This window comes from Etheostoma spectabile, chromosome 18, assembly GCF_008692095.1.
Source record: "Etheostoma spectabile isolate EspeVRDwgs_2016 chromosome 18, UIUC_Espe_1.0, whole genome shotgun sequence".
NCBI lineage: Eukaryota > Metazoa > Chordata > Actinopteri > Perciformes > Percidae > Etheostoma > Etheostoma spectabile.
In genome coordinates this window covers 6,399,815-6,452,735 of record NC_045750.1, presented here as the reverse complement: position 1 = coordinate 6,452,735, position 52,921 = coordinate 6,399,815, and the positions used below count along the sequence as shown (strand labels likewise).

The following is a 52,921-nucleotide window of genomic DNA, read 5'->3' as shown; positions in this document are numbered from 1 at the left end:
ATTTCAATTGAATTATTCTCTTAACACTGGAAAGAAAATGTTCATGGGAATAATGCCATGAATAATGTCATGATGATGTACATCATGACAGTGACTTGCATTTTCACACTACAGTGAGAGAGTCTAGTTCCAGACCCAGGTTCAACAAACAGCCTCATACCAGTGTGTGTTTGTGTGACAAAAGTTCCTTGTGGTTACATAACAGAAGGGATTTAATGCAACTCTGTAAGTGCATTGTATAAGCAATGTTATCTGTATTAGCATGACATGGTACTTTACTGGGGTTTAAAGCTCCTAACTCTGCGTCTCTCCCTGTGTGCACGTGTGTGGAGATAAAAACATGACAAATGACATAGATTTGTTCACACTGAGGTAACACATGAGATAGTAGGTTGTGTTTATCTATAGCCCCCGAGACCTAGGCGCTGATTGGTAGAGAGTGCATTTGAGAGAAAATACCATGAGTTTTCATCTTTAAAAAAATAAATCTAATCTCTATCAGTGTTTCAGAAAAGAAACAGTAAGAACAGAGTAGAAGAGAATGGAGGCCTTTTGATAATGCTGCATTGTTTGATGTATATGAGCATGCTGCAAATATGGGTATTGATTTCAATATTTTTTACTTTATTTTGGGGAGTTAATTTTTCCTTTGCTAAGCATTCTCATTTAATTTTTATCTTATTTTGTTTTTACTATTATCAGCAATGTTTTATTTTCCCTTAATAATGCGTATATTATCACTTCTTATATTCATTTTTGTTAACTTGCTCACCAGAAATTAAAGTAGCAAGATTTAGGTACCATATCCAGTTTGAAGCTACTCTGAACTTTACATACTAACATCATCAACAGAATTATCGGAAGTGTGCGACTGCAACAATTCAGTAAAGAGAATTTTACTACAGTTACACTATATTGTGTACATGAGGCACACGCTGTATGTCAGCTGCTGGACACAGTCCTGTGTGTTCAGCAGTGTTGTGTACATGCTCTCTAATTTTCATGAGATTATCTGGATTCATTCCTGTTACGTAAAGGCCAGAGTGGCCCTCCCTCGGGAATGCAAAAAGCACTTTATCAATATTCGTATGATTAAGTGTAGACATAGTCGTCGCTGCGGGTTTCAGATACATCTCCGAGAAAGAGAAAGTTACACAGTGTAATGACGTAGAGTAAAAATGTCGCTCGCCTGCTGCTGGCTGTTATAATGTAACAAAAGCAAACAGGGGCGGACTTGAGAACTAAGAGTAAACCAAACACAAACGGGTGAAAGAGGAGGCTTATAGTCTCATTTATGGATTTCAGGATTTTTTTAATTCAGAAATCCATAAATAACAGTAGAAAAAAACTCTTCCTCATGTACTTTGTGTTCTTTGACCATTAGGTGCCTGTGTTTGTGCACTTGTTAAAATGGCCTTCATTTTCTGCATCCCTGTTTTTCTTTGTGATATACTTTTTATGTCAGCTGATGAGAAGTGTTTTCATATGGCCCATCGTTAAATACACTTTTACAATATTGTATTTTGTTTTTAATGGCACACTGCTTTATTCTGTGTTTGATTATCAGCTGTGGTAAACATGTTGCCATCTTTTGTTTTAATTATCTGTGGGCCTTTTTTCATTTATTAAACTTGTATCAGTTCACCATTCATTATTTATTCTATTTCTTTGTTTTTCTCTCCATTTTTTGTAAATTTTCTTTTTGAATTAATCTCTTCAACATGCTGTTCTTAATTGCAACACTTGTTACCTTGTTTTAACAACTTCTATACATCTTTTTACTTTTTACAATCAAATTCGTCCTTATTTTGTATTGACCAGCTTGACTGTGAAACAATGTATGTCCTTGTTTTGAAAATGTTTTTCCTTTTGTTGGTTTGTTTAATTGTTTGTTGATTTATAAATATTTCTTTATTCACTTTTTATCATCAACACTTTCCTTCTTTTGTATAATCTGTCACCGACTTCAATGTAGAACTTCCTTTTGAAAAGCATTAACAATATAAACATTAAAATTAATTCTAAGCCAATAACTAAACCAAGTACTCAACGTCTCGCCACAGTGTATGTAGATTTAATGTGAGCTGATTAACAGTACAGTGTAGGTGGGGAGGGACCCACTAAGACGCCCCCATTAGCCGTGTGTTGCTCAGTACCTGCAGGAGAGCCGAGAGCCCGCCCTCTAACTGTGGATTTACAGACCATAATGTTTAACAAGTGATCCTTGGCAGTCTTATTTACCCTCCTTCAGCTCTGGGTGTGGTGTCCCTCCATCTGTTCTGGGTGGCTTCTTTTTTGCTTTACGACTCACGGATCTGTCTGACAGGGTGACTGAAGTCAACATCTGCTTCTAATTACACTGACAATCTGCAGGGTGACGTCCAATATGGTGCTCTGCAAATCACAACAGCAAGTATAGAGGAGCCAGAGGGAAAAGGAGGCAGAACTAGGAAGCTACAACCAGGACTTGGAGCTGAATTTTAACTGTGGTTGAGCTGAGTCAGTCTGGCCGGCAGAGCCATGGAGCCGGGGCTTGGAAACTTTTCACTTGCATTTCGGTGACTAAGAGCTGCTTCCAGTTTTAGGTTTGAAAATGTAGTTCTTTGGTGAGACATGAAGGAGCTGTTTTAGCGGTGAAAGGATAAATATATTTCTTTTAAACAAACTGGACCCGAAACAGGTTGGAATTTAAGAAGCAATATGACTGACTTTTACCATTTCTTGCATTATTATAGTATAGTAAGTGGAAGTTGCATGATCCTGGAATAGTTATACAAAGGAGTGCATGCCAAACAGATGCCTGAAAACCAATTGCACCTTCTTATCCTGCATTAGCTAGCACTATGTTGCACTTTACTCCACATATGAACAGTGTAAATGGTAACCACAATGTTGACATTGTGGGGAAAGCATAACGTCACCACTTTCTTTTATGAGTGACTGATGAGCGATGGAGGAGCAAAAAGTCACCCTGAAGTTTTTCAAGACTCTCTCAGAGGAGGAGAATGAGGACATTATGCAAGAGGACGAGGAGCGATCACAGAGTTTTAATGTAAAGAAACATGGGAATATGACTTTTGAAGATGGTGTGGAGAACAGTAGAGACTCTTTATCACATGTTATATTGCCTAATGAAGGGGAGAAGTTGACCTCTAACTCAATTGAACATATAACCAGGAGAGAAGCAGGAAGTGACTCAGACATGATAGACAATGAGAGGAATAATGTCAACCTAACAGAGCAGCAAAGCGTGGCTGTGAATGCTGAAAATGGCTTGGAGAAACAGAGCTCTGCAACAAATCAAGTCCAAAATAAGATGCCAGACGGGCACTGTGACAAAGATAACAGCTGCAGCAAAAAGGGTTGTCACATATCGGAGAACTTGCTGGATGAATGTGCCTTGGAGGAAACTCTGCAACCAAATACAGGTTGGGATTGTGTTGCACCAGTCAGTCTCAAGCAGGACGACAATGAAGAAGTCGACCAGAGAGGAACAAAAGACTATAAAAAGGTTCACTTCAGGGAAGATGTCACAAGTGTTTCCAGTCCGGATGTGGGTTTTGACCCAGAAGAATCTGCCAAAAGTCAATCTAAAACCAAACACGTTGAACCGATAGTAACAGTGGAGCAAACCGGTGGCCCTTCCTGCTTTACAGATGACAATGAAGAAGAGAGGGCAGGTGCAGAAGAGGACAGCGAAGAAGAGAAAAGAGATGCATTTCCAGACTTCTCCGCCCAACTTCACCATCCCTCCAGCCCAAAAGACACTTCAAATATTTGTATAACATCTGCAGGTAACAGCCCTCCACCTGAAGGCACCTTCACCAGAGCCACCTTCACCCCAGGCTCCCCCACCGACAAGCCGCTCCCGGCCCTCTTCAGCGGCCTCAGGGTCCTGAGGAAGGGGGTGGTCGGGCCCGAGCACGACACCGTGGCCCAGATCAAACCTTCATCTCAAGGTGCAAGGAGGGAACTCTACCCTGAGAGGCAAGGGGATGTTAAAGTTCAGAAGAGCTTCCTGGACCAGATCTCCAATTTACTGAACACGGAAAAGAGAGGAGATGAGAAAGAGGAGAGGGAGGGAATGGACGCTGAGGGAGACCAGGATGAGAATGAGATTGAAGAAGGTCAAGAGGATGAGAGGACAGACCTCGAAACCAAGGAAGACGCAGAGTCCACGAAGCCTTCTCTGTCCAGTGCAGAGGCCGCATTCGATGCCTTCAAAGCTTTTTTCACCCCAAAGCCTTTGAAGAAGGACCCAGCAGAGAAGGTGGACCTGGAGGCCGTGAGGAAGAAGATAAGAGCAGATAAAGATGTGCTAAAAGCGCTTTTTGAGAGATCCTCCAAAAAGACGCCAGAGAAGAAAGATTCAGCTGATGGCAAAGTACGAATTGTGTATGAATCATGCATCAATTAGCTTTACCTGAGCCTTAAATTGGAATACTGACCTGTGTGTAAAGAAGCTCTTTTTTTATAATTGATTACGTGATTAATCTGTCAAACTATTTTCCCTTGTAGTCAGAAGCATCCACCTCAGGAGAGGGAGAGGAAAGAACTCCTGGTCGTCTACAAGCCGTCTGGCCACCACTTAAAGAGGAAAAGGTTGGGCTCAAGTACACAGAAGCAGGTACTTAAAGCTATACACATTCATATTTTTGTCATACAAAACTGTGTCTTTTTCAACTCCATTGTTTTGGCTCAGACAGACTCCTCTTCTGTATCTGTAAAATACGTGTGTGTATGTGTTTACTTTTCTTCTAGCCTCATTCAAATCCAATATGTTGAAAAGTATTTTTTCCCTTTATGTTCCTTAAATTTTCCAAAAGTCATTTACAGAAAAGATAATTGTGTTATCCTACAGAGTGACATTTCTTATGCTATGGGTAAGTAAAGAAATGCAAATAAACTCATATTATTTAGAATGTGAGAGGGGAAGTGCTGTGTAAAAAGTATGTATTGCAATCTGTAAGACCACAAACAGAAGTAATATGTCTGCCGCTGAAAATAAAAAGCCACAAAGATGCATTATGTTAAACACTATGTTCTGAATGACAGATAATTTGAGAGGGAGTAGGAGTGTTTGCTCTGTGATATCAAGGTCTACAGCTTTGGTAAACACAACTCCACCCTGTGTGTGTCCACAGCAGACCAGTCTGTAACACTCCAGCACCTTCCGCACGTGAAGGGATTAACTGAACGGCACACTGGGGTTACATGTGACACAGACTGTGGTGCCATTGAGCTAATTATGAATGTATTAAGGAAACAAGGATTGTTGGTAAATCCCAATGAGAAGATTCCAGTCCAGTAGAACACCATCACTAAGATTGCATTGCTAAAGCCCATCAAATTAAAAATATAGTCCTCTTTCACTGTTGAGGCTTCCTTCTACTTGTTGTCTAAAAGTAGATATACACATTTCAGACAGAGGCCTGTACTACAAAGCAAGAGTTGGCGTTACGGTTATCTTTCAAACTATTTATTATTAGCTTGCTTTTGTTCCAACACACATTCAAAACAAAGAAAGCAAGCCTTTACAATAATCAGGACCACATCTCTTAAAGAAAATCATACGCAAACTTAATATGTTAAACTTTAAACGGTTGAGAACAAGGGTCTTGTTGTCACCATCTTAAGCTTCAAATTCTCCTCACCTGTCTCTATTAATGGGCTGGAGCACTGTGGGAATTGTAGTCCTATAACTTGCTATGGCCTACAGAGGATGCCACGAGGTTGCAATATTCCTTTAAATATCTACACAAAACAAAAACAAAAATGGCTCCAACAACGACAGTGTCAAGAAATATTGAACACATCCTAAAAGTAAGATTATGGCTGAGATGTTGTATTGGATTGGATAAGATTGTAGTCAGTCAGTAGGATTACCAAAGGTTGTTTTAGCAGAGATAAAACTACGTGCTTAATGTGTACACACCCACAAATACACTTCCTGTAAATACTTTCAGGACAGTAAATACACTTTCTAACTGACCATTCAAGAAGTCCATCCATTAGCAGATAAATGTTTGATTAAATAGTTGTCCAAGGTGCCAGTGAGCTGTGTGCCAGTCTGTATGTTTTTCTTACATTTGAAGCTCTACTGCCATCATCTGGTCAAGTTTGGTAATGTTAGAATATCCAAACACCCCTTAGCCTCCTGCAGTGGGAAAACATGAATTTGATTTGTCATGCAGAATCAGTCACAATTCTCATAGTTATTGTAATTTGTTTGTCTTCGGCTTGTGAACAGCCACATCACTAATGTATCTATTGTGTGATAAAGAAAGCGCTCTCGGGCCCCACAGCTGTAATAATGAACATCTGTTTGTGGTACAAGAAGGAACTGTTGCACTGTAAGCTGTTGTAAAATGTTCTTCTGCTCTGGTTCCTCTCAGAGCACCAGGCTGCTCTCCTGCAACTGAAGAGAGAATGTAAAGAGGAGTGGAAAAGTTACAGGTCAGTAACGATACAGTGAGGTGTTGCAGCCAAATTTATATACATAAAGGACACGTTTGACATTTTGTGATTTACGCTTATTTGTTTTCATGCCAAGAGTTCTCTGTTAAAAGCAAATCATGTATGTACTAAAATGTTGAACAGTTCTTTTAAGAACAATTGCTACTATCGTCCTCATTGATGTCAAGTCTAACTAGCTCCAGTTTTTGCATGTTATATATTAATTATCATCACATTAGAGTCTGAATGACACAACTTGTGGTCTTTTAGAAACCTAGAAGGTATTCACAGAATCCTCAAAGAATAAAAAACGTATGCTTAGTTCTGTGACTGTAATGATGATACACAAGAGGCTCAAAGAGGGGCAGAGTCTTAAAGGACCCATGGCATGAAAATGTCACTTTGTGAGTTTTTTTAACATTAATATGTGTTCCCCCAGCCTACATTGTGGGGCTGGCTCTAATGGCTGTAATTCTGCACCAAGGCTGAATTTCAGGAAAGAGACTTCAGATACAGTATTAGGGGACCACTAAGGCCTACTATGTAAAAGAGACTTCAGATACAGTATTAGGGGACCACTAAGGTCTATATAAAAGCATCCAAAGAGCACCATATCATGGGACCTTTAACTAATACAGTATTATTTTCAGGAGGAGTTTGGTCAGGAACTCTCCAGACTGAGGGTGGAGAACGAGGACAATGTCGCCCGTCTGGAGCTCACTCTGGCCGAGCTGCAGGCTGAACTCTCTCAGTTTGGGACCCGCCAACGTGGGGAATGCAAAGATGTCGCTGTATCAACGGGAGACGACTTTTTAAACAAATCTTTCCGCACAGTCTGCATCCAGACCGACCGGGAGACATTTGTAAAGATTCCTGAAGATGGAGAAGGTGCAGGGAGAGCCTACACAAGCCCTCAACAGCAGAAGGTGACCCCCAAAAAGCTGGACCTGGCTTCTATCAGCCTCAGCCTGGCTGGGCAAAGGGACGATACTTTGTCTTCCCCATCTTATGACCCTCCATCCCAAACTCTTCCTCCACCTGGAACCATACAACCTCCATCAGAACAACCACCCGCTCCTTCTCAGACCACCAACACAGACAGTCTGCCTCTTCCTCCCCCTCCGCCTTGTTTGTCTTTCCCCCTAAACCACATGCAGCCGTCAAATGGCCTTCCACCGCCACCACCTACTCCTCCACCTCCTCCTCCATCCATGCCTGGCTTTATACCTCCACCACCTCCTCCTCCATCCATGCCTGGCTTTATACCTCCTCCACCTCCCCCTTCATCCATGCCTGGCTTTATACCTCCTCCACCTCCCCCTTCATCCATGCCTGGCTTTATACCTCCTCCACCTCCTCCTCCATCCATGCCAGGCCTTATGCCCCTTCCACCTCCTCCCCCTCCAGTTGGGGGTTTCAGTTTTGAAGTACCTCCCAGGAAACCGACAGTGGAGCCTTCCAGACCCATGAAGCCACTTTACTGGACCAGAATCCAGATCCAGGACAAGAAGTAGGTTCACGTTAATAAGAACGCACACAAGATGATCTTACAGCTTTAGTGTGTAACTTTTTGATATTAATGAACGTCCGTTGCATGTTGCTACAAAGCCAATCAGGACTATCAGCTCCACACAACTCTCTCTGATTTCTCAGTGTGGCTATGTAGGGTGGGGGGTGCGCAATCACAGAAGGCTTGCATTAAGTGGACTCGCTGACAGTTTTTAAGGTCATTACTTAGAATTTCTCATGTGGGCGGCAGAAACTACGCACTATAGCTTCAATCAACAAACACTGTTAATTAATTAACCATTAACACTATTAATGCACTGTCATGTCAATTCATTTTAAGTTTAATTAAAATATTTCTGCGGCTGTTAAAATCTAATCTAATGAAATCAAAAAGTCAACATTTTTAAAATGGCTTAATAAGCACTATAGCACAAACTAAAAAGCCTTCCGGTTAAATCGCGACTAAAAACACATTTTTATTCCCTGGCTTTTAGTCCAGCATGAGAACTGTATGTTGTATTTGTCTGGTGTTGTATTCGGTCTATTTATTGTTTCATGTCAGTGTACAGCACTTTGGTCAACCTGGTTGTTTTTAAATGTGCTTTAGAAATAAAGTTTGATTGACTGATTGAAACTGGCTAGTGGATAAATATAGATAGATATGATGTCTTAAAATGTACAGTAAATTGTTTGAATCCAAGATGTTGAAGTAAAAAGAAAACATCTTGGGCTCTAAGCATTAGTGATGGCCATTTTTTCACATTTATTTTGGACATTTTGTACATTCAACCATTATCAAGTAATCAACAATATAATGAGAAAAATGGTTTGCTGGAGCTCAACACTAAACTCTGAAAAAAAGTCAAGTAGATTAACACATATGCTGACTAAACATAATGTCCTCTCTCTCTCAGTAACAAGACACTGTGGAACATTTTAGAGGAGCCAGATATAATAAATGCCAGCGAGTTTGAGGAGCTTTTCGCCAAAACCACCACACAGACCAAGAGGAAGCCGCTGTCAGAGGCTTACCAGAAGAAAGCCAAAGCCAGGAAGGTAACATCTAAAGTGAATCATGCACACTTTAATTTCTGGGATTATTTGCGTGTCCACTAGAGGGAGTTGATGCCATCCAGTCTACAGATGGCAGAACGTTCAATAAAGAGCATTATAAATCTAGATTGAGACACAATTATGAATAACAAAGACGCTTTTTTAATCATAGCTTATAGATAGTTTTTTTATCTTTATTTGTCAAATAAAGCATTTTATATTAAGTATATAATACACACATGTAGAAAGTTTTGATTTGTTTACTCTCTTTAAATTAAAGGCATCATATTCCACTGTTAACGTGCAATTGTTTCCTCCCAAATCCTGAATTTATGACTGGCTGAAAGTCCTCACCTGGATTACATTTGTGTTTCGCTGCATTTGCAAGCCTTAGGACACTACTGCTACAGTTTTATTTGTATGTCACCTCTGAAACACAAAGGTAGAATACAAAACATAAGAGATAAAAATGTGTTAAACATTCAAGAGAAAATGAAAAATAGAACACAACAAAATGAAATAGGCAAAAGACAATCCCATTTGTTCAACCCTGAGGTTACAAATTAGAGTGACGCATGCTATGACCATTGTTTGTTTTGCTTTATCTCTTAACAGTAGACTTTCCACTAATGACTCACTAATGGTTTCTAGTGGTAAAAGTGGTCATGGTAACTTTGTGTGTGTGTGTGTGTGTGTGTGTGTGTGTGTGTGTGTGTGTGTGTGTGTGTGTGTGTGTGTGTGTCAGATCATTAAACTGTTGGACGGGAAGCGCTCTCAGGCCGTGGGCATCCTAATATCTAGCCTCCACCTGGAGATGAAAGACATACAACAAGGTGAGTTACGGAGCACATTCATTGAGTTGTGTTGCTAGGAAACAGCTTGGGTGAGAGTTCTCAGGTGCTGATATTAGAAATGACTGCAACAGGAAATACACTTCATGTGCAATATGGTAATATAATGCAGAACCTCAGATTTCATATAGAGACTCATTATGTCAAGCATGGTCTACGGAGTCCTGAAGGAAAATTTAAATTGAGCGGAAATACGTAGAAGGGCGGAGCCAGGCTATTTTGATTGTTGTTTCGATTATTTAAAAAAAATACAGCTGAATAAAGTATGTTTTCCTCATCCCCATGGTGTAAAAATCTGTATTTAGTAAAAGTACATTTATAATACTTTTACTCAAGTTACTCCATTTTTACTGTAGGCTACTTTTATGTTCATTGCATTTTTTTATTTTTTTTTATTTTTTTTTTAATTGTAGTATTGTTACTTTTACTAAAGTAAAGGATTTGACAACTTCATCCACCAATAGCAAGCATTGCCATTATTTTAGCTAACTTAGGAGATATATTAAATGTTTCCATATTTTACATAGTCAGGGTTTCCCTAATGATAACAATTTTTAAAAAAAAACTGAAAGACTTTCCTTAGAATCAAATCAACATCGAGTGTGTGAAATCAAACAAACATCGTCATTTTGAACACATTAGACTAGGATTACAGTAAATCATTAAACTAGCGGTATTTCCCAGCCAGTCTTGGGAACTTGAACCTGCAGTCTTCATCTGTAAACATTCAAGTAACCGCAGCTCCCTGAACATCACCCTTGTTTAACTTGAACCCCGTCATCACAATGAATTTTCCCTGTATTTTATTTTTGAATATGAGCTGTTGGTGAACTTAAAGTAGGATTAAAGGCTGAAATCCTCACCGCAATGTCAACAAGACAGTTACAGAGAAGCAATCTGCATTGCTAATCCCAAACTCTTAAAATTGTTTGTAGAACACAGCAGACTGAGAGGGATGTATTCATGTTCCTCCCGGTTGGCCTCTTTAATTTTCCTTTTTTTTGGTATATTTTCATAGTGTCCTATTAACTGCTGTATCTTCAACTAAATTGAAATCTGTGCTTTTGTTTTTACATTCTCTCTTCTAGCTGTCCTGGCAGTGGATCACTCTGTGGTGGACCTGGAGACAATTGAAGCACTGTATGAAAATGTAGGTATTACAGCACACTTTACTGCGGTTTACCTGCAAGTGCAAGTGTACACTTATGCACCCCTTCATTTATATTTAATTGTCGATGTGTCAGAGAGCGCAGCCAGAAGAACTGGAGAGAATCAAGAAACACTACGAGACGCCAGAGGAAGAGGAAGTTAAACTGCTGGACAAACCTGAACAGTCAGTATCTCACCTGCAAACAGAAATATTTAGAGACTGCACCAGTAATTGATTGTGTGTACGCTTGTGTGTGTGTTTGTGTGTGTCCTCTTACTGTTGATGTGGTTGTGCAGGTTCCTGTATGAGCTGTCTCAGATCCCAGACTTTGCAGGCAGAGCTCGCTGCATCATCTTCCAGTCGGCTTTTATCGATGGGATCGCATCCGTCCAACACAAGCTCAACACAGTTTCATCTGTCTGTAAAGTAAGAACAAAAACACTTGCTACACATGACCTTTCTTCTCATTATATCAATTCCCTGACATATATACCTTTACAATGATCTCTCTTTACCACCCAATATTCAAAATAACCTAACAAGTGTTCATGATGTCTGCTGTTTACATGCATTTCACCGATCATTTCTCTTTAAGTAGCACCTATATGTCTGACTCCCTTTAGTTCAATGATGAGATGTTCATTTTATTTTAGGTGCAAATATAACAGGATTGTTTTGTGTTTTCTTGCTCTGTCTGAATACATTTGGATCAGACTGAGCATGGTGCCGGCTGTCTGTAGTTGATCCCGTGTGTGTTTCCTGTTTTGAGGCTCTGCTGGAGAGCGATGGTGTGACGGAGGTGATGGGACTGGTGTTGGCTCTGGGGAACTACATGAACGGAGGCAACAGGACCAGAGGTCAGGCCGATGGCTTTGGCCTGGAGATTCTACCCAAACTGAAGGATGTCAAGAGCAAGGTAAGACCGGCATAACTGGAGTGGCTCCATTAGAAGCCACTTTATCTCAGAACTCAATGAAGTCAGGGATTCGGCTGTTGTTAAAAGAACTTTGTATTGAAATATGTATATAGGGCGCTCGGATAGCTCAATTGGTAGAGCAGGCGCCCATAGAGGTTTACTCCTCAACGCAGTGGGCCAGGGTTCAACTCCAACCTGTTCCCCTCTCTCTCCCCTTTCGTGTCTTCATCTGTCCTGTCGAATAAAGGCCTAAAAATACCTCAAAAATATGTAAAGCAAGTAACACATCCTACCGTTATCATGCTTTCCATCATAAGGGCAATCCAACAAACCCCATGATAATAACAGAAAAGTTTGAGTTCATTAAGATTTTTTTAATCAACTCACAGAAACTTGTTTTGTTTTCTCACTTAAACACATCTCAAATCTGTCTGACTGATCCCATTTACACCATTCATGTAGAAATATCATGCATTGAATTATCTTTATAGAGATAATACATTTTATAAAATGTTTTTAATGAAGGCTCTGTGATCTACCAGCCTGCACACTAAGGTACTACTTTTTACTGATAATACAGTTTTTATGCTTTTCTCTCAGGACAATCGTATCAGCTTGGTGGACTACGTGGTGTCGTACTACCTGCACAATGTGGATAAGGTATAAGTTAAAACAAAACAAAGCATGCAAGAATTAAATTCCCCTTCCTATACCCTGGGTAGTGCCACTTGGCTAGTCATGCCAAAACACTTTATGCACTTCAATATTCAATGGAAAATAATCTCAAAATGAATTAACACAACGTAATGTCAACATAAAATACTAATAGTAGAGAAGAGATCACTCTGTGGCACAAATCCTTCTTTCACCCAGGAAACGCTTGTTTGATTCCTCAGAAATCGCAATGTTTTTTCCTAAATTAACTAGTTGTTTTGACTTAACTGTCATAGCCCCATGACACTCACTTTTTCTGGCTAAACTCCAACACCATGGTCCCTGGAAAGGGCCGTCAGCTGGCGGTGCCTGTAGCCGGCTCGCAGTCACTTATCGGCGGCTAAACAACTGCCGCTGGTAGCCGGCGTCTTGGAGCTCTGTAGCGGCTAAATACAACCAGCAACTGCCGTTTGGATTTTCTTTTTCTATCGCACTATCCACGTTACAGCGCTTTACTTTAAAAATTTGTTTAACATACTTTTATTTTAGGTAAATAATATATGGTTTACCGGACATTCACACCGCCACCAACTTGAGCGTCTAAAGTTACCGGAAGTCATTCATTTTCATCGGAAGCCGGCTTCTCTCAGTTGGAAAGTTGAAATTGTTCAACTTTATGGTAATGAACTATGAGTTCAGCGGCAAGCAGCAACTATCGCCAGCCGCCAATCAGACGTCCTTCGCGCTGGCTGGTCCCGGAGAAACAAACGATGTAAACTTTCATTCCTACCAATACAATAATTCTGACGACAAGCTCATTATCGCCGTTGCTGGGTTACCTATCGTTTATAAATATAACGTTGTTTGTATATAGGGACCAGTTGACGTTACCTGCCACATCGTCTCTAACGGTCCGCTCACAGTGAAGTCCTGCACGGGTCACTAGATTAGTCTGGCGGCTGCTCGCTCTGCCTGCTCGCCGCTACGGTTCAGCGGCTAACGAGCGAGCTAACTGCTAACAGACTTCGCTGCCAACAGTTAACAATACAACTACTGTCATTATATATGTAATTTATAAAACTTTTCTAGTGTCAATGTATTGGCCGTGGCTGCGTGTGTTTCTCTCGGTCGAACCGAGAACGCCGCCATTTCAGAGAGGCCAAAGTGTCAAAAAGCTTACCGTAGTTTTTGACGAGCGTCCTCAATTGGCGGGGCGCCAAGAGCTTTTTTGCAGCCTAAATCGGTGGCGTTGTGCACGTACGATTATTGGTGAAGTAGCATTGCCTATTTTTTAAGGGGGGGGGGGGGGGTACGGTACATTTAGTCTCCCACCAGGGATTAAAATAGTTCAGCAAAGTCAGGGATATGTAGACCAGAAAGGGGGAAATAGTGTAAAAACTAAAATTTCTAGTGTTTCCTGCGTCAAAAGATACAACTAATTTCTTTCCAGTTCCTGATTGTATTGCTGTGTTTTAATTGTATTCCACCAGCACTCCGGCACAGAGAAGAGTATTTTCCCACTTCCTGAACCTCAGGACGTCTTCTTGGCTGCACAGGTCAAGTTTGATGACCTCAACAGAGACCTGAGACAGCTCGGACGAGATCTGATAAGTATGTTACCTCACCTGTGCAACTTTTATCTATTCCAGCTTCCTCTCTTGCAAAAATAACCCTCTGGAGTAATTAATGCCAAAACTCTTCTTCTCCTCCTCTTGGTTCATAATCTAAGATAGTAATCCACGAAACATTAGCTTTACTTTGAGCTTCAGCGGGGTTCCCCCTTGTGGCTTTTGTTGTTTTTTTTGTTGAAAACCCAGCCGGCTTGTAACTTTTTCCCCCTTGATTTGAGAGGTTTTCCCCCCCCCAACCCCCCCCCCCTGGCTCATTTTTCCTCGAATCCCCCCCCCCCCCCCCCCCCAAATCACACCCTTTTCCACACCCCCCCGCTTTAGTAAGTTTTACTTAGGGCTAACCCCTTTTTTTACCAAAAATTGAGTTCGCTACGCCCCAGAAAAAGTTTCTCTCGCTTTTTACCTTAGCCTTTCTCTCTTTAAGTGTCCCCTTTTGACCCTTCGCATGCCCCAGTTAAAACCACGTGAGGACAAGCTTATTTTTAAGGTAAAATTTTGAGTAGGCTTTTGTACCCTTGTATCATAAGGGTTTTTTTTCCTGCTTTCACTGGGTGTATTCAGAGACTAGCGGGTCTTTTTGCTGAACAGGCCTGGGCCTTCAGACCACTTTTAATCCTTGCCCCTGATCTCCATGTTTTGCCTTTGTGCCCGGGCGCCGCGCAGGGAGCCCAAAGCTTTCCACTTTTGTACTAGACCCCCCCGTATCGGGAGATCTTTTTCATGGGCCTCTGCAGAATAAGTCCTAACGCTGGCCATCACGGGCTCCCGTGGGGCCCCCCGAGGGGCCGAAAACAGCTTTTTTTTACCTTTCAAACAACTTTTTGGGTTTTCGCCCCGTTACCCAAACGGTCAATTGGATCGCCCGCCGATTTCCTTTTGTTTTGCCTGTTTGAACCCCCCTCATGCCTGGTTTCCATCGTCGTTTTTCACTCTCCCTGTGTTTTCTGTTTGGTTGGTATGAAATGTTTCCCAACAAAGCTACAGGGAGATTATTTCTCTTCAGTCATCCATGTTGACTGTTTAAGGAAATGATCCAAAGACTATATTGCGTTAAAAAATATCTTATTCACTGTAAAGGTTAATCCAGATTACAAGAGAAAACATGTTTACTCACTTGCATGTATCTAGACATGCAGATTTAGCTTTATTTGTCCAGGTTTTGAGATTTCGACCTCCAGCCCAAATACAATGGAGGTCAATATTTTGGCGTGCTGCTTACACAGCATTAGAAAAAAAAAAACTATTCAAAAGTTGACCAACAATACATTTTTTCAGAAACGTCCCTGTTTACGATCAATAATCCCTTGCTGTCAACATTTATTGTCACACACATAACATAAATAAGCCATGGCTCCATGGATGGAAATGTTAAATTAAGGTCTGTCAGTTGTTTGGTCCAGATTTAAATAACAACTATCAGATGGATTGTCATGAAATATTGTGCAGACATTCACGATCCCCAGAGGATGAATCTTACTAACTTTGGTGATGCACCTACTTTTCCTGTTGTGGCACCATGAGGTTAAATTAAATTAAGTTTATTTCCATGACCAAATATGAAAAAAGCTTTCTTTATTTTTACACATGTGAAGCAAGTGGGCGCATTTATGCTATTTGAATGTGAAATATGGGTTGTGAAGGTTCCTACTGTACTGTAGCCTGGGTTTGGTTTCCTTTTTATGACATAAAAGTGATTTAGGAGGTGACTGAAATGAACGTGTAATCATTGAAACCGTAAAATCTTCTCACTATGAAACCAAATCACTGCTTCAGTTTTACGTCAACCACCACTCCTCATCAGCCGGCTCTGTTTATTTGAGGGTCTATATAACCCTCTTTGGTCTGGAATAAGCAAACTTGGTCAAACACAAAAGCCAGACAAAAGAAAGAAAGAAGAGAGAGATACCCGCCTCCAAAGTTTACACAAATCCCAAAAGAAAACAGTATTCTTTTGTAATCTTATCTGGGAGATGTTGATCAAGCGACAGGGTGGGGGGTGCAGGGGCTCAGCTCCCTCTGCAGCCTCTATTATGACTGGCTCTGCAGACTGGCTCCTCTGATCCACTGATTGGACGCAGACTGGCAGAGAAAGAGAGAGAGAGAGAGAGAGAGAGAGAGAAGAGAGAGAGTTTGCAGTCGCCATCTCTGGGTAAATCTGACCAAGACATATCTAAAGAGGAAGCTGTGCTGATAACCCCCTGCTGGGGCAACCCGAGTGAGAATGTGTTGGCTGGGACACAGGTGGGGCTAGTTTAACTGAAAACTAGTCTCTGAACTGCTCTGCAACCCACAATCCCTCCTCTCTGGCCATCCATCACACTGTAGTTATGGATTAAAACTGCAACCAAAAAAAGCAAGTGAAGTAAAAAATATTAGCATAAGAGAGTTCAATTTCCCAAATAAACACATTGTTGTGGTCACTGGAGCAAACAAATCCGAACTTAGATGTAAAAGGGCTGTTCTTACACAGCGCTTTTCTAGTCTTAACAACTACTCCAAAGCGTTTTTACATAATACAGGAACTATTCACACACATTCATACACTGCGGCCTAGGCTGCTGTACAAGGTGCCATCTGCTCATCAGATAAACACTCACACACATTTACACTCCGATGGCGCAGCATCGGGGGCAACTCGGGGTTCAGTGTCTTGCCCAAGGACACTTGGACATGGAACTGCAGGGCCAGGGACCAGGGACCAATCATCCGATTGGCAGGATACCGCTCTACTGCTGATCCACTGCTGTAAAAGGGAAAAAGCATTATGCCCAAAGAAAGCTAAACTCAACAATACGTTTAATGATTTTTCTTTCCTCCACAGGTCCGCTTTGCCTTTGCTGAAACCAAATGTAGGAAACACAAAAAGAAAGATTAAGTGTATTTCCCCACTTTTCCTGAACATTTCTCTTGTTCCTTTTTCATTATCAGGATGCGAAAAAGATGTACAGAAGGTTTGCTCTGATTCTCCTGGAAAAAACCTGCAGCCGTTTAAGGACAAGATGGAGGCTTTTGTTCTCAGCGGTGAGTAGTTGCAGTCGTTTATTGTGCAGCTGCAAACTCAAGCGTCACTTTTAAAAATAAAACTAACGTGTTTATACCGACATACGACTATGGTTGGATTTAGGGCCAGCATTATTTTTACTGTGATCAATAAGGTAGATTACTTTTTGGAGACGTAGTTCTTCTTCAGTCTCTTTTTTTTCTTGTGTGAAAAAGCTATTTTCCATACATTTGTTTCCGTATTTATTGTTTGTTTCATATTGATGTTCAATATCTTTGTTTGTGTGTGTATGCACAAACCACCAAGACAAATTCATCGTAAGTGTAACTTACTTTGGCATTAAACCCTTTTCCGATTCTGGACATCTGATTTTAATGTTCAAAGATACTGAAGCTGGAGTCATTTTAAATTTAAATATACAATGTTAATAGTCTAATAACTCCTGTATAGTATTTGTTTTGCTGTTGTATAGTATTTGTTTTGCTGTTCTTAATTTATGAATTCCCTGTGCGGCGTCCTTGAGTGCCAAGAAAGGTGTCTTTAAACTACATTTTTTATTATTATTATTATTAATAGTCTAGTTTAAGGACCTGTCAAATCTCCCCCCATCTATTTCCCCCGTATGCCCCATTTAAACTATTCGATTGTCTCTGACAGTCTTGTCCTTGTCCTATAGAGTGTCTTTGGTATCTGTGTGTGTTCTTATAGCAGATAGGATGGATACAGAGTACAGGCTAGACACTCAGATAGGGATCAGACACATTTGGCAATGACGGAGACTCCTGCCTGAGACACACTGGCAACTGGGAAATATTCATCAAACTAACCAATGTTGAAAGATATTTATATTGACCCATCTTAAGATGAATCACTAGAGGTCCTGCGTATCAAAGCTTCCTGTTCCCAGTATTTGAAACAGCACAGATGCATTATATTTTAAATGCATGTCTTGTTTTAAATATCCCCACATTTTCTGCCCGTGATGAAAAGTGACACATCAAAGCTTCCAAGTTATGTGACTAAAGAGAGTGTGCACCAACCAGAAAATAACTTATGTCTGATCTCTTGTCCCTTGTATCATGTGCACATTCAGAATGTATTCAGACCTTCACTTTCTTCATTTTCTTATTTTGAATGTAGATTGATCAGAGCGCAAATTTATTTAAATGATGGCTCAAATGATGCATAAGGCTGCAACATGACAAGATATGAAAAAGAGAAGGGATCTGAATACTTTTTTGAAATCGCTGTAAAACTATTAAAGACCATCTGGACTTTGTGCATCTTTCTGACAGGATTTCTGACATTTTTTTAAAGCCTTTACTTGTCATCTGGAACATGTGAATAACATATTTTTTTCTCTAAAATGTAGTAGGTGTAAAATAAAACATGTTATAAGATCTTAAAGACAAGCATCACGAGCCTTCTACCAAACAAATGTGTCTTTCTTCACAAAATCTTTTAGAAATTGGTCTAAAATTACAGTGAAACATCGCCAAATGATCTATTTTGCTTTTAAATCAAAGAGACCAAATGGTATTAACTGTTTAAAAATAGAATCTGTTTGTTGGAGGGCAATCTGGCTATAACTAAACCGTTTCCTCTGTTTCTTTGCAGCAAGAAAAGAACATGCAGAAGCTTCCTACCTGTTGATGACTGTACAAAAAAGGTTGGAGAATTAAAATGTTTTCCCTTGTGTGCATCAAACTGGCCTTTATCTGAATTTAGTGGTTCAATTTCGTGTCACAAATATCAAGCAGACACAAAAATGTTTTGCCAAAGCAGGTAGCATCTATGAATACAATGTCAACACAGGCGTCAAAACCTGTAATCTTTGTTGTTAATTCCATTTTGCCAATTCTGGATCCCATTCCTCTTGGAACTTGTGTAGTTTTTGGTTTTTGTAAGCCTTAATCTGTGATTTTGCTGCATTAACAGTCATTACATTGCTACATGTAGCTACTTGCTAACATCAGGGAAACCTGTAATTTTGGTGGTTGTTATTAATTTCTCCTCAATTTCCCAAAAACATTTCTGCTGGATATCCAGTTTTTGGTTTAGCAGTTGTTTCTTTTCTTTTCATGGTAGAAGGTTTGGCTTTACTCCATCACAGTCAGTCTGCAGCTGTAATGACGGATGGCACCAGTCGCGTTGTAGCAGGGTTCAAATAACCGTATACCTGTATCGGGTGTGATTTTGCATCTACCGTTAAACTGCTATGGAACTCTGCCAGTAGTGATTGCTAAAACAAAACAAAATTTCCAACTGAAATCATCTGATTGAGAAGCAAATTCCATACTGTATAAATTAATTATCTTGGTTTATTGTGTTTTTAATCAGCTAACTTGCTGTTCAGTTTTCAGGACTTGGTTCTGTACTTTGGACTGAAGCCCAAATCGGGAGAGAAGGAGGTGACCCCCGCTCACGTCTTGATGCTCTGGTTTGAGTTTTGTGCCGACTTCAAGGCCAGTTGGAAGAGGGAGAACAAGACCATCTATAACGAGAGGTATCAGATAACCCTGTGCATCTCTAGAACCACCACTGTGTGGAAAAAGCTGGATTTGTATTGAGTGTGTCTTGTTTCTTTTTTTGATTTGACTAAACTTGCATTGACACTGGCCTTATTTTATGTAGCCTTTGTTTATTTGTCTTAGAAAATGTCTGTCATTAAATGGTTTAAGTATACATGCACTTCGTCCAATTTTCTGGCTCATACATTGAATTTATACTGTAAAGAACTTAGTATTTCACACACATGCCAAAGAACTTGACACATTTTTTCCCGCAGATTAAAAGAGGCTCAGCTGTCAGTGAAGAGAATCACAGCGGAGAAGAAGGTGGAAACCAGAAAGATCAACCCCAACAGCCTGGTAAGACAGTATTCAGCACAGTAGAGTCCATATACTGAAAAGGCAAATTTTCTAAACCAGGACTTGAACATGTAATGCAGATAAATACATGCATATTGACAGACATACTCTGCTCTTTTTCTATGTCTCCATAGAAAGTATTACCCAAAACAGACAGCTCTTAGTACAAAACACTTTATATTATAAAAGGCTCTTCTTTCATTCTGCTTTGACTGAATTGTATCCCCTGAATGTGAATTGATAACACTGATTATGATTGACTCCCAACAGAAAGAGAGACTGCGTCAGAAAGAAGCCAACATGTCTTCAACATAGACAAGACGGATCCATTGTGTTCATCCCACTAGATGTTGGCAATGATGGCAAACCAACTGTTTTACTCAACACAAGATGAACTTTATAGATTTAAAAAAAAAAAAAAGAACTCTACTTTTACTTGATAATGTAGAACTTATTCACTGACTTATATAATTCGCTACCGAAAAATGTAATAAATGTGCAATATTTAGAATTTAATATTATAAACTTAAGCTCTGTAATTACATTCAACTTTCTAGGCAAATGATTTGCATTGATTTGTACTCCTTTAATCCTCCTTAAACCTGGTTTTCTACAAATAAAATCATTGATCAGAAAATGTGATTGTGTAGCTTGTTTTATTCACAAGCAAATTTACAATACATGATGCACATATCATACACGGTCATAAAATGAAGTGTCCTTTAGCAGTGCAGATTGTAAAAAATATATATATTTCTATATCCTGATCAGTTTTACATCCCACACAGTGGGGAAAAAATACAACTATCCCAGTCATTTGAAGAAGTCTCCTCACACTTGTATTCTGATGATCCATTAGTTCTGAAATAAAACAAACCTAACTTAAACTTTTTTTTTTTTTTTTTTTTTTTTTTTAGATCATCCTTTTTTTAACTAATCCCTAAACGCTGGGAAAGTCCCTGGATCTAAAATCCTGAAACAGAAAAAAAAAAAATGACTGTGGAAGCAATGACTGATAATTGACAGATTAGATATTCGGACAGAGTGATGGATTAATAATTGCAGCTCAAAGTGTCATATTTCTCTCCATTGATCATAAAAAAAACAGCTCAGGTAAGTTCCTCACCTTTCTATTCCCACTTTATTCTCATGTGTCCTTTAAACAAAATACGCTTTCAGTTGTTTTTTTTTGTTTTTTTGCAAAGCAGCATATTTCCTCCAATGGAAGTGGGAAGAAGGCCATTATCAATCTGGATGTGTCAGTTCGCGTCTAATCCGTATCTATTGTTGTGCAGCGGCACTGCTTTACGCGCTGGATCCGTTTCTTCCTGGTGCTGGGTATCTGACCCGGGCAGAAGAGGGTGTAAGTGATGGTGCTGAAGGTTTTGGGTTTGCAGGCCGAGCAGGACTGAAAGGCGTCTCCGTCCTGGTAATTGTGCCTCGGGATGTAAAAGGAGTTGCATTGTCCGTAGCAAAACCGGTTGAGGATGGTGCGGCTCAGGCAGCCCTCCTCTTGGATGGTCTGCTTGAGCGGCTGTGTCTTGCACCAGTCCAGCCGCAGGTAGCGACGCTCCGTGACATGCAGCGCCTCCTGACTGGACTCCAGCACTTCGTCGGTTGGGGTTACAGACCCCATCCCGCGGGAAATTAGTCCACTGAGGGCGGGTTGTTGACATCTATCCGATTCGTTTGGGTTGTATTTGTGTGGGTACGCGCCTTGAAAGGTGGCAGCATCTGTGCTCCTATGTAAAAGCGGGCAGAGCAGCAGTGCCAAAACTGCTACCGAGATGAGCACTGATGGGGTCTTCATCATTGAAGCTGAAGGAGAAAAACACAAAAGTCAGTCACTGGTGGAGAGAATTTTACGCATTTATTTGAGCGGACTTTTACGCGCGCATTACGCACCAAATAAACAAGAAATTTATAATTGAGGAGTGCACATTGACAAAAACAAGCAGTTTCTAAATCGAGTTACCTTTTTATTCAGGCTCCTCACGAGAAAACGTTATCCAGTCAGACAGTTTATAGCATGTGTTCCTCTTCCAAGTCTTTCCTCCTCTGTCGAGGCTTTATGGATGGCACACCGAGGGAGTTTCTAAAATATTGAGCTTAAACAGAACACGCCCCCAAACCCTGATCCTCACTATTGATCTGAAAGGAAAAAGAAAAAAATCCAACTCCAAATGTGTCAATGCAGATACATCATTTATTTGACTTTACAGAACAAAAACAAACTTTTGGCAAGATGAAGTGACACATGACCGATTCAATGCTGCCTGTACAGACTCATTACTGCAATATGGAGAAGACAACAGATACAAATCTAAGAGCTACAATTTTTGCCATGCTACAGTGATATACTTCACAATTATCCCTTACATGACAAAGCAAAGCTGCTACAGTTAACTATTAACTTCCAAAAATGTGATCTGTATGGAACCTTTGCTTCTAAAGACACAGGTGATCAACTGTGATATCAAGACATAGAAAACTTAAACTTCAGAAACTTTAGTGTTTGGAAATGGATTTCTGTACAGTCAGCTCAGTCGACATTTCTTCAAATCTTTATACAACTTATGTATAACTTTATAATACAGTTGTAGATATACTGTACACTGTCACTTAAGATCTTAAAACATGGTATTTTAGCGTTTTGGTTGAATTGCATCTCTCCTTATAAATAGCCAAGATCTTGAAAATTCTAATAAGATAAATAACACTTTAACTGGTCTTTGGCTTACAATCAAATTGAAGAGTAACAGTTGGCTTTTTGAACATTATGGTTCATTCTTGACCTTCGAAAACAGCAGCTGTGAAAAGAAATCTTAATCTACTTGTTTGAGAAACTTTGAGCTTTAATTTTCTGATGTTTTTTTCTATTTTCTCTGTCATGAGTCAGAAAAAAAGACTTATAAATGTTTCTGTGACCAAGTACTCGGATGCTAAATCTTTAATAAAAGGCAAGTGTTTGTTGCACCAATTGTAAGACAGGTATACAGTATGTTGGGCCTAATTAGTAACAAGGTCTGGGCTAATTAATATGATAACCGAGCTGTGGTAAATCAAGTCCGTTTTTGGACTCAAGATGGTTTTCCTATGGTCCCGGAATCGCTGGTATTTGGTCTTGGCTCGGTCACTCTTCTTGCCAAATATGGCTTTTTGTCTCGACCGAGTCCAGGAGTCTTTAGGTTTATAATATTGGAGGGAAAGTGAAACCCTGGCCACCTGATAACCAATCACACTCTACATTATCTTTGCACGCCCTGCTCAAGTTAGTGCCATTCATTGTCATTTAGTGAACACACTGTAACAAAACAGATGTCCACCAATTCTGCCATAATCAAAGTGTTATTAAAATCACCCGGAATTTTACAGCACTGCGCCTAAAAAGAAACAGGGCAGACTGCAAATTTTGCAAAGCAACAATTTAGGAAACCTGTGGGACAAAGTCAAAGTTTTTTTCTGTCCTGGACTCTGCGTTGTCTTGGACTCAAATCTCTTTGGACTCCGTTTTGACTTGGTCTCCACAAAAGTGGTCTTGATTACAGCCCTGGATTACAATACAATAAAAAAACATGAACTAGTTTAAAGCTGCTATTCTTTATTTCACAACACTTGCAGTGAAGTCACAAATCCAAAGCTTATTAACCAAAACGCTTATAAAGTTAGTGTTACAAATTTGTATCTGGGAGTGTTGAAGGCGCAGGAGTTTAGGTGGTGGACTTGCTGGCACCAGAGACGATCGGGGCCTCTTCCTCCTCTTCCTCAGAGAAGTGAGGAACAGATTTTTTAGCGACCACATTGTCCAGCCGCTGGCCCATTAGATATGGATTGACACTCTGCAGAGAGGCAGGGAAACATATTACTTTAAACATAAAAAACTTCAGAGATGTTTAGCTTGTAGAAAAAAAAAAAAACATCACTTGACATCTAAAGCTGTGAGTTTAAGAGTACATCGCTCCCTTCAGGGGCAGAGTTCAGTGCTGGTGATGTGGTTTCTCAGACAATACAAAAAAGGAAGAAGACAACACGATACCCTTTTTCTTCTTTTCGGTCCTCCCTTCAGTTTTTGGTACAAAAGCTCCTTGTTCTGAAAGGAAACAGACATTAAATCATGTATCCGTTGTTTCACAGCCAGTCCCTTTGTTCCTAACTTACAGTCTACAAATTTCCTGAATCCCTTCTCAAGGAATACAGACACTTAGAGGCATTTTCTTCACTCAGGAATGAATTAAACAAGTTGTTTGATCTTGAGGGTTACGCTTCCAATCTTTGGAGATATGTAGCTCTTATTTCTAAGGAATGTATGCACGTTACTGTGAACAAAAGCATGTCCAAAAATTAATGTAAAAGGAATATTAATGTGTATCCATCCTCTGAGTAAGTTTCACCTGGTTAACATCTATATGTGCACCAGAGGGGATTTCTTTACAATTACAAGGGAAGCTAAGCTTCCCTTGTAAGGTCAAAAAAAAACATATTGACTAAAAATGTGTGCACATTGTGCACCTGATGATGTAAAAGCAGGCATACTTGATTTGCAGGTGAAAAACTGGTGAACTCTGTGGTAATGACGCATTTCTGCATGGTATCATTTTTCCTGATAATTAATGACTTGTCTCATCAATATTTGATATTTTCTGGTAATTTTAAGATCTTTGGACGGTTTGGACTAAAAGAGCAATCTGAAACTCTGGGAACTAAGGAGCACATTTCACCATTTGATTGATCTTTGAGAAAAAAAAAAAAAAAAAAAAAAAAATTAGTGACAGTCCTACTCTGTACTCACCCACTTCGCCAGGGCCGGGTAGTCGTGCTCGGGGTCAAACAGGTGCTGGTGTTTCTGAAACTCTCTGCTGAACTCGGCTGTGTCCGGAGCGTTTTCCAAACAGCCGTCTGCTGCTGTGAGCGTGATGAGGCACAGAAATGAATGTCCAAAAACAACAAATGAATACAATAAAGAACAGAAAGAATCAGTACTGTAGTATTAACAGCAACATTTGCCCTAAAGTTTATTCTGAGACAGTAGTATGTTAATTAATAATTAAGTAGATTTTCTACCGGTCTTTCCCAGGGGACAGGGGTTCGGAGGGTCTGGGTACCCATGATCTTCACTGAAGTCTTTGGGAACGTTGTCGCCGGTCAGCTCGGCCACAATGTTGGGGATGTTGCCAAAGGGGCCGAGGTGCTGCAGCCCCTCGTGAGCACCACCTTGTGGAGATCAACAAACATCACAACCACTACAAAAACAACAGCACTACCAAAGCTTCAGAATACAAGTACAGCCATCGATGTATCTATAGCATCTGTCTCTGCATATAACCCCTGAGAAATGATCAGTGAGATCACGTGCACTACGCATTGAATCTGTCTCAAACTGTTGAATAATCTGCAACTATTTTGATGATAGATTGTCATTTTTAAAGCAGGAATTCAAAAAGATTTCTCTGGTTTCAGCTTGTCAAACCTGAGGATCAGAGCACACACACACACACACACACACACACACACACACACACACACACACACACACACACACACACACACACACACACACACACACACACACACACCACACACACACACACACCACACACAACACACACACACACACACACACACACCACACACAACACACACACACAACACACACACACACACACACACACACACACACACACACACACACACACACACACACACACACACACACACACACACACACACACACACACACACACACACACCACACACACACACACACACACACCACACACACACACACACACACACACACACACACACACACACACCACACACACACACACACACACACACACACACACACACACAACACCACACACACACACACCACACACACACACACACACACACACACACACACACACACACACACACACACACACACACACACACACCACACACCACACAAAACACACACACACACACACACACACACACACCCTACTGTCCACGTCTCCCTTATGTTTCTGCCATAGAATAGGTTATTTTTATGGTTTCACCACCACCAACAAAACAACAAAACGCACCCTAAAGCAGCCAACATACCCTGTATGCTCTGAGGCCCGACGATGTTCGTGGCCTGATGTGCGGGGTACTCCACCCTGGGCCGAGCGATGCCCAGCTGCTCCATGACGCCGTGCAGGAGCCGCTGGATGTCGGCCTCAGACACCTGGTCCGCCGTGCGGGGGCTGCGGGCTGGAGCTCTGTCTACATGCAGGCACAGGAGGAAGCCGAGCAACGATAACCGGACCGCGGAGCCCATTTCTGTCACCTGCCGAAGAAAAACAGTATACCGCACGATTAGTATACAGCTGCATTTTCTGTAAGACACGTGACATGACAGGTTAATTAGCTAGTTAAAGCCATAGCCTACTATAGAAAGTGTGATGCTTTCATGTTATCTGTTGTGTAGAAAACGTAGCCCACAACGCTACATTATCTGTAAATGGAAGGTGCGCCACTCTGAAAACAGAGCCAAGGCCGATGAAATGGTCTATAAATAGCCAATATGTCTATTAAACGGATAGAATACCATCTATTAAAATACAAACTGTATTTAATGACATTCATTCTAAGACACGTAGGCTATACTTTTATTGCTTGATATCACAAGTGACCAAAACGGGAATTTGTATCTGTTCTTACCGTGTTGTTGCTGATGGTTGGACCTGCGTACTGCGCGAGACCTCTATCAAGCTGGCAAGAAAATCTGTTTTTTTCCCGGTCTCCAGAATAAAAGCTTGCTTCACAAACACGATGAATTAAGTGATTCCGAAATGTTTATCGCCAATTTCCGCTGAGTTTAATTCATACCAAGTTGAATTAGAAACATTTGGATTTGAATGCTTTGTTCTTAAAGCATAGACCTATGAAGGTTTTGGTTTACCCGGTTCCTTTGTCCCACTTTATTTTGAAGAAAAAGAAAAAAAAAAAAAGCCTATTTCCACTGTCAGCAGAAGGGCCCATTACGCAACCTTGCAGGATGCAATCCGCCTCATTTCAGGGTTCAGATGCAGTTGCTAAGATACCATATCCTCTCTTCTCATTGGCTGTTACATTATGGGCCCGCTGTTATTATGGGCCCACTAAAACTGAACCGAGAGGAGGCACAAGGAAAGTTTCTGCAGCTGGGATCATAATATATCAAAACAGTAATTTTTAATACAATTCTATTTAATACAATTATCTGCAACCATCTGTTTGGGTGGTTAGTGTAATAAATAATTCATCAGCATGCATTGTTGCAATATTCGGCTAAATTAAGAGAATCAGGCTACAAACTAGTGTTTTCTTGGCTTATCCAACTTAATTTAATCTTTCTTCACGTCCATTTTATTGTCTTAAACTTTGTTTTGTTTTTAAACTCCTATCCATCCACGTACATCTGCAGGTAAAGAAATTATTATGAAAAACAACATTTATTCACTTAATATAAAAGTTTGGTGAATGCAGTCTTGGTGTGAAATAAATAGCCCAATACATAAATTCATTAAAATGTAGAATGTTAAAACATAACTTAAGAACTGATTTAAGATACTAAAGCACCTTATAAATATAAATCAGCTCATCAGACATAACATTAAAATTTGGCAGTAATAGGGGATAGCCTACATGACAACTGCGCAATACTGAAACGTCTACAGTGAAAAGCGTTTTCTCCCGGGTGTGAGCTTTAGTCTCCCGACACCAGTGAGCACAGGAGAGCTGTGTGCATCTTGTCCTCTGGTGAACCTCGGGAAAAGACCCAAACGCAGATCTCTGAAAACAAACCAAAAGATCCGTTTTATGGGTTTTAGATTTGGGGAGGTTGTAGTTTTTAAAATGAAGCCACTGAAAAAGTGTCCACCATAGTTTCAGAATCCCTAAAACCAGTAAGTACAGTTCAAGATTTGTTTTTTTTTTGCAACAGTGAGTTGTTTTAGTGCTGTCAAACAATTAAAATATTTAATCGTGATTAATCACATTAATTTCATTGTTAATTTGCAATTAATTGCACATTTGTATCCATTTTAAAATGTCCTTTAATTTATTTTTGATCCATCGTTTCCTCATTTTAATGCTCTCATCAACATGGTAAAGTGGATCATTCATTAAATTGAACACCATTGGCCTGTAGCCTACTGTAGTGTTCACACAACATTCTCACTTGGAGCAAATAATCTCCCACAATGCAACACTGTCCATCAATAAAAAGGGTGGAAAAAATAAATACTTCGACGAGGGGGCGGAGAATTAGCATCAGCTGTGTGCTTGGCCATCAGGTGGTATTTCAGACTGGACGTGCTGCGATGATAGCTCAGTTCACGACGACCAAACACACAGATCACTTTGGTCTCGTCAATGGAACATTTGGCAACTTTTAAAGAGGAAACTTTCCAATCAGAATCTTATTGGCATTCGTTTTGGCGTCTCGCGCTCGCCATCCACTCAAAACGTAACGCTACTACTCGTTTGCCGGCTCGCAAGCCCAAACGAGTGTGTGCGGCGTGCCTGTTTCGTTTCCGGTCTGGCTTGATCCGGTGTGGTGTTGTACTTTTTATAACGTTACAAACTGTTGCAACAGCATGTGAAGAAAACTACAAAGTTTGCCAGGCCAAAAAGAACATTAATCTCTTGATTAAATAATCTTCATTTAATTGACAGCACTAGTATTTTTATTTTTAACAGGACACAATTTCACATTTAGTAGAAACCACATTCTCAACATGTATTAACTATCCTAATTCCCTTCGCCAATTGCTTAATTGGTTCAAAACTGCCAATTAAGTAATTAGATGCTTTTAGAATTTACCTTTTTAGTTTCTCTTGCGGGGTCTTGCATGCATCTTTGCCAACGGGGCCATCGTTGTCCAATAAAGTCGTTGCAGGACAGAAATCGTGTTCTATGGACAAAGGTAACATGTTTTGTACACAAATGGGGAATTTCATATTTGTTACAGCCCGTTTTTCTTCATCTTGTGTTTACCTGCATGAGGCATACAGGTCCTAAACAGCAGGACATTGGGGAAAGTGGCGAGGCCGATGCTTCTCCTGAGCGAGGGTCTGTCTCCTGAGGTGAACTCTTGGCTCTGCTCAGAGGACCGAGGCCTGACAGTTGACCTCGCTTGAACCCAAGGCATCGTCTTCACAGACCGCATCACTGCAAGTGTTGGAGCAAATTAAATAAAAAAAAAGGGGGCTGTCAGGTGAGACAAAGCTAGTGGCACTATTCCATTTCTCTAGTTCTTTATACATTTTACCTTCAAAACTTTGTCTTTTTCTGTGTCCTCCCTTTGTATCTTTAATATGGAAATTCATCAGAAACTCCATACCATCAATTACAGCGCTGGGAATCACACCTAAAGCAAACAAACGTTGCAGATAGCCAGTCCGTGAATATATGTCGTTAACTAAACAAAAAGTGTCAAGACAGAATGATTTGGTTTGTTACCGAATAAGTCAGGCTTTTCAATGAACGTGCGTAGGACGAGAACTCTGAGTTCGAGTCTCCCTTCAGACATCTCTGCCTTGTTGGGAGGCGGTAAAAGACACGGAGCGAAGACTATAGCGAGGTTGGAGCTGGTCATCAAGTTTTCGTTGCATCTGACAGCAGTGCATTACATTGGAGAAATTAAATTGGTATTAATCATGTGTGGATTCCTGTGTAAAGAACAAAAATCCTCATTAAACTGATACTTAAAAAAAAAAAGAAAAAGAAAAGGCCCATAATTTTAAGCAATTTACACTTGCTATCATTTCACTGTAGACAACTTCCCAACCTGGTGCCAAAACCTACCCCCCAAGGGGTTTCTTGATAAATCAAGTACCAAGACACCAAATAGACTCTTCTTTCCTTTTTTTCCCCCCTTGTGAAACGACAAGATATATTTTAATCTCTTTGCACATTTAAAGACAATCTATTTCTCTCAAACCTCTGGGAGACTGCAGAGAGGAAGTCAAACAGGTAATGCAGACAGGACGAGTTTCTGGCAGGGAGCAAACAGGACAGCAGCTGAAGGGCTGAAGTTCTGTCCTGCAGGTTGGACAGCGACTGGGCTTTCAGCAGTGCTGCATGGAGCTCAGAGGGGAACAAAGGCTCTGGCAGCTCCCTGCAAAACTGTTTGATGAGCGTTGCAACATCGTAAGAGAAGGCTGTGGACAGACACCCCTCTCCTCTATTCAGCTTGGCCTGAAATGGACACAAGGAGGGCAACGGGGTGACGCATCGCCACATCAGATAAGATACAGAACCAGTGTGCTCAAACCACCAGATGGCAATATTGCTCCAGTAGAACTTTGGTAAAAAAAAAAAAAAAAAAAAAAGTCAATAGGTTACAGTCTCACCCTGAGGGTCTTAATGCGAGGAAGCGAGCCTGGTTTTCTGAACAGGCCTACAGTCCCAGCACGCTCCAGAAGAAATGAACATGCATCCACCAAAAAGCTGAGACACAACACGATCAAACAAAGGATTCATCTCTGACCTGTTGTCACAGTTTAAGATCAGATACTTTCTAATCCTATTACTACTCACCAGGGTACTAGTCCAAACACAGGAATGTACTGCCTGGGTAAAATCTCCAGAGGGACACCGAAGATCTTTGTCCCACCGATGAACAATCTCTGCTTTTTCTTCTCAGAGATCCTCACTGTTATCCCATAAATAACTTGAAGGTGAAACTGAAGCACATTACAGTCTATAACCTTCATGATCTAAATTTCACTGAGCAATAGTAAAAATGACAAAGTTCAGCAACCTTACACTGAAACACCGAAATCCTTTACTCACTTGGTAAAATCAGTGGTGAATGAAGGAGGCTGGCTTTATAATGCTCATTCATATCACCTGTGGCACAGGTGAGGAGGAATGAAAGGAAAGTGTTGTGTTCAGGGCACATGGGGAAGGTGGGAGATTTGGTAGTTTAACTTAAAACTAAAATTGACTTTACCTTTTGTAGTTAAGTCTTGGTCACGGTAATTGTTGAAAGTGCTACATTATGTTCCCATTTAAAATCTCAGATAAAAAGTAAGTTGTTCAACTGTGACGGACTCATAAAGAGCACACTCACACCAGGCCCCCTACGTCCATAAACACACTAATTTCTTTCCATTGTAGCCTTCCATCCACACAGGTATTTTCCATGTTCCAAATTTTGGCTTTTATAAAACAATTCTCGGAACGGATTGATCTAAAAATCCATACAGTACACATGTATGCTAGCAGTCAAATGTTTGGGGTCACTTGGAAATTTCCATTGCACTCCATTATAGACAGAATACCAGCTGAGATCAGTTGCATTGTTTTTTTCAACCAAGGCAGCAGTTTTTAGATTAAATTATGTGCTTACATAATTGCAAAAGGGTTCTCCAATGTTTTCTCTGTTTTTTTTTAAATTATATCAGATTAGTAACAGAATGTGCCTTTGGAACATTGGATAAATGGTTGCTGATAATGGGCAATGTTGATATTGCATTAAAGATCAGCCCCCCCCCCACTCAGATCAGCTGGTATTCTGTCCATAATGGAGTGGTATGAAAATGTTTAAGTGACCCCAAACTTTTGACCAGTAGTGCATGTATGTACCCTGGGTTTGGACAGATCTGGGGAAAACTGTAATTTCCCACTATGCACTTTGGGCATAGAATAATCTGCAAACAGATCTAAATTCTTTAATTGATTGTAAAAAAAATCTCTTCTGTCATGTGTAATTTAATTCTTTTTTTAAATTAAAAAGCATTTTTTTCTAAATCAGGTTTTGCAAAGGGGGAATTACAACAGTTTTTTTCTTAAGAGGAAAAGTGAAAGATCATATATTGACATATATATTGCATATTGCCGTCTTATATATTCATGGACATGCTCACTATCTGCGTATTGACGCTCCAGACTGTTACTGTTAAAATCAATTATTTTTATTAAAACAGAACATGTATATACAGCAAAAGACACAGTAGAAATAAAGATATGGATGGAAAGCTGGTGTAGTTTGGTTTGTTTGGTTTTTTGGTGCCGGTTTGGAAATTTAGAAGCACTTCCTGTGGACGATGGAGGGGCCAGCCTCATCGTACTCCTGCTTGCTGATCCACATCTGCTGGAAGGTGGACAGGGAGGCCAGGATGGAGCCGCCGATCCAGACGGAGTATTTCCTCTCAGGGGGAGCGATGATCTACAGGGAAGAGGAGAGATACAGGTTGGTATGAGAGCATTTAACAACATACTGAGGTTCAGACACTTCCTGTCAACCTGAGTGAACCAGTCCGTGCTGGTCGATGAGAGCTCACCTTGATCTTCATTGTGCTTGGGGCCAGGGCGGTGATCTCCTTCTGCATTCGGTCAGCAATACCCGGGTACATGGTGGTTCCACCAGATAGCACGTTGTTGGCGTACAGGTCCTTACGGATGTCAATGTCACACTTCATGATGCTGTTGTATGCAGTCTCATGGATTCCAGCAGACTCCATACCTGGGCAGGCAAGAGGAGAAAGTGTTACCATGAAAAATGTGTTTTGAAAATAAATTTTAAAGAGGGCCCTGAAATATCAAAAATGCAATAGGCTACATTTTTTGTGTGGAACACAAGGGGAAGTAAACTCGCATTCACTGTACATATGAAACATGATCAGACATAGTGTGACTAGCAGACTGTGTGGTGTTCACAGCTACTGAGTGTTGGTGATCAGCTGTTGTGACTCACCGATGAAGGAGGGCTGGAACAGGGTCTCCGGGCAGCGGAAACGCTCGTTGCCGATGGTGATGACCTGACCGTCGGGCAGCTCGTAGCTCTTCTCCAGGGAAGAGGAGGAGGCGGCGGTGGCCATCTCATTCTCGAAGTCCAAGGCAACGTAGCACAGCTTCTCCTTGATGTCACGCACGATCTCACGCTCAGCTGGAGGGAGTAAATCAATCACAGTTTAGTTCATTAACCACAATGATGTATAATCTACAAACAGCTTTCTGAAGGAAAAAATAACACCTTTCGCTTACAAATAAAACATACAATTCATGAGCAATACACTGGGATTCATGCTGCCATGCCATACTTGGTACGACCAGCTACGTTAGCAATTGTTAGCCTAAATGTTGAATCAAGACTGAAACTTTTAAATTATGGATAATGCATTCTTTCAATAAATGAAAAGTTGAATTAATACTCATGAGAAATAAAACCCACCCTTCCTCAAATATATAAAGTCAGTGGTTTTGCTGTGACGGCCCTACTTGGCCTGTTATGACCATTAGCTTCTGGGGGGTTCATAGGTCCTATAGGTTCTTTATATAAAATTGTAAGAAATTGGTAAGGGGTATCTTTGCAGTTCAAGCCGCAAATAAGGGAGATGGCCATTTCTAAATGCAGGTTGAATGGTAAATAAATACGTTTAGCCAATGTGGAGATATCAGTGTCCAAAGAAAATAAAAGCTAACCATCTTGTTTACAAGTTCTTTGTCACTTGTTGTCATGTTACATAGTCTTGCTTTAAATAAAGGTATATGCCCTCATAAAACCCTTTCTTAATCTTATAAGCCAATCACTTTGTGTTTCCAGTTAACTGCTGGTGCTTTCTTACCTGTGGTGACGAATGAGTAGCCACGCTCCTGTCAGGATCTTCATCAGGTAGTCAGTCAGGTCGCGACCGGCCAGATCCAGACGCATGATGGCGTGGGGCAGAGCGTAACCCTCATAGATGGGCACGTTGTGGGTCACACCATCCCCAGAGTCCAGCACAATACCTGTCCACAAAAAGCAGCAGTTTGTCAGAACACAGCACATGAAAGGTAGGTATGTTTTTTTGTTTAAGATTATTTTTTGGGGGCGTTTTTAGGCCTTTATTTCCATGGGACAGCAGAAGACATGAAAGGGGAGAGAGAGGGTGAACAACGTGCAGCAAAGGGCTGCAGAGTTGAACCCGCAGTCGCTGACTCAAGGAGCAAACCTCTACACATGTGCGCCTGCTCCACCAACTGAGCAAACCCAGCCACAGAGATGTGTGTATTTTATCGACTTGCAATGTTGCACAGTCATGGAGTTTATGGCAGAGACTCACCGGTGGTACGACCAGAGGCGTACAGGGACAGCACGGCCTGAATGGCCACATACATGGCAGGGACGTTGAAGGTCTCAAACATGATCTGGGTCATCTTCTCCCTGTTGGCCTTGGGGTTGAGGGGGGCCTCAGTAAGCAGGGTGGGGTGCTCTTCTGGGGCCACACGAAGCTCATTGTAGAAGGTATGGTGCCAGATCTGTGAAACCGGAACAGTAAAGACTATGTCAGGGATAGAAGTAAACTGACTCAAAACTAGGCTCCAATAATAAATACAAGATTTTAAGATATTGTTGTTTTTCATCACCTTCTCCATGTCGTCCCAGTTGGTAATGATGCCGTGCTCGATGGGGTACTTCAGAGTCAGGATACCCCTCTTGCTCTGGGCCTCGTCTCCCACATAGCTGTCCTTCTGACCCATACCCACCATCACACCCTGAAAACGTAAAGCAAACACATCTTAGAATCTCAGGAACAACATAGACCCATGCAGACACCCTGTGATGAAGCTTTTTTTAGCAGTTTGTGGGTCTTTCAGAATTCCTACCTGGTGACGGGGGCGTCCAACAATGGATGGGAAGACAGCACGGGGAGCGTCATCACCAGCAAACCCAGCCTTGACCAGGCCAGAGCCGTTGTCGCACACCAGGGCGGTGGTCTCGTCGTCGTCACACATGTTTGGTCTATTCTGGGCTGGTCTACTGTACAAGACAGAGGACGGAAACACTAACATCAACACAACGTTTACATCAAAACACTGAACATTATTCACTCTTTTAAAGGTTCTTAACAAAGTTTCAGTTAATCAAGGTGAATATTTGCAGGAAATTTACCCATATCAAGTGTAACGTTTACATTTAATTCTTATTTAACTTGAAAAAAAAACAATACAATGCAATCCTGAGAAACTATGTAGCACTATGTTTAGTATGAAGACACCTCTGAGTGCTTCAATCTCCTCTCTCTAGTATCACACACAAACACACACTCATAGGTCTATTTAAAGCTTCGGGACTCCAGTCACCCTCCTTTGCCCCCACAACCTGTCCTCTGTATCTCATCATTATTCCAGGGCCAGTTAACAGCTGAGTCGGTGTGTCTTTTGACAAGTGGCAGGAGGAGGCCTGGCCTCTCAGCTGTCGCCACATAATGCTCTCCTCTGTTTGGAGCCAGACCATGTGTTCTGGTCCTTCCAGGATCTCTGGACACAGCCTGCATCTCAAGTGCATCCTGCATCCCATCCCTCCCCTCCCCCATGTCATGGAATTCAGCCTCAACTCTAAATGAGCCAACTATGAAATCACCACTGAGCATCTCTGGAAAATCAAACATCTATTTTATCTGTCCACTCTTACATTCCTCCTCTGAGGTTGTCCTCTGGACTCTTATCCACCAGGCCAAAACATTTTATATAAACTTTTGCAAATCAATGCCATTCATTGAGGCTATGAGTTAGGTTCTTCTTCTGACCAGAGCACAGGTATAAGAATCTCCTCAACTTAACAGTCATTTACCATTATTAACACTACACTTGCAGCTAAACATGATTGTGTCATTTGAAGGTATTACACTTTTTGTAAAAGATTTTAGAAAACGTATAGAAAAAATAATGTGCAAAATACTTCAAGACGTTATTTTTATTCTAGGGTTTCCACAGTGTACCAACCAGCTTTTATGTAAATAGTTATTATTGATGCAGGAAAATGACTTGACTGCTTTTCATTTTCATTTGAACAGGAAAGCCTCCATTAGATTAATAATCTAATTTTTAAGAATGTCTTGGCCAAAATAGGCAGACCCAACTTTTTAGAACTATTTAGAATTTTTAGTTTCCCACAATAGTATTTGCTACTTTAAAGGGTTTTCATCTCTTTCATGGAAATACATTTTGTTGAACACACTGGATTGTTCTTTTTGATATTTAAACAGTCAAACTTGAAATACTGTATTTAATCAAAAAGTATATCAGTGTTAATAGGTTTCTTATACTGTGTCTGAGTTGAGTTAGAGCTTCATAGCTGCCACACCACAGCAAGCATCCCATCCCTGCATCCCTCAGAGTATTTCATTCAGTCTGCAGAGTGCAGGTCACTGTTCTGGATGATCTGTCCATATTTAGCAACACTCTGTACTTTGAGCGCCACGAAATTTCCAACAACCTTTTTTTTTTTCTTTCTTTCAGCTTTCCCTTCTCTTATGTTCAACGCTTATCTGCACCCAAACAACACATCAGCTCTGATCTCAGAAACCAAACCACTATAAACAAAAAGAAAAAAAATCCATGTTGTGGCAGTAAAATGTCCTACAGTAGCAGCAACTGCTCATCCTACTTGAAAGAAATGAAAAGAAATGAATGAAGACTGCAAAGTGACTCACCAAGTTGTAACCACAAGACTGGAGTTTCCACTGGGACGAAGGGCCGAGGCTGCAAGGGGGTCCTTAAATATGTCCCACCGTCCTCAGGCTGGGGGGCCGGTGGGCGGGCTCAGGAGTTCACACAAGCCCAAATTAAGTGCTGCTTAGCAAAATGGTTCAGTAAAGTGGATCCCGTGTCAGGGATTCCATCAAACAGGAAAGATGCCTTGGAGAGGAAAGGCAATGGACAGTAGTGCGGATTAGTGGGAAGTTTCATGAAGGCTTGACTGGACAAATGGTTACATTACAGTTTCATAGTGTTGTTAAGGAGCTCTAAGATATCCTTAAATCACAACATACACATTTGAGACTACTATATATGTATTTTTTTTCCATATGTTGCATCTAAATTGTATTTTAGGCATCAAATTACTTTCTTTAAGCATTTTAAATCAATGTGACAGAGAGATCGGGACACTAAAATCCCTTAAGTGCAATATCATCAACAAGATAAAACATAGCAGCATCTTTTTCACACTTGTACTTTGTGGAGCTTCCTTCAGGTCCCTAAGGATGTGTTAATATGACTAAGCTCATGCAGGGCACTGGGGGGGGTGGGTAATTGGGGGGTGCAATTGTAATCTGAGATCTTGTATTAGCAAGCTGGTAAAGGAGCCGTCTAAGGGGAACCTGCCTGTGACAGTTTGCCAGTGTCAAAGCATGTGTGTGCAGAAGGAAGGGTGGGGGGGGGGCAAAAACATGCCAGACAGCAGACAGCTGAGCGGCAATATTGTAAGAGGAGGGTGGGAGCTGAGGCCAGGCCCCAGACCTCCACCAGACGACAGATCCCTGGGAAGGCCTGTGCATGGAGCGACGAGCACTGGTTCTGAACTCTGATTGGCTCCAGTGTCTCCTTTTAGGGAAATGGAGTGTAACAGGTACCAGAGGCTGCATGTCGCCACAGACTGCAGCCAGAGCTCAGGCTCCTTATTTGTCACCCCGCACTGCTCCCATACGTCCCTATGCTGGAGCCCTATCGGGCCACTGTGAGTGCAGTAAGAATGTAAATTCCTCCTAACACTTTGAAATAGTCCATTCGTAGCCGTGTGCACCTCAAAGGGAGATGCTACTAACCTACTTGTCCATTTCATACACTTTGCCAACTGATAACTATTCATAAAGTTTTGTGTGAATTTCCTGGTGAAGTCTGCAAATTGTTTCATGCCTTGTAAAGAAGGTCATGTAAACATCAACTTGTTGATGTTTACATGACGTACAATGTTTAAAAGTTTAGACATTCAGTTCACTTTCCCATTGAATGGAGAAAACAGCAAATCTCTCATAATCGAGAATGTTGAAGTAGATTAAAAAAAGTCTGTCCTTGGTCTGTTTTTGAAAAGAAAAATGAAAGACAAAAGTATTAAACATAAGTTGACAATATACCATCACAATATACTGTAGATATACCATGACTGTAACTTTGGGTAACTTATAGTAAAGTTAACAGAGGATTTGCGTATTATTTGCATACCTGAAAGCTTTGTGTACGCTCTGCAGTGATGACGGTACCCTGATCATTCCAAAGAAAGAGAAATACTTTTTCTTTTTCTCTTACAGCAGCAGAGAGAGTGAATAAACACCGTCCTTTAGGAGCCTTCTGATGGTCAGCAACAGTCAGTGGTGGAAAAAGCATTCAGATAATTTACTGGAGAAAAAGTAACAATACCACATTGTAAAAAATACATTTAAGGATGTACTGTAATTAGGTGTTACATACATGTACACTATCTTTCTTTAAATTGTAATGGAGTTGAAGTATAAAGTATTTGAAATGGAAATAATCAAGAAAAGTACCTTAAAATTGTACTTATGTAGAGTATTTGAGTAAGTTTACTTAGTTACTTCTGACTACTGACAACAATTTCTACAGACTACAAATCCCAAATCAGAAGTTTCACAAACAAAATGGTCTTCATCCCCTGGTGAATAACACAGAATTGACAACGAAAAAAACAACATCAAAGTTTCATGATTCTGAATGAGTTGATAAGATTTACACCAACCAAACAGTACATGTTTCAACAACTCATATTAACTATCTTATTCAGTAAATGGATCTGCTGCACATAGTTGAGCAGAGAGTAGGAGTCAGAAACAGCCGTTTCATCCAGTTTCTGGAGGAAACTGTTGCTGTGTTTTGTCAACAGCTCCCTTCAAGTCAAAGAAGCACTTTTTGGCACAGTCCTATCTTTATCACCAGGACTTTAGGGATAAAGCAGATCGGTCTTAAATGGGTCATGGTTTGAGGGACATTCGTCCTTATAAGGACATGTGGGAAGCACGCAGTTTGCCTGTCTTGACAGCTGCCCCCTCTGCACTTCACCCCCCACCTCCTCCAACACACACACACACACACACACACGCACACACACACACACGCACACACACACACGCACACACACACACAACACACACACACACACACACACTTCAGCAGCTGTTAGCAACAATTGCTTTTTAACTATCAGGTCCTGCAGTTCGACAGTGGTTTGTTTCCCATGGAGATTTCTACAATACATATTTTAGCAGCAATGGCAAGGGAAAGAGCACAATTCCTGCAAAGATGGCACATAGTGACATAGAGCAGAGTGATCTGTTTTTGAAAGACCATTGAGTCTAACTGTTTTTTACAAAAATTGGGCTTTTTTGTTATAGGAATAAAAAGAAACTCTTCCACATGTGTTCATGAGGTCAGAAAAGTAAAATCTGCTGAAATGAAGCTGATTACTTTCAGTTAAGTTCTTTCACACACAGTCTTGATTTGTCACCATTTCCAGACTATACAGTATATAGATTAGATAGAATTGTTTTAATGAGTTTAAAACTACAAATACCTTGATTGCCATGTTTTTCACACTTCCATGACACCAGAGGATTACAATTACCAAAACATCACTTGGAGTAACCTTCAGAAATAGACTCTGTGACAATGAACACACAGTGTTGTCTTTGGCACCAACAGCCGTCATCGTAATGTGCCACATGCCTGGCTGAATGGCTGATGGCTTCAAAGCCTTTAACAAATTGAATGCTGGCTGACATCGGTACAAACACATCAGCAGCTATTTTGTAATTGTAAATCATTATACAGAAAGAAGATGTTAGAAATGTGACAGCAGAAACATTCTGCTTTCATGACTTTTCCACCAAATATAGTTAGCTGTTTTTGATTTCTACTAATTCTGAAGAGAAATATATGTTTTTTTTCTCGGCAAAGTTAAGTTGTGCTGCATTTTGATACATCTCCCAAATATACTCTGACTTCTCAAATTCCTTGACTTTTCTTGTTTGGAACACACGACTCAGCATCCCATGATGTTTTAGAAACTACAGGAGTTTGGCTGAATGGAGCACATTGAGTTAAAAAAAGAACTGGTTAATTTAAATTTAGAGGTTTACTGTACAAGGTGATAAGCAACCAATCATCCATGAAGCAGATCCCTTCAGCATCACTGTGCTTTGAATAAATGACAGGGTGTGTTTTACTGAGTGCTGAGACCTGTGTAGAGCAGACACCATTCAACACTGCCAGCAGTTTCCCTGATAAAGTCAGCTCTATAAATAAATGGGGCGCTTTAAAAGTTTCCATGTCAGCGCCCCATTGTCCATGATGGGCTATAAAGGCCCACAGGTGTGTGTGTGTGTGTGTGTGTGTGTGTGTGGTGTGTGTGTGTGTCTGTGTGTGCGTGGAATGCAGGAATAGTGACAAAAGTGTGGAATGTCACTCCATGTTATGCAACTTTATACTTCTACTCCACTACTTATTGTTTGATAACTTTACTCACTAGTTAAATGGTGCAATAAGGTCAAATAACACATACAGTATGTAATGCTTTAAGTGTACTATATCATAGGCTACAGCATCAACTGCAACATGGCAAAACAGTAAACACCAATCACTTCTCTTTTGGCTTTATATCAATGCAACAACTGCATGGAGAAAATAATATTACACCATGAGGCATACATGGGCAACTAAAATGTTACAATGTGCAATATTTAGTTGACTAGAACTCTTTTTTTCTTCAATTCTTTACTGTACCAACGTTAATGTACAGAGTTACACACAGACACATATGATAATACATCAAAAAACAGGAGCAAAAGAAAAGACAATACAAAAATAAATTTACACGTTGACTCTTGACCATAGACCGTTAATAGAGTGGACAGAGATGTGTGACGTCACCCATTGGTTTGTGGAGATCAGAAATGAGTCGTCGAGTTTGCGTTATGGGCGCAGCCATCTTGGTTGCGGATGTGACGATTTTAGAGAAGAGGGTGGAGTGAGACGCGGAGCCACCGACGGTGGGCGGGATATACAGTCTATGGGCGGGATCTGACTGACGTTAGCTGAGAGTTAGCAACGCTGCTCTACCATTACTCTAGCTAACACTTTCAATGGCAATGTGGTTGCAACTGCTGATGGATAATTCAAGGTAAGATTTAGCTTCACTAGGTTTTAAGTATATCTTTGTCCCATATAGTCTATGGTTATATAACATAAGAGTCACGTTGCAAAGTAAATGTATCTGAAGTTACCATGTAACTTGTCTGTAACGTTAGCTTGCCGCTTAGCTAGCTATGGTAAAACATGCTACGTTAATTTTTTTAATCGAAGTTTACTTCTTGTAGTTTAAACGTAGTGTCAGCGAAATGCAAAACGGCGAGTTGTCAATGCTTATCATTGTGTAACGCTATTAGCACATGTATACCAAGTTTCTTATAACGTTTTGGCTAACTGTAATAACCATAATGCACCAATAATGTGCTACTGTTTGCCCTGTCAGTCTATAGTTGGGGCATTTAACCTTGACATGCTGTTAAGAGCTAAGTTAGCAGAAATAAGCTCCTTTAACTAAGTTACTGTTACACTAAAGAACAATGGACTGTTGTTGATTCAGTGTATTCTCTGGATAATTAATGAAGTAGTTACATGCTAGTGTGCATAGATATTTAACTATGAGGGGCTCCAATTGAAGTTGATGATTCTTTCATCTTTTAGAAATAAGAGTGCTGAGAGCCACAATGGCATGTCACCCCCCAAATGCCCCAGAAGTAAGCAATAGTAATAGTTCATTTTCTTTTGCTATATATTGTATAACATTAAACTTTAATCAGACTTTTTTACAACTAAGCCAAGGTAATAATGCATTTCAAATAGTGTGTAATCAAGAGTGCTGTTCATTTATCTTTTTCTCTATAGCTTAAAATATTTGCTTGGCTGGTCTGCAGTGGAAGAGACTTCTCCCTTTCTTTTACCAGTCCCACAAGGAAGAGCGTCCCGGACGTCCCTCCTATTCACTGTGGCGGGAATGACTGAGAGATGTCAAGGGCGTCAACCTCGTCGCAGGGAATATGAACGAGAACTGCAGCACCTCACTGCAGTATACAGGCATGATAGCACAAGTGCTGTAAGATTTAAATGTCAAGCTGTATTTTTATATTGTGATTTGTATGTCAACCATTTCTACTGTAATTAACAGTGTGACAGAGATTCAACGACCTCTTTATTATGCAGACATGTCTTGTGACAGTTAAGTTTGCCTTTACCTTAACCCACAGCAGTGTTTATGTGTGGAATTTACTCTTGTAAAAGGTGAACTACATTATTTAATCATACATTTTTAAAAATCTTTAGTGTTTGGTTAATGTATTTTTTTTAAGTTGATGCCCATTTCAATGTGAAAATAAGGTCCTTCTAAAGCTACATTTGTTGTTTTTCTGAAGTAACTATGGTAACATCCAGCATTGTAGTCATACAAGAAGACATTGTAATTTTATAGAATTTGTAATTGATTAAAAGTGTCTTTCTATTTTGGCTTTAATACACATAAATGTTACCATTTTTGCTTTCTTGTGTGTATTTTGAACATTTTAGTAGGTAATGAAAAATGCACTAGGTGCTGTTTATCTGTGCAGGGCTATTGTAAAATCATAGCGTATGATCACAAATTGCAAAGGAGAATAAACAACTTATTAAATATCAGTAAACTATGATTAAATCAAATGTATAGGTACATTTGATTTAATCATTAGTTACTGACATTTTTAAAGTATGAAAACTAAAAACCATACAAGGACATGCAATGTCAATATTTAATTCTAACAGTACTAATTACATAAAATACATAAAATACCCTTTATGTGAAATTACCAAACATACTTTCACCTGTGAAAGTGGTGACTGCTAGAGTATATTCATATTTTATTCCAGTTTAATATTTATAAAAGTTTTAATCCACAAAACTACTAATGTTACTACTATCACCTATCAAACACAGCAGCAGAAACTAAGTCAACCACAATAAATTGAACCTCTAACTACCAAGGGCCAAAAGTTGGTCCATCTTCCAGCAGAAGAAGCTGAACCAAAAAATGATTTTCTGGCATTTTTACAATCAGAACACATTGAGAAACTTTGGACGTGGTCAACGCTGTCTGGTTTCCACATCCAGATGAAATGGCACCAAATACGCCGCTCTATACACCAGGTCTTCCTTCTGGAGGCTCTGCTCTTTCAGTTTTCAGTGCGGATACCTTTGTAGTTACAGTAAAAGAAAAACATGTAGTTAAGGCACTGTAGATCACAATTAATTATATTAATATATGAGCTAATTTATGAGACACACACTAAATGATTTATTTAAATTAATAATACCTGATTGTCTCTAAAAAACTGATCTTCCTCAAAGTGTGAACTGCAGACGTGACTTTTCGTGGTTCCATTTGCTGGTCTCTCTCTCTCCTCATGTTCACCAACCATTGCTTCAGCCTGGCCTCATCAAAAGGAAGTCTGTTTGGACAGAAATTCATGTTTCATACATCCCAAAGGTGTATATACTATCAATTTACACTAACAAGGCACCACATCTGCTGTATGCATCTGTAATGAAAATGATTGAAATGTATATTTAATAGATTAATATAACAACCCCAACGTAACTTTACAATAATGTCTAATTGTTTCATGTGCGCCATTTTATCGCTAACAATCTGACCCACTCCCCCACCCGGAGACCTCCGTCTCCAAGTCAACGCGCTCCCGCCCGCAGCTTTGACCGTGTGGTGATGGTGATGCTGGGTGGGTGCTGCCGCGGCGAGGGTGATAGGGTGCCCGGTAACCTCTCGCCCAGAAAGATCCGCAGCCCCGACTGGGGTGGGGTGCGCCGGCCTCGCCATGGCCGTCTTTCGCCCGCCTCCGGGTAACGTTGCCCAAACTTTCGGGATACATATATTTGACTCAAAAGAAGGTCTACGTTTGACGTACAAATCCGCCACACGAAACTCAGATGTGAGGGGTTATGTCTGAATCACACGCTGTTCCACGATGATCTTACCCCGTGCTAATAGGGTTTATGAATTTGCAATATAACGTTAGCTACATCAGGCTTTGATTTTAAGCTAACGTTACCATAACATGCGCATCGATAAGCACTCACACCACCTATTACAGATCAACAGATCACAGGCGAGATCGTTGGCGAGATCGGTGCATACCTACTGTATTCGACTGTAACATTAAATATATTTTAATACGTTTATACATAGACTGTATGCGTTTATACGGTCTGCATAGCCTTATTAGTTAGCCCGCTAGCTTGCTTAGCAAGGTGCAATCTAGAAGCTAGCTAACTGATATTAATTGAGATGCTAATGTTGGCTAACGAAAAACTGTATTAAAACAAAATATAATTTTATTACCGGAAAAATGAACTGCGATTCCTTTGAGTGTCTTGCCGTGCAACCGACCGCTGAACAAGACATTATTATCCGACCAAAGTGTCACAGCCACAGCGATGGAACGTAGTAAATCCCCAAAATGAAGTTTACGTGCCATGGACAAGCTTTGCTAACACTCTGTCAGGATTGACAGGCGAGAACTGTCAATCACATCATAGCCACGCCCTAAAACACCCCCGGCTTTATCGCCTATTTTAAAATCAACGAGAACGTAATTTCAAAAATGAATATCATTCTGTATTGCAGAATACTTAGAACTAGCGATCGAGACCATAAACTCACTATGAAGATGTTTACTGAGGTAATAAATCAAGTGAGAAGTGGCTCATTTCTCCATAGACTTCTATTGAAACCAACCTCTTTTGCAACCACGCGTGTCGCCCTCTGCAGGAATTCAGATAGAATGCAGGTTTAAGTTACTTCCGCAGTGGTTGCACTTTTCGAAACCGGATGCTCTGTCCACTCATATTAACGGTCTATGCTCTTGACTCTGCAGCAGTGTGCGCGTAACGTGTCACCTTCAGCGTAGCATTTCATTGGCTGAATCGTAGCAACCGGCTTGAGTCCATAGCAACGGACCAAGAAATCAACTGTTAGTTAGCTTCATAACTTTTACCACAGCCATTGTCTTTCTCTATCACTCTGCCTATAACCAGTATATACAAACTTCTGTCACCGTCTATGGCTATAACTAGGTAGACTGCTACATTAGTGAAAGATTTAACACACATAGTTTTTGTTATTAGGTTAATATTTTCTACAAAAAGCTAAAAGCAACCGAAAATTCTCGCCTCTAAAATGGGGGATAAAAATAAACGAACTCGTCCGAAACGTATTTTTGTCAACGACGTCGACAGATATTCTTCCAAACACATCGCTAAGGTAACGTTGGCTAACGTTAACGTTAGATAGAGTTAAGTAGCTATGTTGCTAATTTAAAATAGCTTGTCATTAACAGTATTTTTCTGACCTACTTAACAGTTTTTATCGACGTGCGTAGCCGTAGAGCCCTCTGAGGAAGTCGAAGCAGAAGAGACCTCCCCTCGAGGTGAACCTGCTTTCCAACTAGTGGGAACTGTGTCTCCTTCCGCTAAAGATGAAAAACAAAGTTTTCTACTTGAACAGTACACGGTGAGTCAGGCTCTGCTCCTTTGACCTGCTGCAAGTGCACGCAGGGACTATAACAACTTTATATAAATGATGTCTACTTCTGGACAATGCAAACTACAGATGTGTAATTGTGTGTATGATCTTTTGTAGTCACCAACTCGAGACGAGCTTTTTCGGCAGATGCTGGAGTGTAACGTAGTGGTGTACAACATCTCAGAAAATGCTACACAACAGCAGATTGAAGAAGCAACATGGGCAATCAGAGGTAAGGGATTAAGTAGGTTTGCTATTCAGTAGGTTTACTATTCAGACTGGATTAAGTATATATATTTTTTTTTTTCTTTTCTTTTTTCTTATCATAATTGTACTTCCCCCCTCCCTCTTTTCCAAACAGCCCTTCATGACGAGATGGAGAACTTCAAGTCTCGGAAAATGTTCATTTTAGTCTCAAGCGTGATGACCTGGGCCATGACCAAGCCACAGAATCCGGTAAGCCTGTAGAAAAAAATGTAGGCAAACTTGTTCCGTGAATATTTAACACAACCATTATGATTATAATTTCTCTCTTCAGGAAGAAACAGATGTTATGCTAACAGAGGAAGAGTTCAGAAGAAAAAGGCCGCATCCCAGTTTCAAAAACCACAATAACCTTGAGAAACTTGTGCTCAAACTGGGTAGAGTTGTAAGTACATTATTGGGATGAAAAGTTCAACATACTCCAAAATAGTCCAACAGCATGGAAGCAGTTACACAATGTAATACTTATTTTTGTCCCAACTTCAGCAATGGGAAAAATAAATGTAACTATGAAAATACAAACTGGGAAAAAATTCCTTTTAAACCCTGTGGATTCTGTGTGATTTTCTAATCTTACAGAAAAAGAACAAGCTTACTGGATATGTTGTAGGTTCTGGTGTTCAGTACGGAAAGGGAGAGAACCTCTTTCACTACTTTTTCAAGGTAGATTTTAATGTGATCTCTATACTGGATGTCTGGACTGGATGCACACTGCATGCCTCATTTGCAATATCATCTACTGTGAAATGTTTTTTTTTGTATTTTGAAACAGGTGGCTTGGTTGATGCAGTTTCCAAAAGTTCCTCTCTTTGGACAGGGCAAAAATCACATCCCCATGATTCACGTATACGACCTTGGAGGGTGGTTTGATTTAACATACTCCTACGTACATGCCGTCATTTAGTTTTTGAGATAGTTACAGTAGGGCTGACTTGTTTTTCTGTTTCAGAGTGATCCAAAACATCATTGAACTCAAGCCAAAGTCAAAATACGTTCTTGCTGTCGATGACGCCAAAAACACTTTAGAGGATATTGTAAAGGTAACCTTATTATAAACCTGGATTCAGCAACACATTTAAGAAAATTGATAAGGATTTTTTGTAAAACATACTGTGGGTCTGTCTGGTGACCCAAGACGGAATTGAATCCCAGATGGGGACCTTTTTACATGTCTTCTCTCCCTCTCCATGTGTTCATATCCCTCTATTGTGAACTACTGTGGGCTGCAAAGACAAAATTACAAAACAAAATGGAGACAAATTATTTTCAAAATTATTTTCTGACCTTTCAGATGATAAGCGCTACACTTGGGCCAGGAGAAATTGACAAATTATCGGAGCAGGATGCCATCTCCATGAAAGCTTTTAAGGTGAAGTATGTCTTTTGCTTTTTTTATTTTCAACAAATTTGAATCTGGTCAGGATTATTGCAAATGGAGGATTAGGCTTTACCCCTTGAAAAGTATCTTCTAACTGACACAATTATTCTAGGATCTAGGATGAAATCGCTGGCTCAAGACTCACAGTTTTGTGTCTTTTGACTTTGAATGAGAGTTGGTAACTGTCACAAATGTACATTTAACGACTGGGTAAAGACACAGCACACTCACATACATTCATATCAGAGTTGTTTCTAGCTTTAGTGGGTCTAGATGCTTGTATGAAAACGTCCGCTCTCCATGGCACATAATTGAATATTTTTCCAGGAAATATTTAATCTAAAACATACTGTGTTTATATGATGTGTCCTCTCTCAATTCAGCCAGAGGAATTGGAGTACCTAAATATCAACCTCCGCCTGGATTCTTTTATCATAAAGGACTCCTTCAGTCTCCGTTGGAAGTCTGAAGCTGGGATGGTTAAAAACATGGCGAGTATTGTGGAAGAATACAGAGACACCAGGCAGCTACTTGTGAGTGTTTAAAACTATTTAATTTTAACACTCAATTGATATTACATACAAGACTTTAAGGCAGCTTCTTATACACTGGGAAACTTGTTCAGACACTCTAAAGGGGAAGACAATGAAAAAGTCCTCATTGTTTTAGTGTATACAGATAGGAAAAATATTTTTGTTGTTGATACTTTCGCAACTCATTCCCTTAATTTGTAAACAAAAATTAAAAGTCCAAATGGAAAAAGAAATATATCTCATACATGTGCCACAATAAATGTGTTTCTAAAATGAAAGCGTTTTTTGGTACCAGATAAATGCTGCCATGATTTCCTTTCCACTATTTTTATCCTTAGCCAATCAGAGTGTGCCTGATTGGACCGCCAGCTGTGGGTAAAACCACTGTTGCCGAGAAGCTCTGCAATCATTACCAAATACACCACATCAAGATCAAAGAAGTCATTGAGGAAAAGATCGCACAACTGGTCTGTGGAACAAATGAAAGGATTGCCTTTGCCTGCCAGACTCCATTTTTTACTCTCTCACTGCCCTCTTGTGGAAGTTTAGTTTTCTGTAATTTTAGTTTTAATTACAAATACACATTCATAGTTGTTTTGTCATGTTTACTGTCATGTGCTACAGGTGGGGATAGTTAATGAAGGGAACCCTGAGAATGTCAGTGAAGAGGAAGTGGCGGCTGCACGGAAAGAATTGGAACTCTTTAACACAAGAAGTGAAATGAATGCAGGTTAGTTAGGGAACTTTTGAATCTTCTGCTTTATTGCCATTTTAAGTTGTTTTGGATGTTTGACTACAGCAGCTTTTGGATTACTTCACGCTACTTGTGAAGTAGTAATATTCATGATAATGTTGATTATGATGCCATAAGATGATAAAAGTGAGGTAGAGACATGTTATTGCTCCACAACCTGTCCAGAAACAGCTCTTATTTTTAGGTCATTTTAATGGGAAGTTAACTGTGGCTTTTAATACATTCTGAAAGATTTAAGTTCTAAGTTTTAATTTAACCTAAGCCTAAGTTGTCCTAACAATCTGGGACAGGCGGTTGTGGTTTAATCGGTCATAATATTAAGACCTTTGTGTTTGGTGTATTTGTGGTTGGATTATTGATGGGTTGTTGTTGCATATAAAGTCTTTTAGTTCCTCACTTTAGGTTTTAAAAGACTGTGTTGGTCCATTAGGTCGAATGGATGACCATCTAGTTTTTGACCTTTTGCAAAAAAAGCTTAATTCAAAGCCATGCACAAACCAAGGATTTGTTCTTGATGGCTTCATCAGGACATATGAGCAAGCAACGCTGATTTTCTCTGGTAAGTTTCATACCATGCATTAAATTACTGTATATTTTTTAATGTTGATTACATTAATGTGGATGTGGTGCTTTATATTTCAGATGAGGATATGGATAACCAGGATTTGATGCCCGAAAAACCTTTGTACAACAAGAACATCACTCCAGGTTGTTGATGACAGGTCATTCAATTCTTACAGCACAGCAGGCACTTAAAGTGATACTAGGAATCATGTGTAAAAGAAATCCTAGTCCCAGAACTTGCCAAACATATACCTTTTAATAATGCAAAAACATCCTGAAGCCCTTTCTTATTCTACTCATTTGATGTTTTGCAGAGCACTGTTTTTGTCCTCAATGCGACAGATGATTTTTTGATGAACAGAGCGCTGGGACTTCCACAGAGTGTGGCAGAGGAAATGCACTACACCCAGGAGGAATTTGTCCCTCGGCTGACAAGATACAGACAACTCAGTACCGCTGAGGAAACCCTGCTGGACTACTTCCATGAGCTTGAGATTCACCCGGAACACATTGGTATTTTCTTCAAAGACACACAGCTCATATTAGACCACAAACGGTTATTTAAAATGACCTTAGATGTGGAAAAGGTAAGAGTTTGGTCATTATTAGAAGCACATTTGTGCCGGTCTGTGTCACACTTTATATGATGCAACTGTGGTGAATGGGATCATGTCTGGGGCCAGAGATCTTTAACAGGGGGGCTGCGACCCTTAAGGGTTACTTAGTGTCACTGCAGTTTTTTTTGTACTAAAATGTGCAAAAATATACAGTACCAGTCAAAAATTGTACACCATTTTCTATTCAAGTGAATAAGAAAGCGTATCTAAGCTTTCGATTGGTACCGTACATTAAAGTGCCCATACTGGAAAAGTATTGGAAAAAAACATCCATGCTGTTTTGAGTGAGATCCGCTTTCTCAATGTCCTCTGCCTTCAGTCTCCGGGTGAGCCATCAGCACGGCTAACCGTAGCATGCTAGCTGGTTTTCAATGGCAAAACACTGCTACAACACACTAGTTTACCATAATCTCCAAAAAAACTACTTCCATGTCCCTGTTCTGCAGGTATTCCACAAGTGGCCCTCGTCTAGAAGACGTCTCCCAGCTAATCCTGCCTTGTACAGACCAAAGTTGGAGAAAGAGTTGTCTAGCTGATAGGATCGTACCTAGCTACTGAGCATCTCCTAACAAAGATAGTATAGAAGTAAGATGTCTCACTCTGTAGCTAAAACAGAGACCCAGACACACAGGGAGAAAAGAGGATCCGCAGCAATGTGCAAAACAACAAAAATATTTTTTGAAAATGAAACGTAAACCTATTCTGGTACATCCTCAAAATACAACTATGAACCGGAAAATGAGCATAATATGGGTGCTTTGACATGACAGTTCACTTAACAGTAGTTGTGTCTTGTTTTCCCCTCCAGAGGTCACCACAGATGATTCAGAGTACACAGATGTTATCAAGAAGATCATTGAGATAGTGGGGATTCCAAAGAACTATGGCCTGAGTCCAGAGGAGCAGGAAGAGGAGGACAGAAAGAAAGAGGAAGAGAGGAAGCAGAAAGTGGCTACAGAGGCGGCTGAGAAGAAACGCAGGAATGAAGCTGCACTGGCCGAGATGGCTGCTCAGTACGAGGAGTGGGTAAGTGTTGTATTATACACAGAGGGTAGTGATATATTATCATGCCACATTGGGGACTCTGATAGAAAACAAATGACTGGAAAAATACTAAGAGTCCATGAAATTGTTTTACTTTTTCATTAGCAAAAGAATTTGTCTGAGGTGAAGAGACAGGAGTGTGATCTGCTGGAAGCTCACGCTCTTCCTCTGAGGAACTATCTCATGAAAGAATGTGATGCCTTCGCTCACTGAGGCCATGTTAGAGTGCTCCAAGATCAAACCAGAGGACCCCGTCGACTTTTTGGTATTTATACAGACGACCTTCTATACTTAGCATAGGTGGCACTTTGTTAAATATGAGGGAATTGAGGCAATAGTTAATATTTAATGTTTTGTTTTTGCAGGCTGAACATCTACTGCGGAATAACCCCAAAAAATAAGAAATGATCCCTATGTTTCATGTGAGGCTTTGTTTATCCTACAGTAATGTAATCAAAACATTTAGCAAATTAAAAGTGTGTTGCATCAGTGTTAGACTTATAATATGAAGGAATTTGATTAAGTTGTCAAAATGTAGTTTCTAATCCTATCCTTTACGGGAGGGGGCCTTAAAGAGACAGGCGCTAAAACAGTGTTTCAGACAGAGGGTGAATACAAGTACTGTATATTCAGACAGCCAGTATGATAAGAATGTGGTTTTTTTTACATTAAAGTATGTACACATGTACTATCAGAAACCCAAATACCAGTGTAAACCTGAGTAAAACCACAAGACATCACTGTGCGTAAAGTTATACAGAATGTTTAAGAATCGGTTTCAGATTAGCCATTCTTTTTTAAAGTCTGCTCTTTCAACACAAGGTGGTGCAGAAATTCCATCTAAAAATTAAACAGCGATAAAAGACTTTGATTCAAGTGTCTAAGTATTTATATATTACCCCGATTCCACCTAAAGACCCGAGTTGTCACGTTACGAGAAGCTCTGAAATGCCAGTATCATGCTTTGCTGTGCTTTAAACAAATTAGTCTGGCTGTGGAAAAGGCCCTTTGTTGTAAAATGTCGTAAAATAGGAATGTTTTTCTCTGCTTGTTGTGGAAGTTAAAACTGGCGTCTGGAGTTTGCTTTGTAGGTTTTTTTGTTACTGACAAACAGTGGAACCCAGCTAATTAGAAGCTGGTCTGCAGGCTTGCATGTATGGAAAATAAATCATAACATAAGCACTCCCTTTCACACAGTGACTTTATGTATAAAGTCTTACCACAATTAATGCCAAGAATAGCATTTTCAGGTCATTAAAGCTGAAAAACTATAGTTGTTCCTGTAGATATGACAGTTTATATATGGATATATATGTAGTTTTTTGTACAGTAACCTTTGATATCACTGTATTTAGACATTTCTCATGCTTTAAATTCTGTAAAAAAAAAAAAAGTGTGGTACAGACATGAGGCTACACCTTAAATTGTGTTATTAGGTTATCGGGACCACAATGTCTGTGCTATAACAAGAGTAAGAGAAAACTTGTTTGGTCTTTGGTAGGCTATATTTGAAAGAAGGAGGAACCCATTATTTTTTAAATTTAGTTAGCCTACTTTTTAATGAGATAACTAGTAACTAATTACCAACTTACCGTAACTAGCACAACACTGGAGCTCCGCATGCAGCCAATGATTTTCATTTATCTGCTTATTTTTTATTGTTTATATAATTACTTGCAATAGGCTTATAGAGTATGTTAGCTGAAGTATGTAGTTAATTTGACTTTGCAGGTCACGTGAAGTTGTCGCTGCAAACGTCCTCAGGTCAACAGTCGTTTCCTCCTCTCCCATTTCTCTACTCTGCCGGCCTGGCTCTCCAGCAGGATGACAGAGGACAGAAACACTGGAACCAACATACAGGAGACATTTTAGGCCAGTTTACATTCTTTGGACCTGGTGATCAACCAATGCCAAAAACAGCTGCACTTGCAGCATATTGAGTGATAGAAGTAAACTTTCATTATCTCAAAAATGAGGATTGGCTGCAACCGCATACTGTTTAAACTAACAGATGGTTAAACCCAATATTATGTTGACAAACTGCCAAAGTTAATGAAAGTATGTAATCATTGGTATTCACAAAGAAACCTGTCCGACTCACTAGAGGAACAAAGTATTTCCAGCACAGTTTGAAGAAAACGGTCTCTGTCCTCAATGATGTTGAATAAGTGGTCCGAACCTGTTGGAAGTCCATTTAGTCAGTATTTGAAACATACAATACACTACCCAGTTTGAGTAATGTGGGCCATAAACCACATTACCCAGCTGTTTAACAAAGATGGTTAGAGGTTTAATAAAACCTGTTACCTTGCAT

The 52,921-nt window shown here is 40.2% G+C and overlaps 5 protein-coding genes and 1 pseudogene across 7 annotated transcripts; 2 read left to right on the top strand and 4 right to left on the bottom strand.

The window, feature by feature from the left end:
- Window positions 1-2,697: 2,697 nt before the first annotated feature.
- fmn1 (formin 1) lies at window positions 2,698-20,729 on the top strand. The gene is made up of 17 exons (XM_032543628.1): window positions 2,698-4,384; window positions 4,519-4,627; window positions 6,396-6,460; window positions 7,107-7,966; window positions 8,880-9,021; window positions 9,764-9,851; window positions 10,958-11,019; window positions 11,114-11,202; window positions 11,316-11,445; window positions 11,789-11,935; window positions 12,536-12,595; window positions 14,080-14,200; window positions 17,149-17,241; window positions 18,839-18,890; window positions 19,578-19,727; window positions 20,010-20,091; window positions 20,362-20,729. The coding sequence occupies exons 1-17, from the start codon at window positions 2,951-2,953 to the stop codon at window positions 20,404-20,406; spliced, it is 3,729 nt and encodes a 1,242-aa protein (XP_032399519.1). The 5' UTR covers window positions 2,698-2,950; the 3' UTR covers window positions 20,407-20,729.
- Window positions 20,730-20,955: 226 nt separating this feature from the next.
- Window positions 20,956-22,181, bottom strand: grem1a (gremlin 1a, DAN family BMP antagonist). Of its 2 annotated transcripts, none has more exons than XM_032542414.1 (2): window positions 22,067-22,181; window positions 20,956-21,909 (listed from the first exon to the last, which is right to left on the bottom strand). In XM_032542414.1, the coding sequence occupies exon 2, from the start codon at window positions 21,902-21,904 to the stop codon at window positions 21,362-21,364; it is 543 nt and encodes a 180-aa protein (XP_032398305.1). In that variant the 5' UTR covers window positions 21,905-21,909; window positions 22,067-22,181; the 3' UTR covers window positions 20,956-21,361. The 2 variants fall into 2 exon arrangements, with proteins under 2 accessions (XP_032398305.1, XP_032398304.1); XM_032542413.1 differs by having other exon boundaries at window positions 20,956-21,915; window positions 22,070-22,127.
- A 98-nt stretch (window positions 22,182-22,279) lies between these two features.
- Window positions 22,280-27,052, bottom strand: scg5 (secretogranin V). 2 transcript variants are annotated; one of them, XM_032542412.1, is made up of 6 exons: window positions 26,782-27,052; window positions 26,182-26,407; window positions 25,153-25,302; window positions 24,881-24,990; window positions 24,128-24,181; window positions 22,280-23,930 (listed from the first exon to the last, which is right to left on the bottom strand). In XM_032542412.1, exons 2-6 carry the CDS (start codon window positions 26,396-26,398, stop codon window positions 23,802-23,804), a joined length of 660 nt encoding a protein of 219 aa, XP_032398303.1. In that variant the 5' UTR covers window positions 26,399-26,407; window positions 26,782-27,052; the 3' UTR covers window positions 22,280-23,801. The 2 variants fall into 2 exon arrangements, with proteins under 2 accessions (XP_032398303.1, XP_032398301.1); XM_032542410.1 differs by having other exon boundaries at window positions 24,881-24,993; window positions 26,782-27,051.
- Window positions 27,053-27,564: 512 nt separating this feature from the next.
- On the bottom strand, window positions 27,565-30,974 carry LOC116705929 (rho GTPase-activating protein 11A). Its single transcript, XM_032542408.1, has 8 exons — window positions 30,647-30,974; window positions 30,460-30,556; window positions 30,048-30,304; window positions 29,567-29,718; window positions 29,376-29,474; window positions 29,102-29,275; window positions 28,928-29,018; window positions 27,565-27,894 (listed from the first exon to the last, which is right to left on the bottom strand). Exons 1-8 carry the CDS (start codon window positions 30,820-30,822, stop codon window positions 27,774-27,776), a joined length of 1,167 nt encoding a protein of 388 aa, XP_032398299.1. The 5' UTR covers window positions 30,823-30,974; the 3' UTR covers window positions 27,565-27,773.
- A 1,138-nt stretch (window positions 30,975-32,112) lies between these two features.
- actc1a (actin alpha cardiac muscle 1a) lies at window positions 32,113-36,583 on the bottom strand. Its single transcript, XM_032542409.1, is given in 9 exon segments — window positions 32,113-32,279; window positions 32,395-32,576; window positions 32,808-32,999; window positions 33,679-33,706; window positions 33,708-33,841; window positions 34,156-34,351; window positions 34,460-34,588; window positions 34,700-34,853; window positions 36,529-36,583. Coding segments are annotated over 8 exon segments (1,134 nt in total). The 5' UTR covers window positions 34,829-34,853; window positions 36,529-36,583; the 3' UTR covers window positions 32,113-32,135.
- Window positions 36,584-44,887: 8,304 nt separating this feature from the next.
- On the top strand, window positions 44,888-51,586 carry LOC116705928 (adenylate kinase 7-like; annotated as a pseudogene).
- The last annotated feature ends 1,335 nt before the right edge of the window (window positions 51,587-52,921 follow it).

Excerpts from the sequence above, each read along its gene's own strand:
- grem1a (XM_032542414.1), bottom strand. The coding sequence starts at position 21,904 with ATGATGAAGACCCCATCAGTGCTCATCTCGGTAGCAGTTTTGGCACTG.
- fmn1 (XM_032543628.1), top strand. The coding sequence starts at position 2,951 with ATGGAGGAGCAAAAAGTCACCCTGAAGTTTTTCAAGACTCTCTCAGAG. Across the intron at positions 9,852-10,957 it reads GATGAAAGACATACAACAAG|CTGTCCTGGCAGTGGATCAC; the intron begins GTGAGTTACGGA and ends TCTCTCTTCTAG. Across the intron at positions 11,203-11,315 it reads CTGCTGGACAAACCTGAACA|GTTCCTGTATGAGCTGTCTC; the intron begins GTCAGTATCTCA and ends GTGGTTGTGCAG.
- LOC116705929 (XM_032542408.1), bottom strand. The coding sequence starts at position 30,822 with ATGAAGGTTATAGACTGTAATGTGCTTCAGTTTCACCTTCAAGTTATT. Across the intron at positions 30,557-30,646 it reads GTGTTTGGACTAGTACCCTG|CTTTTTGGTGGATGCATGTT; the intron begins GTGAGTAGTAAT and ends GTTGTGTCTCAG. Across the intron at positions 29,019-29,101 it reads GACCTGTATGCCTCATGCAG|AACACGATTTCTGTCCTGCA; the intron begins GTAAACACAAGA and ends CTTTGTCCATAG.
- scg5 (XM_032542410.1), bottom strand. The coding sequence starts at position 26,398 with ATGGGCTCCGCGGTCCGGTTATCGTTGCTCGGCTTCCTCCTGTGCCTG. Across the intron at positions 24,994-25,152 it reads CTGTCCCCTGGGAAAGACCG|CAGCAGACGGCTGTTTGGAA; the intron begins GTAGAAAATCTA and ends TCACGCTCACAG. Across the intron at positions 23,931-24,127 it reads GACCGAAAAGAAGAAAAAGG|AGTGTCAATCCATATCTAAT; the intron begins GTATCGTGTTGT and ends GCCTCTCTGCAG.